Below are 69,964 nucleotides of genomic sequence, written 5' to 3'. Positions count from 1 at the left end.
TCTTTATACTGGATCCTCTGCGACTTGCCATTAAAGTGTTATTTCCATTGCTGTAATTCCTGTAGTTTGTTGATGGCCTTTTTTCAATAATGTTTCAGTTGATGGAGAGTGAATACAGTGGTCTGTGAGAGAGGAAATAAAAATGGAACAGATACTCATTCAAGGTTATATGTACTGCTCAATACGTGTTCTCTTTCTCTCCTTCACCCTCTATAGCTTTTCCTATTTCTCTCCTTCCCCCCCTTCTCTCTCCCCTTCCCTTTCTCTCTCTCCCAGGTGAGAACAGGTGTGGTTCATGTTCCTGCTCTCTGTCCGTCTACTCGACCTCTCCGTCAGCATACCGCCTGCCCTGTGGTCACTTCCTGTGCCGCCCCTGCCTACACAGGAAGTCCCGCCCACTTGTCACCACAGCAATGCCCAATCACATCCTGTGTCCCACCTGCAATATCCCTGCCTCTTCCAGTAACATCACACGTGTGCATCACTGAATGAAAAAATTTGTGGTATTAGCCACTGAACAACCCTACTCACTGAAAACATGTGTGTTGTTAACCACCACCGGACTCCCACTCACTGTACACGCCTGTGCTCTTCACTGCAAATGTGAGGGGTGGACATTGGAGGAAACAGATTACAATGGGACTCTTTATTATCCCTTGGGCCTTGATAAACAAATACACCTGTCTTGTGCTGCCCCTCTACCCCACTCCCCAACAGAAGTCATTAAAACGTTTACAGACTAAACTTCTTAAATTTATGTTTTAGTTTGGTTTATTAATTGTGGTGATGTTGGTCGTACTTGCACTCAAGTATCATAACTTAAGGAGAGTGTGTCTCTGTTTCTGCTTTATCTAACTTGTCTTGCCAAACAAGGCAATATTGTAGCACCACAGCCTTTTGTCAGCTGCCGTTGTATAGATTGATCAGAGAGGAATAGAAAAGTGTGTTCAGTCACAGAAAGGTTGGGGGAGATGGAGAATGAGAGAGAACAGAGTGGTCCAAGGTTGCTGTATCTGAGTGGCCAGTACAGAAAAACCTCTTTGCTGATCCCACCCCCCCCTGTTTTCAAGATTCAAAATATATTTTGCCACAATTAGTCTCAAACATAAAGACAAAAATGTTAATTGACAGGGACTTCGTACATAGGTCATTTAAAGCAACTTCATAGGTGAATAGATTTATCTATACTATTATCCCTCTCATTCTCTTCTCTTCGGCCTTTTCACATTTGGGCAAAAGTCCGTCCTCTCTCCTCCGTGACCCGGAAACTGAAAAGTGGTCGAGGATAGTGTCAATATGATTGTAGGTGAACGCAAGAGTGTCTTCCCCCCCCCTCGATAGCCACCTTTCATCGAGGACAGTCGTGTATCCTACCCGAGTCCTTCGTAGAAGAGTTTTGAAGTTGAGGAAAAGGCCCTTGCCTTCTCTATTCCTCTCATCCGTCTCATTATGAGGACCCTTGAGTTGTTTGCTGAAGGCTAAAGCACCTCAAATCTCTAGGCAATCGATGAAGAGTGAGAGGTAGAGAAAGTGACAGTGAACAGAGTGCTCCCAAGGCTGACGTGTCATTGTGAGTGAACAAAGCAAAACCATGTGCTGAACTGACCACTGGAGGCCTGTACTAGATCAACATCCCTCTGCTCCCTCTCCTCCTTTCTACCATCTCAACTGACAGAAGGAGGCCAGTACAACATGGAACTCGTCTACACCTGTTTATTCAATCCAATTCAGTTGTGTACTTTATTTATTTTACAAGGGCCAATTGTGTTATACAAATCTGGGAAGAAAGCTCTGGGCATTTTGTGATCCTGAGGCGAAAGAAACGCACACCCATTTAGGCGAGGTACTGGCAAGCAGAGTAGAACACTTAAAAAAATAAAGGAGAACCGCACACTCTTGGAGCTCAGATGCAAAAATATTTATGTCCAACATTTCAAAAGACAAGCTGTCTTCATCAGGGTATAATGACACACTATTGAGATGACTCATTTATATAGTGTCAAAAGAGACAGGATAGCGTACGATCATAGATACAATTTGGCTACATAAGCCTACAAACATTTACAATTGCAAAATCACAATAATCACAAGTCTGGCTTCAGATCGAAGTTTATGTTGAGACCATTTTGTGATCCCCACACCGCAATCCTTACAAAGTATAGGAGTTAGGAAGTTGAGGTTGCAAGGGCAACGTAAAGCTGGACAAGTGTCTTGTCCCTGGTTCTCTGTAATGAGTGACTTGGCAGACAGCAATGTTGGTGTTATTTCTCTCTCTCTCACTGACACTCATTTTGGGGTTATTTATATGGGTAGAATTGGATATATATATATATTAAACATGCTCTCACATGTAAACCTTCTTTTGAACCACCTCAACCACATACAAGTATAGCAGAATGAGGTACTGTACTTATAATGTATAGACCTGTTTTTACAAAGGTATCTTGAAATGATTTTCTACTTATCAGAGGACCAGCCTCAACTCCCTATCACTCTCAGGAAGATAACAAGAACACAGTTACCCTCCTACTAAGCATATTTTGTCCTTTTGTATTTCTGAACAATCTGCCTGCTTAATTTCATTTGCTATTTACAAGTTAATCAGCAACATAATGACAGTTTATAAGAAGAACACAAACCTAAGCATGCATCAAGACACTCATCTAGAATACAATAATTAATCTGGTCATTTAAATGTCAGCTTGAGATGCAAATCTATATTGGCAGACATGTTTTGCTTATTTAGTCATCAATAAATAGAAACACATCTCGAAGGGAAACATATTTGTCACATTGTCCATGGAACACCTTCGCTGTGATATCATGTTTAAGTCTGTTTTACCTCTTGGACTTTTCTTTCCACATCATGTAAAGTAGTGTATTAAGGAACACTTTAGAAATATGCCATATAAATACCTAAACAATGATTATGCAATTATATTTTGTTCAAAAAAACATACCCCCACTGGGCACAGACGTTAATTCAACGTCTATTCCACATTGCTTCAAATGACGAGGAAACGACGTTGATTCAACCAGTGTATGACCAGTGGGTTGCTTTCATGCCACCTTGCTAGCTGCCACGTACAGGTACTAGTATGAAACTAGCTGTCACTAGTTACCACAGCCACAACGTTATAAACCTGCCTATTTCTACAATAGATTTTCTTAAAATGTGATTTTAAACCTAAACTTCACCACACTGCTGACCTTATGCCTAACCTTAAATTAAGACCAAAAAGCGCAGGAGAGGAAGAAGCGAAGCGAGAGGTTGTACATAGGCCAAAATCTGTCCGCAAAATAAACTCACAAAGTGAGGAGGTTTTGTATGGAGGTCAATGAGAGTGTCGAATTTGGTCAACGAAACATATACTTACTAATTTGCAATGTGGGGGTTATTTCGTAACGGTTAGGGTGTTACGAATGCACTGATAAAACAGGACGCACGTGGAATTTCGGCAACCTTAAAAATAAAAATTATATCGGAGGTGTGCCTGTTGTCATAGAGCTAGATAGAGGACTCATCTGGGATATAATCCACTTTAGCATGGACATTGCCATTGAGGGATTGCACCATTTTAAAGTTGTCAACTGTGCGGGAATGAAGAAGAAAATGGACTACTTTCAAATGGAGATCAATGGCGCTGCCAATGCTGTTACAGACACTATAACGGCACAGATACAAAGATATTTCTATCACCCGTTGTTCACACACGTATCTGCCCTCTCATTTGATAGAACAGCCTTTCTTAAAGTATGGGTCGACGTGTTAGAGTAAATGTATAATTATTTAATGAATTACTTGAATATTTTTTGACCAAGAACAACAGCGCTCTGTTCAGTGCGCCCTCTGCTTAGCGGTGTCAGTTTGGCAGCTGCGCGAGTGGGAGGGAGATACCCGTGTACTTCGCGGTTTACCAGATATTTTTTCTGCAGTTTCCTTGAAGATCACTCGGCGACCCAGCCAATGACTTGTCATTCCCACTCGCCGCTGCCTAAAATTTGACTGGGCTCAATCGCCATGAAACGCAAATACAGCGATGAGTTTCTCTCTGTTCGTTTCATACGAAATTTGAGAAGTAACAAGGAGCGCCCACGGTGTGTTTTGTGTTGGGAAGTGCTTAGTATGAAGGGTGAAGGGTGGGGAGGGCCAGAGGGGTGTGTGTGTGCGTGTGCGTGGAGAGAGTGCTGCGGCAGAGGCAGCTGTGTCAAGGAGTAGTTGCAGCACATCATGACAACGTTTTACCATTTGTAGCTAGGCTATTTAGATTTGTTTTTATGGAGACACACTTTTTCCGTATAACATTAACGCGCTAGAACCGATAACCGCGACAAATCATTGGAAAATGACTTTTGGCGCACAAGAGCTCTTTAGATAAATTCGCTCTGAAATAACATGTTGGCCTTTTTCAGGGGCTATAATATAGGCTACCTGCATCTAGCTCAGCAAACCATGACAAAGTTGAATGACAAAGTTGAATTACAATTTTAAACCCAGATGTTAGTCAGTATGCCTAGCCAATGCCTATTGATATAAGTAAATCTCGCAAATAGGCCATTAATAACGGTTTGTTGTCTTAACATCTGGCACAATTGCCAGAAAAGCTGGGTCCCAGGAAAACACAGAATTTCTCATTTGGGTCACAGGTTGAAAAAGTTTAAGAACCCCTGGGCTAGAACGGTCCCACCAGATCTCGCCTAGTCCCGCTTGCCTTCCATTTGTGAGGACATGTATTTCCATTGTTTAACCTTGTTCACATTGCAGGCCTTAATGCTCAAATCAGTTTTGTTTTTCTAATCTGTTTTGGAATACTGACTGTCCAAACAGAAAGTTACAAATGACTGTTCAGACAGCCGTCATTTGCTGACATGGCTACGCTAATTGTCATTGTAACGATGGGTGTGTGCGCAGTAGTTTACGCTGACTGGTCGGTGCTCGTGCTTCCTACTCAGAAGTTATGTAGCAAGCTAAGGTGACAATGCCTGCCATAGACTTTTCCCAGTTGCTTTGCATGTTCAAAATCATAGTGTAAGAACACAAGTGGCCTCACGAGTGGCACAGCGGTCTAAAGCAGTGCTTGAGGCGTCACTACAGACCCATGTTCGAGCCCAGGCTGTGTCACAGCCAGCCGTGACCGGGAGACCCATGAGGCGGCGCACAATTGGCCCAGCATCGTCTGAGTTAGAGGAGGGTTTGGGTTTTGGAATTCCTTGTCCTATAACGCTCTAGTGACTCCATGCGGCGCCTGCAACTGACTCTGGTCGCCAGCTGGACGGTGTTTCCTCCGACACATTGGTGCAGCTGGCTTCCGGGTTAGCGAGCAGTGTGTCAAGAAGCGGTGCGACTTGGCAGGGTCGTGATTCGGAGGACGTATGGCTCTCCAACTTCACCTCTCCTGAGTCCGTAGGGGAGTTGCAGCAATGGCAGAAGACCAATTGATGAGAAAAAGGGGTACAAAAAAGAAACAAGTATACACTTTTAAAGCCTCAGGCAGGATAAGATGATCCAACTTTCAAAATAAGTCATTTTTGGTGAGCCACAGCAGACTACTAGCTTCTTAGGTAGCTGTTTACTTTCCTAGCACATCCACTCATTTTCTCCTAAACAATTAACAAGCTAGTTAGCTACCACATGTTCTTGTCAAACTGTATGCCAAATAAATGCCAAATAACATTCTAAAAGCCACTTGAGGGCAATTTTTAAAAAATCAGATTTGACCATCCAGGAATCAGATTTGTATCTGACTTCAAACAACCTACAAAGGTGGTTTGAAATGTGGCTTGAAATATCTGATTGCATGTGCTTTTAAGCTCTTCCGACTGAAGGAAGAAGAACAGATTTGAATTGGATATGCCATAAAATAGGATTTGAGTCACTTCAAACTGCCAATGTGAACATGGCTTTACTCAAGTTGAAGGCCGCCCAGGGTACTGCAGGCTGCCATTGGCAACTAAATTAGGGCTATCCTTATCAATTCTTCTGTGTGCGATTGTAAAATAATCGGTTCAATAACATACACAATCCACATGCTATGGAAGGAACCTACCATCGTCCCCATTCCCAAAAAGTCTCCCCCGACTGAGTTCAACTATTACCGACTTGTTCCTCTCACATCACTGATCATGAAATGCTTGGAAATACTGGTTCTTAACATTCTACTGTTCACTCCTCCCTTGATCCCTACCAGTTTGTTTACAAACCTCAGGTGAGCGCATCAGTAGTGACTGTACTGCAGCTCACCTCCAGGAAACGGCGCAGTCGGACCACTTGATCCGGCTGATCCCTCACAACACACAACTTAAAAGTCAAATAATGGAATTAAGGAATATATAAGTATTAGGATGAGCAATGTCAGAGTGGCATCACTGCACGTTTCGGGAGGAGTTTCAGTTTCATGGTATCACCATAGTGAAAAATTCCATTGTAATTTCTCAGATTTATGCCTTTTGTCTGTTTCATATTTGTTTTATCAATTCATGTGTGAGCTGTGCCAAGAGTTTCCTCTTGAAGGACAATACATGTGATTCTGATTCTCCATCTGGTGTATTAGAAGCAATTATTGGTACCATGGTTGTCTTCCAATTTTTTTTTTTATTTACACTCAGATTGACCCCGAAGATTAAAATGTTATATGCACTATAGTGGGGGATCCTGTTTTCTGCTAATAATGCCTGCCCAGCCTTTTTATACATGACCCTAAGCATAATGGGATGTTAATTGCTTAATTAACTCAGGAACCACACCTGTGTGGAAGCACCTTCTTTCAATATAGACAACTTTATCCCTCATTTTCTCAAGTGTTTCCATTCATCTGGCAGTTACTTGTACATAAATAATTCATAAAAATTCAACCAAATTAGTGTACATGCAGTTTTGAATACAGACTAGATGTTTTCTTCTGCCAGGTTCAAAGTTCTCTTTTGTTGCTCAGATAATTTTGAATTTTGGATGCAGAGACAGACACTGTGTGACGTCTCTTTCTCCTCCCTCTCCCTTTCCCTCTCATTCCCTTGTTCTCTCTTTCTATTAACTTCAACCCTCTCCAAGCTCTGTGGTGTCCTGAAAACAAGTGACCACCTCCATCCCTCTATTCGTAGGGTCATACAGTCAAGGCCATTACGTGCCAGTTGTATAGACTACCTTGGCCAGGCAGTGCCTATACATCCCACCCCTGCACTGAGTGTTCTGTTATCTAGCTATCAGAACAGGTTATCTTTGGCTCTGTCCAGAAACATTGAAACAACCTCTAGCCCCTAACCCCCAGGCCCTTGTGCATGGCTCTGACTTATGCCGATCTAAAAGGATTGGATAGGTACAGTGTTTCCCATAGGATATTCTTCAGCATCAGTGGCATAGGTAGCAGGGAATTTTGGGGGTTAATCACTGTGAGAAGGTCACTTGTGGTGGGACATTCTACACCAAAATGCATGAAAATGTTTTCTTCCTTTGAAACTCATCTGAATATCGAGGACAATTTAAATGTATCTATTGATCTCAATGACATCACCAGAGAATTCTATGTTAACCCCAAACATGATTTAGCTAGTGTAACTTTACTGTATCTTTGCAAACAATTATTACAGCAATGTGGAGCTACAGGTGGCCTATAGGCTACATGAAGTTCCAGGGATACGTGTTGTTTCCAAACAGGGCACTTTCTGTCTGCCTAACATTATTGAACAAATAGTTTATTTCTGTTTCATACAAAGGGTGGATCTAATCCTGAGTGGTATTTACCTTTCTCCTTCCTTCTAAATGTGGGCAACCTACAACTCTCAAAGAACATGCAACAGCACCATCCAAAACAGAAAAGGAATAGGAAAAACTCTCAATTGAAAGGACATCATGGTGGCATTGGTTATGCCACACGGGAAGGACAAATAGTCTAACTGAATTGAGAAGCAAAATAGAATATGGCATGGCTTAGGCTAATGGGAATTGTTCATTTGCAGGGTACTAGGGGGTAACTAGCCCCCCCCTATGATCGATGTCTAATTGCTAACACAAAACAGCAACCCTTGGGGGAAAAAATGGTATGTGGATGAAGGTCATGCTTAGGCAAATTAACAATAAAGAGAAATAAATGCCTACAGTTTACACTTTTTTAAAGGTATTTCATGAAATGTTGTTTTTAGAAAAGGGGTGTTTTTTTAAAGTACCGGGGGTACCTTAGCCAGTACCGGGTTGCCAGTAACCCCTGTAGAAGATAATGGCATAGGGTTTCACAGAAGTGTGTTAAAATCCATTTAATGTGTGGGGTTTAAATTCTTAATATGCAATACTTAAAAGCTAAGTCTAGTTGTCTAATTTGAATTCTTTTTTATAAAAATATGGGGGGGAAATGGTGTTGCACATGTCCCCATTAATATCCGCAGTATAAGGAGATTTTATGTAAAGATCCTCTTTTTAACTCACCTGCACATTCATTTGATTTGTTCTTTCTCCTTTGTTCCTTTTCCATACAGTCCATTATGTACAATTGCACTAAATATTAGTTGAATAATGCAAGATTTTAAATCCCAGCAGTCTTTAAAATGACATTCAGGAGCGAAAGGTTTTCAATAGTTTTAAATTCATGTAAAAAAAGGTTCATTGGAATATTGGAATGTAATATACAGTTCCTTCGGAACGTTTTCAGACCCCTTGACTTTTATGTCACAGCCTTATTCTAAAAATTATTAAATAGTTTTTTTCCCCTAATCAATCTGCACACAATATCCCATTATGACAAAACAAAACAAGATTTTTTAAAACATTTTTGCTTATTTATTCAAAAAAATGTAATATGAAATATCATAATTGACATAAGTATTCACACCCTTTACTCAGTACATTGTTGAAGCACCTTTGGAAGAGATTACAGTTATGATGCTGCAAGCTTGGGACACCTACAATTGAAGTCGGAAGTTTACATACACCTTAGCCAAATACATTTCAACTCAGTTTTTCACAATTCCTGACATTTAATCCTAGAAAAAGGACTTGTTTTAGGTCAGTTAGGATCACCACTTTATTTTAAGAATGTGAAATGTCATAATAATGGTAGAGAAAATTATTTATTTCAGCTTTTATTTCTTTCATCACATTCCCAGTGTGTCAGAAGTTTGCATACACTCAATTAGTATTTGGTAGCATTGCCTTTAAATTGTTTAAAAGGTCAAACGTTTCGGGTAGCCATCCACAAGCTTCCCACAATAGGTTGGGTGAGTTTTGGCCCATTCCTCCTGACAGAGCTGGTGTAACTGAATCAGGTTTATAGACCTCCTTGCTCGCACACGCTTTTTCAGTTCTGTTGTGGCCACTCCAATACCTTGACTCTGTTGTCCTTAAGCCATTTTGCCATAACTTTGGAAGTATGCTTGGGGTCATTGTGCATTTGGAAGACCCATTTGCAACCAAGCTTTAAATTCCTGACAGATGTGTTGAGATGTTGCTTCAATATATCCACATAATTCTCCTCCCTCATGATGGCATCTATTTTGTGAAGTGCACCAGTCCCTCCTGCGTCAAAGCACCCCCACAACATGATGCTGCCACCCCCATGCTTCACGGTTGGGATGGTGTTCGTCAGCTTGCAAGCCTCCCCCTTTTTCCTCCAACGATGGTCATTATGGCCAAACAGTTCTATTTTTGTTTCATCAGACCAGAGGACATTTATCCAGAAAGTACGATATTTGTCCCCATGTGCAGTTGCAAACCGTAGACTGGCTTTTCTATGGCGGTTTTAGAGCAGTGGCTTCTTCCTTGCTGAGCAGCCTTACAGGTTATGTCGATATAGGACTTGTTTTACTGTGTATAAAGATATTTTTGTACTGGTTTCCTCCAGCATCTTCACAAGGTCCTTTGCTGTTGTTCTGGGATTGATTTGCACTTTTCACACCAAAGTACGTTCCATTCTAGGAGACAGAACTCGTCTCCTTCCTGAGCGGTATGACGGATGCGTGGTCTCATGGTGTTTATACTTGCATACTATTGTTTGTACAGATGAACGTTGTACCTTCAGGCATTTGGAAATTGCTCCCAAGGTTGAACCAGACTTGTGGGGGTCTACAATTGGTTTCTGAGGTCTGATTTCTTTTGATTTTCCCGTGATGTTAAGCAAAGCGGCACTGAGTTTGAAGTTAGGCCTTGAAATACATCCACAGGTACAGCTCCAATTTACTCAAATTATGTCAGTTAGCCTATCAGAAACTTCTAAAGCCATGACATATTTTTCTGGAATTTTCCAAGGTGTTTAAAGGCACAGTCAACTTAGTGTATGTAAACTTCTGACCCCCTGGAATTGAGATAAAGTGAAATAATCTGTCTGTAAACAATTGTTGGAAAAATGACTTGTGTCATGCACAAGGTAGATGTCCTAACCGAAATGCCAAAACTATAGTTTGTTAACAAGAAATTTGTGGAGTGGTTGAAAAATGAGTTTTAATGACTCCAACATAAGTGTATGTAAAGTCCGACATCAACTGTATATTTGGGGAGTTTTTCCCATTCTTCTATACAGATCCTCTCAAGCTCTGTCAAATTGGATGGGGAGCGTTGCTGCACATCTATTTTCAGGACTCTCCAGAGATGTTATATCGGGTTCAAGACCGAGCTCTGGCTGGCTGGGCCACTCTGGCTGGGCCGTTCATCTTTCCCTCAAGTAAAATTGGAGCACAACACATGAGCCTGCTCACTTCACTTCACTGCTCAAACCTTATCCTGTCCCCACCTGTGACTGAAAACAGGAGGGGCTCTCACTGAAAACCTGCCCAGGGACTTCAGTTGAAAATTAGCCGACTGGCTAAAACCGGTACTGTTACTGAAACGTTAATGAATAAAAATAAACAAGAAACTCAAAAACGTAGGTAGCTATCTAGCTATATGACATAAAAAGCTATGTAAAATAGTTGAAAGGCTATAAAGTAGCATTTAGTGTAAAACTGTCAGTCATTAGTGGAAACATTTACAACTGCAATTAAGTTACTTTATATTTTTTTTAATGTATTTTACCTCAGACGATCTGGTAGTAATATTGCTAGCTAGCACTCCTAGCAGCTTATGCCAACTAGCTAGCTGGCTAGCATTTACTGCTAGTGAAGTTGCTAGCTAGAAAGTTTACAAACAAATTATCTAAATTTTCCTCTCTAAACAAGTGGATTATTATGTTAAGGCTTTCCTACTTGTATATTTACAAATATAGATCTAACTTCATTGGAATATAACTACAACTTTTTCAAATTAGATTTTTTTTAATTAACTTACCATTTTGTTGAAATATCTCCAAAAGTTGTGATGACACATAGGACATTTTTTTGTTGAGCAAGAGCAGTGGCAGCCAGGGAAAATGTTGGGGAAATAATTTGGTGACATCTTGTGGTCTTAATGTGAATTACAGGGGGGTGGCAGTTACCCCTGGGGGCTAGTTACCCCCGAGTACCCTAACTCCATCACTAAAGGCAAATGTATGAAAAAACTCTGACGTCAAACAACTTTGAATGACAAACCCATCCCATATAAGTAACGGATAGCATCGAATATCTGTCAGTCATCCGTGAAGCAGCAAGAGGAATATAGGTGCGCTTTTTCTGCACAATTGCAATGCCACATTCCACGCTTCTACTGTGCGTCATCGGACTCCTAGCGTTCTCCTCTGCGTGCTACATCCAGAACTGTCCCAGAGGCGGGAAGCGCGCGTTACAGGACACCGGCATCAGACAGGTAGGCCTACGTTACAGACTGTTCTATTTTCCGAGTCCTCTTTTTTATTCTATATAGGCTACACTATGCTTTTTGCGCTGTTTTTTCCCCCCAGAGTAGGGGAACGCACCACACAACTTCATTACAATCCATAGGCCTAAAGGTTTGGATAATGACCATTTGAAAATGACCGGGTGCAGTAATTTATTTCACCTAATGCATTTTACAGTTATGTTTTTTCTAATGGTCATACTGTTATGTTGACAACTCATCAATATAGAGCCTATTTTTTAATACAATTCGGTGTTTACACGGGCATAATAAATGCAGAATGGAATTTAGATTGAACCTACATAATTGTAGGCTATTCTTTTTTCTTCTTCTTGGAGTTCATCTGTGCTTCCAGTGCTCCTGAAAACACACATAGGCTTACAACAATGAAAACATTTAAAACATTTTTTATGGATAATTGTATTTCCAATACCAACTATTATCAATAATTGAATCATAAACAAATGACACATTGAGGTTCCACTAGCATAAAAACAATAGGAAGCCAGCTAACTGGTCTCTCCCCCTGAAGTGCATGACATGTGGACCAGGGGACCAGGGCCACTGCTTTGGCCCCAGTATCTGCTGTGGGGAGGGGCTGGGCTGCTGGTTGGGCTCCCCAGAGACAGCCCGCTGCTTTGAGGAGAATTACCTGCCCACCCCATGCCAGACAGGAGGGAGACCTTGTGGATCTGATGCAGGACGCTGCGCTGCACCAGGAGTTTGCTGTGACTCAGGTACAGTAGGTGTCATTGTTAATTTCTGTCTATTGTGTTTCGTCTGTGTGTGTGGTTGTGCGCTTACCTGTCTGTCTGTCTGTCTGTCTGTCTGTCTGTCTGTCTGTCTGTCTGTCTGTCTGTCTGTCTGTCTGTCTGTCTGTCTGTCTGTCTGTCTGTCTGTCTGTCTGTCTGTCTGTCTGTCTGTCTGTCTGTCTGTCTGTCTGTCTGTCTGTCTGTCTGTCTGTCTGTCTGTCTGTCTGTCTGTCTGTCTGTCTGTCTGTCTGTCTGTCTGTCTGTCTGTCTGTCTGTCTGTCTGTCTGTCTGTCTGTCTGTCTGTCTGTCTGTCTGTCTGTCTGTCTGTCTGTCTGTCTGTCTGTCTGTCTGTCTGTCTGTCTGTCTGTCTGTCTGTCTGTCTGTCTGTCTGTCTGTCTGTCTGTCTGTCTGTCTGTCTGTCTGTCTGTCTGTCTGTCTGTCTGTCTATACCGGTGTATACTTGCACAATAAATGCTATGTTTATTCGCTTTCTGACTTTCATCATTGTATGTATGTCGACAGAGAGTTGTGTTCTAGATCCAGACTGTTTGTCGGAGAGTCGGTACCACTCTCCTGCGGATCACAGCGCTGGCGCCACAAGTGACTCACCGGGGGAACTGCTGCTGCGCCTGCTACACTTTGCCACCAGGGGGCAAAGTGAATACAAACAGTAACAATCTCACTCCAGAGATTCGCTTACATGTTGGCTAATTCCAAATCAACCCTTACTAGCCTTTGACACTTCTCATAGATCGGAAAAGATTGAAATTAATTACTTTATTTTTTCAGAAGGAACTTCAAGTAATTGGATAGGTTTTAGCAATATGGTAATTGTTCCACCTTGCCTAGTGATGGCGATTTCGCCATATTGTTGACCACTACTATCAAAACCTTTTACACCTATACAGTACCTAGGCTAGGGGCCAGCGGGCGATTTGGAATCAGGCAAAATGGTTAAACTGACAGAAATAACAGGATAAAATGGATACAAGTTATAAACTGTCAACAAGAGTGTTTTTTTCCACCTAAGAATGTATATGCACATACATACATTACATATATAAGTTTTATGTTCAACAAGACATTGTTTTTCCTAATGCCTCAATATAAATAGGTCATGTATACACCACAGAAATACAGACATTTAAATATGTAGGAAATAAATAGTTTTCTTGCAGTGTTGTAGAATGATCAGATTAATGTTCAACAATCATTGTTGTTAGTATGTGAAGTGCTTGCAGATCACTACATTAATGCAGTGCATTACAGATATTACTATTAATTATGAATCACAATTTACTGAGAATCACTGCTGTTGTATAATTGAATTAAAGATATCAAGAAATCACTACCAACCAAACTTGTCGGTTGTCTTTTGTACCCAGTTCCAAGCCAGGTTTTGTACTTCTAAAGAGTAATTATACCGGTCTCATAGCTTTGATTTACTGAAAGAAACGGATGTGTCTTGACTGGTTCTACAGTGTGTGTGTGTGTGTGTGTGTGTGTGTGTGTGTGTGTGTGTGTGTGTGTGTGTGTGTGTGTGTGTGTGTGTGTGTGTGTGTGTGTGTGTGTGTGTGTGTGTGTGTGTGTGTGTGTGTGTGTGTGTGTGTGTGTGTGTGTGTGTGTGTGTGTGTGTGTGTGTAAGTTTTCTAGGATGGTATGTGCAGCCAATACCTGGATAATTAATTATAAAGGGTCTGAGGAGGTTTGAGAAGACACCTATGTGTCACGAACCGGCTCGTAGCCCGTAACAAAGAGGGAGACAATGCAGAGATAACGGAATAACAAAAAGATGTTTATTAAATAAAGTAAACTATATACAATTAACAATGATGCGTGTGTAGGCAGTAATCAGTAGTGTAAGTGAGTGGTTGCGTGCAAAGGTAGTGATAATGTGGGGTGTTGAGCGGTGCCAAAATAAACAAGCCACAAAATGCCACAACCAAAAATACAATGTGTCTGCATGGAGAGAGTCTCTCTAATGAATGGGGGAAAGGTGTATTTATCCCTGGGACACACCCGAGCCCAGGTGTGTTCCATTTCACTGACTACCCATCTTATTAAGGAAAACAATAGCAAAGAGAAAGAATTCGGCAGACAGAGTGGGAGGGTCGTCACATATGTGGTTTTGCAATAAGGCAATTGCAAATTGCCTGGTGGTGAGAGAGAGGGGGGTGGAACATATGCAAGTCATTAGCAGTTTACTACTGTCAAACCAGTGTTGAGATGATGAAGCAGGTCTGTCACAGTGCTAAACAAACACTCTTCATCTACGTTTTGATAGCTCTGCTCTTACTGAGCATGTTTTCCTGGACAAACCAATCAACTACTTACTCACCATACAATTCCCCAGTGGGAATTCTACCATGTGAAGCCTGTTGACAACACAGCTCAACCTTAAATTGCATTATTTGCGCTATATTGACAGTATAGCCCCCTTTATTTACTGTGTTGGTTTGGTATGCACTGCCCTCACTTTTACCCTGGCTTTAACCCGGCTGCTCCACCTAGATCTCTGTTTTTGGTTTGCCACCTATATTCTATTATCAATTCTACCCGATGGCTCTCACAAAGCATTGTGAGGTTGTTGTAGTCTTTCATTAAGTTAAATGTAGTAGTAATCGAACCTGTTAAAACCTGCCAGACCAATACCAGCAACCCACAGCGATAGGAGGGGGGAGGAATTCGGTATAAATTCTGATGAGTTTCACTTGCTCTCTCACTCCCGCCGTCACCATGGATCTTAGAGTGATGGTGATGCTGCTCTTTCTGTGTGCTCTGGCCATCACAACCGCTGAAGGTAAGGAAGACACTGTAATACAGGTCTATTCAACTATATTCTTAGGGGGGGCAGATGTACAAAAGGTCAATTGCAGAGGGGCCTGACATTTTCCTATGTGCAATTATTCTCTGGAAGAACTGTATAAGAAAGCAACGCAACCACCAATAAAGTACTTTTCTTCAAATTAAATGTTGCTGAAACGAATTAGGAAACAAGTGGAGGGCACAGAACCAACGAGGTGCAACTAAATCATTTGATCATCATTAAAAAGGAAATGGTGCAAAGCTTGCTCACCATTATTTTGTTCAATAGCTTATCAAAAGTAATGAGGTAATTTTAAAATAATCTGAAAACTAAGAATCGCAATAAATAACACATCAGGTAATGCCAAATTCCAGTCTGAAGGAAGTACAGTATGCTTTGAATGAATTTCCCTCAGTCATTAGATTCATTTTTTGTCACACTCCCTTCTAGCAGAGTCCTTGTGAGTATCAGAGATGGAAAAAGAAGGCACGTAGGTATTCCTTAGAGTCGTAGCTTTCAGGAATGCGGTATTCATCTTTTGTATCTTAAACCATACAAATTCTCTGGCCAAATTCATATGCAGAATCTTTTATTAATGTATAGAATTGATCAAAGGGACCAGTATAAATTAATACATTTTCAGGATATGGCCCCCTGCCACTGGAATTTCTATCATCAGAACATTTTGCAGTAGTTCTTGCTAGAAAAACAAATATTGTTATTTGACAAATCAGAACAGCAGTGGTCTAGTAACCAATGACTTTTACCTATTGGTCGGTCATCAAACCATCACTCCTTTGCATAGGACTCAATAAGTAGCTAGCTGCCTTGCATGTTCATTTTTTGGGGCTGTGTGACAGTAGACACAAGAGCTCAGTGGAAATGTTAGTATTCATGCTGAAGCTTGTGGTGTGTGTGTGTGTGTGTGTGTGTGTGTGTGTGTGTGTGTGTGTGTGTGTGTGTGTGTGTGTGTGTGTGTGTGTGTGTGTGTGTGTGTGTGTGTGTGTGTGTGTGTGTGTGTGTGTGTGTGTGTGTGTGTGTGTGTGTGTGTGTGTGTGTGTGTGTGTGTGTGTGTGTGTGTGTGTGTGTGTGTGCGTGTGTGTGTGTGCACATGCGATTAAGAGAAAGAGAAAGAAAGAATGAGAGAGAGATTGGCAGTTACTATCATATGGCAGTTATGTTGCCTGAATGGTATTGCCAAAAATTGTTTATTTGGTGGCACAGGCAGGATTATCATTTGTGGGTTTTATCTGTTGTGACTCGCTTACTTTCAGTTGATACTCATCAACCACTAGGTTGTCATTCTACTGTCATTCCATAGTCACAATTTAAAACAACACAGGTCACTTGAGTTTAAGGAGAATTTACTAGTCTGTGATTCTTGGAGCAACCTAAACTACTACTTCAGCTACCTCTCCAACTCCTTGTTCTTTGAAAAAACACTCTACTACCTGTACTACTACAACTATTACTACTATTATTATTACTACTGCTAATATTATTTTATTACCATGCCTACTGAAGCCACTACTACAGATGTATGATCTTGATTTGAGCCAGTTTGCTACAGCAGGGAAATAATCCTGCAGCAACAGGTAATGTTAATTATTATGTGGATTATACAGTAATTAATGGATATTTTTTGTAGGGGTTGATACATTACTACAATTACTAACTATTGAAGCCTTTTTAAACCTTGAATATACTACAGGTTTGCATTTCATGCTGTTCGGGAAAATTCTTAACAACAAAATTGTGATCAAATTAAGATCCTACATCTGTACACCACGACAAGTTCCACTAGAGCTGCTGCAATTACCACTACCATCACTTAGGCCACAATTACTGCAACTCTTACAACTGATGGTAAACATTGCAGGGGGCATTCCTAAATGCTGTGTGACGACATCTATGGACATTCCCACCAATGTGCTGAGGAAGGTGGAGAGAGCAGAGATGCAGAGAAACAATGGTGCCTGTGAGATCAACGCACTCGTGTGAGTTCATCGCAATACCGACTAGAGTAGACTAATTGTAGTATCCCACTTACACATTTACTATCATTGAAAACTGTCATGACATACTAGAGTTAGTATTCCACTGTCTGATACAAATTATGTTAAAGTTCAGAACAGTCAAAATTATGTTTTTCATGAAATTGGATGATATTCGAAGGTATGATGATCAAAGTATGAAAAATGACTGTCACTTCTACATTGATAACCTTTTATGATAAAGTTACTGGTCCCCTCCCCCATGTCAAACACTTAGCTTCATCATTAAAGGGACAAGGTGACATCACCTTAATTCTCATTTTAATACACCAATGGCAACATGATATTCTCGTATCTCTTACCGCCTTGTTTCCCCTTTCATCTGTGTCTGGCGTTAGCTAGCTTCTGGCTAGCTAGGTCTTCAGCCAGCATGGAACAAAAAGGGGGGGGGTTGTTCAAAACATACGCATTTGTCAAGTCAATTCACCTGTCAGTGCTGCTGTGAATCGCATCACAAATGACATGCCAAAAAGGAGATGTATGACATTGTTTGACATTGTTTGCATCTTTTGATGCAATTTCAATGTTATTTGAGTTGCTTTGTGTATCAACAAATTAGCTGGGGATCATTTTACTGCAACACTACTCACTGCATCCAAGTTACTTGGCATAGGCGTTTCAAAGAGCTGTCAGTAAAGGCGAGCTCATGAATATAAGCTCCCTGCTCACTCAGCCTGTCTTTTCATACTTTCCTGGTAGTTATGAAAGAAAATGAAAGAAAATGTATTTTTCAGAATGACAGTTCAGGACCTTTGAAGACCCTCTATGTCAGATGGTGACCTGAGACAATGACTGTCTTTCCTCCTCCATTCCCATAGGCTGCACGTGAAAGGGAAGAAGTTCTGTGCCCACCCGAAGGTAAAGAGAAAGCTGAAGAGGATGCAGAGAAAAAAGGACGGAAAACAGAAAAGGAATTAGTGCTCTGTGAAGTGAGGGAACTTGTTCATGTGCGGCTAATCCCCTTGTGGACAGACTACATAAACATAACTGTCACCTGACAAAATGATGCAACATTTTACTTCTAGGTTAACTGAGATTAATGTGCAGCAGCTTGACTTTTCTTTCATGTCTTTTTAGACATTTTCCTTGGTTATCATTATGTGTTTTGGAGGAGTTTTGTAAAAGCATTACTATGTGTGTGAGGCAGAAACCTGTGGTGTGTGTAATAAAAATCGAATACATGTCGACATGTAATCCACCAACTAATCTATAGCATTCGCAAAACTGTTTTCTACTTATTCCTTGTATAAATAATCAAGAGCTGTGATATCTGAAATAAAATCTATACTTATCCCAAAACATTCTTGTGTTGTTGATTTTTGTATAAACTGCAATTATATTCCTTTGTAGAAAAGCCACATGACTTTCACATGTGATCTAGTGTTTTACATAACATGTGACAACATGTAAATGCAACATTTGACACCATGAAACTACACATGTGAAAACATTTGGGATGCAACATTTAAACGTGATACCAGGAAACTACACGTGACAACATTTGAACGGTTTTTTACATGTGAAAGTGAAAATTCGATTTCCACGTGAAAGACTACGATTTTCACGTGCAAATGTTTTATACGTGCAAATCTGATTTTCACATCTGAGAGATAGTTTTCAGAGAAAATGTTCATATGTGAAAATGCTAATTTGATTTCACATGCAAGTTCACAAGTGAAAGTTGAAAACATGTTATTCTCCTTACATGTGAAAAAGTGCACATTCATTACCTATAATACATCTCTGCACTTAGCAAAATAGTGCCATAAATTTGAGGGGTTCTGTATAGTTGTCTAATGTTGGTGGAGCATATTGTTCTGTTTTAATGCTATTCCTGAATCACTATGATAAATATAATAGTTTTTCTTGAGTGTGTTCTACAAAGCTGAGATTTACTTTGAAGGTCAAAGTGTAGGAATACAGATGAAGTCAGTGATTGATGCAGACATGGTGGCATAGCAGGAATATTGGAATTCTGTGAACCAGGAGGGTGTGAGTTCAAACCCCAGGTGATAACACCTTGAATGATAATTTATGTATAAACATTCAAATATGTAACTTGAAAACACTGTGTTTTTTTTGTTATGTTCCGGAGACATCCTAACGACTCATTTTTGTTTGCAGGGCATCATGTGAAAATGTTAATCCACATGTGCAAGGTTATCTGAAATATCATCACATTTAAAGTGTTCCAAAACCACATGGTTTCACATGATTTCACATGTGAAATGTTGCGTGATCACGTGAAAATCCACATGTGAAACTTTATGTGAAATATCGTCACATATAAAGTGTTCCAAAAACACATTTTCACATGATTTCACATCAGAAATTTCACATCTGAAATAAAATTGTACATGGGCAAAACCTGTGATTTGTCACTTGTGAAATCATGCAGTCTTTCCGTAAGGGTTGCGTTGCGATCAGTCAGTCACGCTCATTCTGAAGAGGTGTGCAGGCTTTTTGTTATGCAGGTGAATGAGGACCCAAAAGCGACTTGGCGAAAACAGAGTCTTTATTCCAGTAAAGGAAAATAGGCAATACTCCTAGACAAATCGGAGCAGAAAACAAAACATAAAAAACTAATTCCACTCGTAGTGACGAGGACAGACTGGAGACTCGACCATAAACTGTAGGTTGCCTCGGGAAGGCACCGACAGTAGCAGACTCAGACACCTGCTCACACGCAGCATCTGAGGGAAACAAGACACAGCACGGCGAACAATATACAAGGATCCGACAGGACAGAAACGGAAAACAAGGGAAGAAATAGGGACTCTAATCAGGGGAAAATGATAGGGAACAGGTGTGGAAAGATTAGATGATTGATTAGGGGAATAGGAACAGCTGGGAGCAGGAACGGAACGATAGAGAGAAGAGAGAGAGGGAGGGAGAGAGAAAAAAGGGAACAACCTAAAAAGACCAGCAGGGGGAAAACGAACAGAAGGGAAAGCATAAAGACAAGACAATATAAGACAAAACATGACAGTACCCCCCACTCACCGAGCGCCTCCTGGCGCTCTCGAGGAGGAACACTGGCGGCAACGGAGGAAATCATAGATCACAAACGGTCCAGCACGTCCCGAGAAAGAACCCAACTCCTCTCCTCAGGACCGTAACGAAAAACGATAAAAAGGGAAACTAGGGTACTACTCTAAAAAAAAATGAGACACGGGTAGAGAACTGAAAGCTTTAGAGCAAACAGGACCAAACAGGCCAGGAGAGTAACAACTAGGGACAGACTGAGACACAGCAAGGGCAGGAACAAGAACAGGAGAGATGCGATGGCAGGGAACAGACTGAGACCCAGCAAGACCAGGAGCAGAAGCAGAAAAAAAATTACCAGACTTATTCTGCGCGCAGTCCGAACACGCAGCCACGAAACGGCGCGTGTCACGCTCCTGAGTAGGCCACCAAAACCGCTGGCGAATAGAAGCAAGCGTACCCCGAACGCCGGGATGACCAGCTAACTTGGCAGAGTGAGCCCACTGAAGAACAGCCAGACGAGTAGAAACAGGAACGAAAAGAAGGTTACTAGGACAAGCGCGCGGCGACGCAGTGTACGTGAGTGCTTGCTTAACCTGTCTCTCAATTCCCCAGACAGTCAACCCGACAACACGCCCAACAGGAAGGATCCCCTCGGGATCGGTAGAAGCCACAGAAGAACTAAAGAGACGGGATAAAGCATGAGGCTTGGTGTTCTTAGTACCCGGGCAATAAGAAATAACGAACTCGAAACGAGCGAAAAACAACGCCCAACGAGCATGACGCGCATTCAGTCGTTTGGCAGTACGGATGTACTCAAGGTTCTTTTGGTCAGTCCAAACGACAAAAGGAACGGTCGCCCCCTCCAACCACTGTCGCCATTTGCCTAGGGCTAAACGGATGGCGAGCAGTTCGCGGTTAGCCACATCATAGTTACGTTCCGACGGTGACAGGCGATGAGAAAAATACGCACAAGGGTGGACCCCATCGTCAGTATCGGAGCGCTGGGACAGAATGGCTCCCACGCCCAGCCCCGACGCGTCAACCTCAACAATAAACTGTTTAGTGACGTCAGGTGCAACAAGGATAGGAGCGGATGCAAAACGCTTCTTGAGGAGATCAGAACAACAATCATACGACCGGTGAGGAGGAAGGGAGTTGGCTCTGGACCGACTGAAGACCGAGCGCAGATCATGATATTCCTCCGGCACTCCTGTCAAATCACCAGGCTCCTCCTGAGAAGAGGGGACAGAACAAACAGGAAGAATAGCAGACATTAAACACTTCACATGACAAGAAACATTCCAGGAAAGGATAGAATTACTAGACCAATCAAAAGAAGGATTATGACACACTAGCCAGGGATGACCCAAAACAACAGGTGTAAAAGGTGAACAAAAAATCAAAAAAGAAATAGTCTCACTATGGTTACCAGATACAGTGAGGGTTAAAGGTAGGGTTTCACATAATATACTGGGGAGAGGACTACCATCCAAGGCGAACATGACCGTGGGCTCCCCTAACTGTCTGAGAGGAATGTCATGTTCCCGAGCCCAGGCTTCGTCCATAAAACAGCCCTCCGCCCCAGAGTCTATTAATGCACTGCAGGAAGCTGCCGATCCGGTCCAGCGTAGATGGACCGGTAAGGTAGTACAGGTACTTGACGGAGAGGACCGTCTAGTAGCGCTTATCAGTCGCCCTCCGCTTACTGATGAGCTCTGGCCTTTAACTGGACATGAAATGACAAAATGACCAGCGGAACCGCAATAGAGACAGAGGCGGTTGGTGATTCTCCGTTCCCTCTCCTTAGTCGAAATGCGAATACCCCCCCAGCTGCATGGGCTCAACACCAGAGTCAGTAGGGAAAGATGGTAGTGTCGGAGAGAGGGGGAGACACAGTTAACGCGAGCTCTCTTCTATGAGCTCGTGACGAAGATCTACCCGTCGTTCAATGCGAATAGCGAGTTCAATCAAAGAATCCACGCTGGATGGAACCTCCCGAGAGAGAATCTCATCCTTAACCTTAGCGTGGAGTCCCTCCAGAAAACGAGCGAGCAACGCCTGCTCGTTCCAGTTACTGGAGGCAGCAAGAGTGCGAAACTCTATAGAGTAATCCGTTATGGATCGATTACCTTGACATAGGGAAGACAGGGACCAGGAAGCCTCTTTCCCAAAAACTGAATGATCAAAAACCCTTATCATCTCCTCTTTAAAGTTCAGATAATCGTTAGTGCACTCAGCGCTTGCCTCCCAGATAGCTGTGCCCCACTGCCGAGCCCGACCAGTAAGGAGTGATATGACGTAGGCAATCCGAGCTCTCTCTCTTGAGTATGTGTTGGGTTGGAGAGAGAACACTATATCACACTGGGTGAGAAAGGAGCGGCACTCAGTGGGCTGCCCAGAATAACATGGTGGGTTATTAACCCTAGGTTCCGGAGGCTCGGAAGACCCGGAAGTAGCTGGTGGCACGAGACAAAGACTCTGATACTGTCCTGAGAGGTCGGAGACCTGAGCGGCCAGGGTCTCAACGGCATGCCGAGCAGCAGACAATTCCTGCTCGTGTCTGCCGAGCATCGCTCCCTGGAACTCGAGAGTAGAGTAGAGAGAATCCATAGTCGCTGGGTCCATTCTTGGTCGGATCCTTCTGTTATGCAGGTGAATGAGGACCCAAAAGCGACTTGGCGAAAACAGAGTCTTTATTCCAGTAAAGGAAAATAGGCAATACTCCTAGACAAATCGGAGCAGAAAACAAAACATAAAAAACTAATTCCACTCGTAGTGACGAGGACAGACTGGAGACTCGACCATAAACTGTAGGTTGCCTCGGGAAGGCACCGACCGTAGCAGACTCAGACACCTGCTCACACGCAGCATCTGAGGGAAACAAGACACAGCACGGCGAACAATATACAAGGATCCGACAGGACAGAAACGGAAAACAAGGGAAGAAATAGGGACTCTAATCAGGGGAAAATGATAGGGAACAGGTGTGGAAAGATTAGATGATTGATTAGGGGAATAGGAACAGCTGGGAGCAGGAACGGAACGATAGAGAGAAGAGAGAGAGGGAGGGAGAGAGAAAAAAGGGAACAACCTAAAAAGACCAGCAGGGGGAAAACGAACAGAAGGGAAAGCATAAAGACAAGACAATATAAGACAAAACATGACACTTTTGCTATAGCCCTGCTCTAACCCACCTGATTCAGCTAATTTAGGTTTTTGATCATTTGTTGAGTAGCTGATGTGTTAGTGCTGGGCTGAGACAACCCAACAATCTCTCTCTCCAGGACCTGGGTTGGTGACCACTGCCTTACAACCTAGCAACAGCACTGGAGGGCAGGTAGTTTGCACCGGGGGCAAACTACCTGGCCTCCAGGACACCTACACCACCCAATGTTACAGGAAGGCCATAAAGATCATCAAGGACATCAACCACCCGAGCCACTGCCTGTTCACCCCGCTATCATCCAGAAGGCGAGGTCAGTACAGGTGCATCAAAGCTGGGACCGAGAGACTGAAAAACAGCTTCTATCTCAAGGCCATCAGACTGTTAAACAGCCACCACTAACATTGAGTGGCTGCTGCCAACACACTGTCATTGACACTGACCCAACTCCAGCCACTTTAATAATGGGAATTGATGGGAAATGATGTAAATATATCACTAGCCACTTTAAACAATGCTACCTTATATAATGTTACTTACCCTACATTATTCATCTCATATGCATACGTATATACTGTACTTTATATCATCGACTACATCCTTATGTAATACATGTATCACTAGCCACTTTAACTATGCCACTTTGTTTACTTTGTCTACATACTCATCTCATATGTATATACTGTACTCAATACCAATCTACTGTATGCTGCCCTGTACCATCACTCATTCATATATCCTTATGTGCATATTCTTTATCCCCTTACACTGTGTATAAGACAGTAGTTTTGGAATTGTTAGTTAGATTACTTGTTGGTTATCACTGCATTGTCGGAACTAGAAGCACAAGCATTTCGTTACACTCGCATTAACATCTGCTAACCATGTGTATGTGACAAATAACATTTGATTTGATTTGATTTGACCACACACAATCCTTCTGCTAACACACCAGCTCTGGTGTACAACAGAGGCATGTACAGACACCAGTAGAGCTATATATACAGAGAAAACATCAATGACCACACATATGAATAAACGCAACTGACGTGTGTATCTGGAGCACTCAGAGGAGTGACATTTGGTTGTGGTGTGTTTCTGTGGGTCACTATGACCTGTGAAAATGCTGAGGTGGTCCAGGAAGAAGGTGACCTTCATAGCAAAGCCTGCTGCTTGTGAGTAAAATGACGTCCCGTACTTAACAGAACTCATTCGCAACTTTGCCAAAGCACATAGATTTATTGCTATGGGTGGAGGAGAAAGACCGGATAAACGAGATAAGTAACCTCTGCTTCAGAGGGATTACTCTACACATGTGAAGGACGAGAACACAGGTCTACTAAATAGGAATATACTTTACCTCCAGGACCAAAAATGACCAAATTTAGCAGTGTATGAGCAACAAATGCCTCCTCTCCTTCATCTGCAATGATCAGCAAAACATGTGCAAGCAATACGGTAGATGGATACCCAGATGTCCATGTCTTTCACATCAATCTAGACAGAGAGGAGAGGAAGTCACTATTTAGACCCACCTTGGTATTCCATTCTCCCTTCCAGGGATAGAGATGTGGAGGCTGTGCTTAATTAAGTCTGTGAGGCTGGAGAAGCAGGAAGTAGAGAGAAAGGGAGGAGAAACCACGGCTGGCTCTAGCCTTTTGGAGGCCCTAAGAGAATGGGTCGGGTGGCGAATGTCCTGCAATTCTACACATTTTGCCATGACTTATGCCATATTAATGATATCTCAGTGAGCGTGACGAGCAAAATCAATGCGGGTCCCCCTGGCTGATGCACATCCACATTTCAAACTTACACCTTACGTATTCTACTATTCTAACTCTTAGCCTGGGACCAGACCAGACCAGATATCTGATCTCAGGCTACAAAAAGAGAGGTGCAAAGTTACAGGCTGCAAGTGTAGCAATATAAAACAAAATGACACAATGGCGCCCCCTAAAGGAATTAACAACCACTTGCCTTCCTTTTGAAGATGAATAATGACAGTAAGAATTGTACAGCTGGAATAGGTCATAAATCGTGAACTACTGTGTCATGGTGCAATAAAATAATCATAGCAAGACAGTATCCAAATAATCCCCTTTCCCTTTCCCTTGATTTATTATATTTACATCAACCCTTATCTGTGTGACTGTGTGTGTGTTATGCTTAGTCGTACTTCAGGCAGTCATTGAAATTCCATGTAATTTTACTCACAAGAGTCTATATTATAGGGTAAACAAAATACCATTTTGACAATCCATGAAAATGAATTGTGAATAATCAAGCAGCAGGGCGGCAGGGTAGCCTATTCGTTAGAGCGTTGGACTAGTAATCGAAAGGTTGCAAGTTCGAGTCCCCGAGCTAACAAGGTACAAATCTGTCGTTCTGCCCCTGAACAGGCAGTTAACCCACTGTTCCTAGGCCGTCATTGAAATCAAGAATTTGTTCTTAACTGACTTGCCCAGTAAAATAAAATAAATAAATGATTCAGCAAAACGGCATAACGTCTATATTTGGCACTATACGGATATCTCCTTCCTTCCATGCAAAAAAAAGGAAAAGTAAAGATATTGTTTATAATCTTCCAGAATTATGTAATTCCCTTCGCAAATTTCAGCCTGTTTGAACGGTCCCGGCCCACTCTAATTAACGTCCTCCCCTTTTACCAAATGATCGCGACAAAGCCTAAGTGAAAGCAACCGAGATCATTATATATTTTTTTGCGACAACAACTATTCTTGAACTAATGTCTGCCATGTCTACCTCAGCTAATTGTCCAGAACCCGAACATTCCGGACTGTTAAAGTTTTCATCTGCTGCGTTCTACGCTGTCAGTTCTTTTTTGATCATTGTTGTGAACAAAACGATTCTCACAAACTACAGGTAAGGTCGTTTCGTCACTGCAATGATTGTGTACAGAGAGAGGTTCAACAAATAACATGCTAAATTAACATGAGAATTTGAGGCTCAAACAGGCAGCCAGTTATCATGGGTTACATTCTGTATTGTATTGTTTATAGGCGACATCTTGACATCTTGATTATCCAATAACATGACTTTCCTTGCTTTTAGATTTCCCTCCTACATGTTTCTAGGAATTGGCCAGGTAGGCTATACTGTATCTCAATTCAGGATTCTTGAGGTAGAAGTTGCACCACAGAGATGTAGGATCAGGTTACCTTCCCGTATCATAACCAAAATCAAACTGTTGATGAAATAAGAACTGACAGTAGCGTAACATCAACTACATCATTGAGTGTGGAATTGCCATCTATTCATAAACATTGATCCCCCTTCTTTTATTTTTGTATTTTTGTATTTTTATTTTTACAGATGACTACTACAATCCTCATTCTCTATTTTGCTAAAATGAACCAAACAGTTCACTTCCAAGACTTTGACAGAAGTGTTCTCGTCAAAGTAAGTGCTTTCCCTTTATTTTCATCTTCTGTCTGTCACAGATGCATACAACAAAAGGTGTACCACAATGAGCCACAAAATGAGCCAATGTTTAAAAAAACCCATCATTTTGCCATTTGTCAATATAATAATCTTGATTTAATTCATTTAATACATTCTGGACTTACAGATCTTCCCCCTACCTTTGCTGTATGTTGGAAACCACATAACAGGACTGGCTAGTACAAAGAAGTTAAGGTACAATGTAGTCTAAATGCATGAGTGAAACTTAATGCATTAGTTTCAGATATCATCTCAATTACAGTCTGTACAATGTGAACAACACTCCCTACCCATAGGGACTAAGGCCTGGGTGCCAAGCACTTTGTGACAAATGCATTTATAAAAAAGCAGGTCAAATATGAATGATTGATTGATTGATCCATTGATCCTTTTACAGCTTACCCATGTTCACGGTATTAAGGAAGTTCACCATATTGATGACAATGATCATGGAAGCAAGGCTATTGAGGTTTGTGGCCATTTTTCCACATGTCTACTGCACTGTAATAACTGCACATATTTTACAGTTCGGCCTTAAAGTATTAACAGTTTCATTTACATTTCCTCTCCAGAAAAACATTCCCTAATCGTCTTATCTACAGTGTTCTGGCCATAGTTTTTGGAGCTTTGGTGGCTGCCAGGTAGGTCCAATAGATCGCCAACCCTGATATGCTACTAATACACTTTCACACGGTTAACGTGTTCCTGTCCGGTGAGCTACCCTCCTTCAGATATTACCTCTGAAAACATCTATAGTACTTCAAAGGAATCACTGATTATCTTCATTACCACTATGAATCAAATGCACCACTTATTTTCTCCAATAGCTCTGACTTGGCCTTTGATGCAGAGGGCTACACGTTCATTCTGCTTAATGATGTCTTCACTGCTGCCAGTGGTGTGTACACCAAGAAGAAGCTGGGAACTGAGGTGGGACACATTGTAGCCACACTATATGTCCTCCACCTGTTTTCCCTATTAACATGTAGACCAGGGCAATTAAGAAGGGATAAAGAATTGATTTAAGCACGTAAACATACCTCTTTTAAAACATGTTTTAACCCTGTCGTCAAATAAAACAATTCCCAAAATGGGTTTGGGTACTGTGACAATACCAAGCACCTGGACTACATTCTCCTTACAGGTAGATACTTCCCGTTTTCAGATGAAGAGATTCTTAAACAGGCACAGGAGAATACATACATATTTCTACGGCAGGTTGAATGAATCTAGTCCTTAGCTTTGCAACAATCGATACATTTACATCCTGCATGTTTACATTCCAGCCGTGGGCCGCGAGGAAAGGTGAAGTGAGGTGTTGCTGAATGACTCACCTAAACGTGGCCAGGCTACGTTGATTCATTTGTTTGGATGCCCACCCTTAAAGTCAACACTGCAAAATGCGTAACCCGCCTCCACGGTGGATCCCTGGATCGTTAAGCTCCAGCGACACTATCCTCTTATGGCTGAACATTTGAGGAGTTGAATAGCGAAGTGTTTTGTGTAATTCGGATTCACGTGAAATAAAGTTTTCTATTTCTTTAAAGGGTCTTGGAAAATATGGGATCTTATTTTACAATGCATTCATCATCGTCATCCCAACTCTTCTGGCAAGTGCATTTACTGGGGATTTACACAAGGTAAATGGATTTCTTGTTTTCTCAGGATAAGCATCGCTTTTAGCCACAGATCTAGGATCAGTTCATTCCTGTCTGTCTGTCTGACCCGCTGTCTGTGTGTTTGTTTTCCGTTGACAGGCCATCACATATGAATACTGGTTGAATGCCCCCTTTGTTTCCTGCTTCCTTATTTCCTGCCTCATGGGGTAAGTCAGTGTACAAATGACTCAAAACGAAACTGGCAGTGTATCCCTATTTATATGGCTGTTAAAGGGGGATTATTCAACTTCTGTAATTTGATATGTTGTGGTTCAACATTGTAAGAGCAAGATGTGTCTCAAGGAAGTGTAGTCTCCATGAGGATATCCTTCCTCAACAACTGGAGGTGGAGCAGAACACTGAGACACGTCCCACTTTAGCCATGATGTTGTCCCATTGGGCTCAATCGTTGCCAACACAACCTCCCCTAACAAATCTTAGAACATATTAAAAAAGTAATACAAAAGGCCCCTACTACCATTCATTGTAGAGCAATATTTCAGAAACATATTAGAAGGGCAAGTAGCAGCCAAAATAGAGGTGTCTCAGTTACATAAAAGGTTTCAAATGACCACTTCTGAACACACGTGGGATGTTAAAGGAAAATGTGAACTAAAAAATGAATGTGGTGGTGGAAGATGAATCATGGGAGAGAATTTGTGAAAGTAGAGTCACAAATGCAATAGTAGCCCAGCGTGGAGGGATTTTGACTGGTAAGTGAAGATGAGATACTTTAAAACACCTTTGTTGACATCGAACATTTGATCAAAAAGCTTCGGCACGATGTTGGAGTCGCTGTGTGTAAAAATATGAGACCACACATCTTCTGGTACTGTCCAAAGTTACAAGGGTTCTGGAAGAGCATTAAAAACAATAAGTGATGACACTCCTAGACATTGAGTTGCCACTGGAACCAACGTTCATTTTATTAGGGGTATAGTACCTTGTAACCTGGAAGAAACAACTGTACATATTAAGGGCACTGTTAGTGATTGCACAGAAAATGATTATGTTCAATTGGCTTAAATCACAGCCGCCAACTGCAAGTCAATGGGAAAAAAAGGACAATTATGGAAAATATGACAGCCAGGTTACAACTAAAGATGGATACTTTTCTGTCGAAATGGACTCTCAACAGATTGTACCTTGCCCAATAACTGTATAGACAAAAAGGGGGACATGTGTTTGTAGAATAATTCCCTTCATTTAATGACACTGAAATAAACTCCTGTAATTATTAGCATTAGTACTTATTTTGGTCCTTTTACGGATGTAAAAAAAATATATAATTTTTTAGAATTTCTTTTCTTCTTTATTTTGTTTATTTGTATGTCTCTTTCCTTTTTCTTCTAAAACGTATGATCGTTCACATGGTGTTCTATAATGTATATTTGAACTTGAAAAATCAATCTATGTAAAAAAAAAAGGGGGGGTCTTATTAATAATAAATAATAATCATACAAATCATATGAAATGTAAGTATACCATGATAAAAATGTTGCGCCTCTGTTTAAGGTTTGTGCTGATGTATTCCATAGTGCTGTGTAGCCACTACAACTCTGCACTGACCACCACGGTGGTGGGAGCAATTAAGGTAAGAAGAACACATGTGGACCAGTAACATGTGGGTCAATATGTTTGTTCCTAACTTTTCGGGGCTGTGTTGACACAGCTGGGTCAGGTCCAGTGACCAGAAAATGGGGGGGGGGGGGTGTTTTTAAATGCACAATCCTCTTCTGATCATGTCCTTCTCACAAAGTCCACATATCCATGAATATCATGCCCAGGAAACTAGTGTATCAAGATCAATTGTTTTCCGCAGAACGTTGCTGTGGCCTACATCGGCATGTTTTTAGGTGGAGACTACCTGTTTTCATGGACCAACTTCCTGGGGTTAAATATTTGGTAAGAGCGGATGAGTTTCCAAGCCGTGACACATTAGCTCAAGAACACTGTTGCTATGCCATTCTGTTTAAGTTATTGCCAATGTCCAACTCTATAGTTCTCTCTTCTCGTCAGTATATCAGGGGGACTTGTGTATTCCTACCTGACGTTCCACAGCAGCAGCAAACCATCCCAAAGCGATGAAAGCGGAATACAGGGAAACCAGGACCAGCTGATCATTCCCTTGATGGAAGATTCCATAGACAGACTCCCTGTGAAATAAGTGAATAAACCTGTGATGAACCAGGTGAGACATGATGCCGTAGTCTTTTTCTGTACTGTAAGCAGTAAACACTGCCTTTGGTATCGGCTCCATAGTGGAGCAAAAGTTATAACATTTTGTAGACTTAAATGATCATTATGTTAAATTATAATCATATTTTGACCAATGTTCATTATTTTGTGTTGCAAGTTGAAACTTGCAATTCAATTGTCTTGTCAAGGGTTTAGCTATACTATAGGTGTTATTACACACGTAAATAGCAATACTATATGTATTATTACACATGTAAATAGCAATACTATATGTATTATTACACATGTAAATAGCAATACTATATGTATTATTGCACATGCAAATAGCAATACTATATGTATTATTACACATGCAAATAGCAATACTATATGTATTATTACACATGCAAATAGCAATACTATATGTATTATTACACATGCAAATAAACAATGCTATATGTATTATTGCACATGCATATAGCAATACTATATGTATTATTACACATGTAAATAGCAATACTATATGTATTATTACACATATAAATAACAATACTATATGTATTATTACACATGTAAATAGCAATAGTAGTTACTAACCACCTCTTGAAACCAATGTGTGTGACTGAAAGACATACTGTAGTGTAGTGTATAGAGCTGTATGTTCAATGAGAACTAAACTACAGTTTAGTGATGCAGCTCTTAACAATCAATGAACCTAACAATAAACGTGAAGAAATGAAACTAGCTCCTAGACCATGATCAATGATGGTGTTTATTGAAGACCAACTAGTACCAACAGTGGACTGCCTATAAAGAGAATCTCGTCTTTAAACACCAACAATGTCATCTCCACAGAGCAAGTCAGAACATTTCCTATCAAGGCCTAAAACACACCAATTCTGACTATGGTCTGTTTAACACGGTGGGAGAGAAAGTGAATTTCACAATCATCTACACATGAACTTCAAGCTCTTGTACTACAGATTGTGTGCAGTCATTTTTCTCCTTCTCTTTTTCTAACAAACAAGTTAGGGAATATATTAACTGACGAAACATTTTGAAACCAAATAATAAACAATGAGTTAGAAAAACAAGATATATATATACATTATACTTGGGTATAATAATACATAATTTGGTGCTTTGACTATCAAATAATAACTGTTGTCCAGCTTAGCCTGTACTCCATCAAAAGATGTATAGGACACGTTATCACACTGGACAGTGTGGTCCATTCAACGTCTATTTTTTTTTTTTACCATGTCATTGGTTAAAAGTTGGATGAAAAAAATACAAACCAAAATTCCTTAATGTTGATGACTTCTTGTAAATCCAAACAGTTTTCCAAATTGATTTAACGTCATAACATTGCATTTTTTATTTATTTTTTTAAATGCTGTGGAAACAACATTGATTCAACCAGTTTGTGTCCCAGTGGGATACAACATATTGAATCACATATGGCCAATAAAGGATCTGGGTATTGCGAGAAGCACAAACCTAATCAAACAACCAAAACATATATTTAAAAACAATTGACCGTTGATCATAAAACCTTTACACAATGTTAAAAGATGTAGTGTTGCTAACAAATAATAAAATGCCAACGCCAAGCAATCATTACATCCTCTAGACATTTCTCTAGACCGGTCTGATAAGTGGAAACATTACATTGAAAACTTAATCCAAAAAGGCAAAACTTAATAGCAGATAGATACTAGTTCTGCTGCAAAGGGGTGTGACATTCTAATTGCTATTACTTGACATGGATATACTAAATGACCGAGGAGGGACATGATCAATACTGCTCAGTGGAACTATTCAGTATGTCCGTACTCGGAGAAAGCTTGTGATAGCAAATCGTTGTCGTCAATAAGGTCAAATAAACATGATGAAATAAATACCTATGGAAGCGTTGATTGCAAAGAAGGCTTGTACGTACACCACCAATGAACGCTACCACGTCAGCATCTCCAATCAGCTAGCATCTTTTAATATAAAAGATGGCAGCACTCCTGACTTTACATATCCTGGCTCTGCATGTCTTCCTCTTCCTTCTGTCCGGCGATGTGATTTGGTTAGAGCAGGGACGGTCAACGCCTGCACAGCCTTAGCTCTAACACACCCGGGTGGACTGATTGTGGTCTAAACTGCCACGATAAGATGACCATTTGGATCAGGTTTGTTAAGAGCTGAGATGGAGCTAAATCTGCTCACTCTGCGGCTCTCCAGGACCCGAGTTGTCCCTCCCCTGGGTTAGAGCTACAGGTCTGGGTGGGATTCGTTTGACAGGTGAAGGTGTCAGAGCTTGGGATTCTTGTGAAAGCTTGTGCCTAGCTACTACTCTAGAGTGGACTTGCAATGACCACCTCTTCTAACAGTGGGTTGCATCCTAAGAGTCTCTACAGTGACTTTCTCCCCTCATCTACTCTCCTTCATCTGCACTGATCTGAAAGAACTAGACAAGTAGAAGCAAAATCCCATGATAGGCTTCCACAGCATTTCTTTTTCACCTACTGTATCCTGTCACAGTCCAGATCAGAGTATTTAGATACACCTAAGTCATCCTACGTCTGAACGCACCCTGTACCACTCCTTCCATCTGAGCTAAATCCACATATACATCCATTATATGAATAGACACACAATCACAAGCACACAATATGCTTCACACAATCACAAGCACACAATATGCTTCACACAATCACAAGCACACAATATGCTTAAGTTCCGAAGTAAAAGACAGCAAATAACTCGTTACCACCAAAGTGCAAACAAAACAAAAAAAAACATTCAAAGTTCCTCTCTCCTCCTTTCTTTAGAAAGCAGAGGAGAGTAAAACATTCATCAAATAATGACATCTACAATCATAGCAGCCCAATAAGGTAATATTGGAAGCTGGATAAGGTGCTTTAAGCTTGTACCTGCCCCACACTGCAGGTGGAGGAGTTCCCTCCACATACTAATCTAAGGTCAGCTTAGCCCCCCCAACCCCCATTAATGGTTAAGTATTTGGGGAGGGTAAGCTTATCCTAGATGTTTTTCCCTACAGGCAAACTTCTATCCCAAGCATACTGCGTAGGGAGGCAGAAGGGGATTGACTGGAAAAGGTTTCAGGACTGGGATGTGGGCGGGGATTTAGGCAGACAGGTTATTAGCCAGCTCAATGAGCGCCAGGGCACCATGAAGACGCTCCCGTTGCTCTTGGAGACGCCGTCTGGCAGCCCCACCCCCGTTGCCCTTCTCTTCCTCCATTGGACCCTCCTCTTCTTCCTCGTCTGATTGGAGAAACTCCCGGGGGTCCTGCTGCTCCTGGTCCTCCACCCCACCCTTTCCCTGGATTTTCCCTTTGGTGGGCACAGGGGCACGCTGCTCACGGGTCTGCCAGTACCTGCCACAACACAGAGACAAGGGGGGATATGGTGAGTATTGGGGTGTGCAGAATAGGGTGAGTTTTCACTATATGTCTGATCTGCCTTTCATCCCTACAGAGCCACCCACTTTGCCAGCCACTCTGCCACAGCCTTATTGTCCACAGACTGGGCCTTGCCTGGTCCCTCTTTGGGGTCCTCTCTCTTCAATCGGGCATACGGGTGCTTTGGGCAGTGCCGGTTAGCGTGGGTAAAGCGACTGCCACAGGCTGCGGAGATAACAGTAACATCCGAGTTAGTGTCAATGCTTTTCCATTTGGTAGATTCTCCATCCCATCTATATGAAAGGTCTCAAGGTACCACCTATGTGAAGGGACAAAAGTGACGATCTAGTTGTGTGCTCACCTTTCTCAGAGCAGACAAAGGGCTTCTCTCCAGTGTGCAGGCGCTGGTGGGTCTTTAGCTGGCCACTCTGGACAAAAGCCTTGCCACAGTCAGGGTAGTCACACGGGTATGGCCTCTCCCCTGAGAGACACCACAGACGGGGAGTTGAACTAAAACCACATGCTATTTGTCACATGCTTCGTAAACAACAGGTGTAGACTAACAGTGAAATGCTTACTTATGGGCCCTTCCCTACAATGCAGAGAGAAACGTTTAGAAATCATAGAAAAATATTAACACAAAGAATAAACACAATGAGTAACTTGGCTATAAACACGAGGTTCCAGTACATAGTCGATGTGCAGGGTCAATGCAAGAGAGTCCGGGTAGCTATTTGGTTAACTATTTAACTAACTATTTAGCAGTCTTATGGCTTGGGGATAGAAGCTGTTCAGGGTCCTGTTTGTTCCAGACTTGGTGCATCTGTACCGCTTGCCGGGTGGTAGCCAAAGGAACAGTCGATGACTTGGGTGGCTGGAGTCTTGGTGTTGCCCCAAATGCAGGTTGCAACACAGGGAACAGCATAGTGTCCTGGTAGGCTGGGTGTCCGTGTGTCAGGGCCATCTGTGCTCTGCTCTCACCTGTGTGTGTTCTCTTATGGGCCTGTAGGGACTTCTCTCTGGGGAACACACGATTGCAGATGTTGCAGCGGATGCGACTGGAGGAGCTCTCCCCCTCGTTGATCAACTCACGGACAGTGTCAGCACGCGGGCGGCCACGCCGAATACCGTCCTGGAAACAAAGTTAACTACAGTTTAAATGAACAAATGCATCTTTCTTTACTTTCTGAATAGTTCATGTTGGCTTACAACATCATACTTTCAGTTTGGAATGCAGCATTATTCCAGTAACAATGTTTGTTTTACTAAAACAGTAACTAGTTGTTATGCCGTCTTATACCGATGCTTTATGAACAGCCTCATTCAAAGCAAAAGTTCCCTCAATGTCTAATTCCAACTTTAAATCATTGCTGCCACACATTATATAAATCAACTTGATGATCATTGTCAAATAGGGATATTTGTTTGTCTGGTACAAATGAATGGTGCCAGGGCCACAAGCAGTTAAACATTGTAGCAAGGTGCATGTATTCATTCATTCCATGCACATCCGGTAACTTTTTTTTTTTTTGCCGCGCGAGGTGACATCACGTGTGACAGATGTTACTGTAGGAAGTGACTGGGTTTTAAAATTCATCATGTCACACCGTGAGCGCGGGCGTTTTTTTAAAACACACTTTTCCTAGTTGCCGTTTCATTTAAAAAAAACGACAATTATGTAGATTACATTTCTCTTTTTGCGTCATTAAAGTTCATTTGTATCTGGCCTTTCCGATGAATGTAACATGATCATCTATATTGTCAAGTTGAAACAATGTAACCAATCATTCATTGCAAAAAGATTAACTACGACAAACAACTGAAAGCTACATGCAAATGCTCATGCATTTATCACGGTGTACTAACAGACAAACAATTAATGCAACGTCTAAGTAGGCTATATGTATAGGCTACTTTCTAGTCAGTAAAACTATCCTAGCCTACTAGATATGATTTCAACTTCAACACGACGTTATTAGGGTAAACAACATGAACAACAACCTCCAACTTATCCTACCTTAAACTGGTCAGAGGAGGCAGCCAGGTCAGCCTCGCTGGCGGTGTTGGTCCCGGTAGGTGAGGCAGCCCCGTTCACCGAGCCAGGGCTCAGACTCACATTATGGGCGTTCTCCCCCCACCCCCACGGGCACCCCATGAAGTCGCTGAATCCAGGGCTGGTCGGCATCAGGGACCCGCTCTTCCTGCGCTTGATCGGGGTGGTCTTGATCACAGACACTAGGACCCTCTTTGGGGAGTCGCTGCAAAAAATGACTTGAGGGTGCTTGTTCTCGGCCATCGCTGAGATGAAGACCGATTTGTTCAAAACTGATAACATCTCAAATTGTATCACAATGGTGTTCAGGAATCACGTTGTCATCCAAAGATAGGCTAAACGCGTTTTTATCAAGTAGCTTAACGTTAGCAAAATAGCCTTCTAACAGAAGTTGGGTTAGGTAGGCAGCTATACGACTGAAAGTGTCCCACCAAATTCAGCTACTCAATCAGGAGTGAAAATATTCTTCATTTCCAGCGATGTAGAAAACCGCGCCACAATTCCTTATTAAAATTTTCACAAATATTCATGAATTTAGATAAATAGAAAGTCCGATGTTCACAAGGTCAATGTGGATACAGCTCCTACTTCTGGAAGTCTTTCCCGCGTTGCAAATCGCGCCTGGGCGGTTCATTTGACAAATCAGTTGAAGGTAAATTAAATCCTCCTACCACATGTATGGGAAATAACCTATTACAAGGGTCAAAGCATGAGGTAAATCCGAACGAGAGCAACACAGTAACCAATGGTCATCATCAGAACTTTCAAAGTAAGCTCATTGGTTGCTACTTTTTATCCAATGAATGTTTGAACCGTTCTAGAGCGCGCCTTTACAGATTGACAGCAGATTGAACCAATGTGCATAACGCATAAAACCGCTCCAGACACTGAGATCCTTAAACCAATAGCAATGAAGGGCGGTTAATTTTTACAGTGGACTGGGATTGGACCGCTTCGGATCAGAAGCCTCTCCCACGCATAAAGTAGCCTATGTTTATATTATTACATTTTTGGAACGATTTAAAGGGAACGGGTGAGTCAAAGGCGCCAAAGTTACGTAGGTAGACATAATCAAGCCACCAGAGAGGAAATGAAACTGAAAAAAGGTTGCAGTCAGTCATTTAACCTATGCCTAGTAGAATACACTATACACTAGTAGTCCTACACTATACAATTATTACTATATTATTACATGAGGACTATTAAATTAAATGAACCTGTTGTTTATCAGAGGACTGTTTGTCCAATGTAAGACTGGCATTGTAACGTTTTTAAAACGATAATGAAAACAGATTCATTGCTTTACTCTGTGCATATGCACATGGCTCTTATGGGATATGTGCAGACATGTAGGCCTACATGTGTAAAGGAAATAAAGTTCAACAGACAGTGTGTGTTGCCTCCTTTTCTCCTTCTGGTTGGTGTGCCTCCTCACATCGGATCCCATGCATAATATGTTTTTTTTTGTGATGAAATATGAGCAAAATGTAAGCATAAATTGTGAACATAGGTTGTATGGCAAATATTTTAATAGAAACTCTTTCTGAAACAGGTGAGATTGTGTCAGGGCTTTCTAAACAGGTGAGATTGTGTCAGGGCTTTCTAAACAGGTGAGATTGTGTCAGGGCTTTCTAAACAGGTGAGATTGTGTCAGGGCTTTCTAAACAGGTGAGATTGTGTCTGGGCTCTTCACTCGCCTGGTGGGAGCCTCCCTCACCACGTGGTCACATTTATTTAGTGGCACCCCCTTGACAGCTGAGAGAAAAAGGTACGTTTTAAAGTACACTGCTCAAAAAAATAAAGGGAACACTAAAATAACACATCCTAGATCTGAATGAATGAAATATTCTCATTAAATACTTTTTTCTTTACATTCTTTGAATGTGCTGACAACAAAATTACAAAAATTATCAATGGAAATCAAATGTATCAACCCATGGAGGTCTGGATTTGCACTCAAAATTAAAGTGGAAAACCACACTGCAGGCTGATCCAACTTTGATGTAATGTCCTTAAAACAAGTCAAAATGAGGCTCAGTAGTGTGTGTGGCCTCCACGTGCCTGTATGACCTCCCTACAACGCCTGGGCATGCTCCTGATGAGGTGGTGGATGGTCTCCTGAGGGATCTCCTCCCAGACCTGGACTAAAGCATCCACCAACTCCTGGACAGTCTGTGGTGCAACGTGGCGTTGGTGGATGGAGCGAGACACGATGTCCCAGATGTGCTCAATTGGATTCAGGTCTCGGGAACGGGCAGGCCAGTCCATAGCATCAATGCCTTCCTCTTGCAGGAACTGCAGAACCACTCATTTATTGGGGGTGTCTTGCTAATTGTGTGGCCTCCATATAGCCTATGTAGGCTAGGCTAAGCATTGGCGATTGATGATTTAGCCTGGTTACTGTCTCCTCTGTAGTGATGGACATGACTCCTGATGCAGTTGGAATCCCACCTGAGGTGGAGTCACCACACACCATAAACACACACATTTGTTTCACTATCCTTGTGGGTACCATAACATTTAATCCCAATCAAAATCCTATTTTCCCTTAACCTAATCTTAACCCCAAACCCTAAAACTAAATTTAACCCTTACTCCTAACCCTACATCTAACTCCTAAACTTAATTGTAAGCCCTAAACCTAACCCATAGGCCTTAAATATACTTTTTCCTTGTGGGGACCGGTAAAATGTCTCCACTTTTCCAAAATGTCCTTGTTTTTCCATCCTTGTGAGGGCTTTTGGTCCCCACAGGGATAGCAAAACCAAAACACACACACACATTATGTTCTTGTATCCTTATTGGTGACCTACAATTAATTTATATTTAAAATCCTATTTTCCCTAACCCTTAAACTTACCATAACCCGTAACCCTTTATCCTAATTCTAAACATAATGGTAACACTAACCCTAAACCTAACCCCTAAGCTTAAAATAGTCTTTGAAATGTCCCCATGAGGGAGAGTTTTCCTTGTTTGACTATCCTTGTGGGGACAATTGGGGATTTAGGTCCCGACGAGGATAGGATAACCAACACACACACGATAGATGGGGGGAACCAGTGAATACAACAAATGCACTCAACAATTTCTGGGGGTAATAACATTGATTGATACTGGGAAGATGCATAGTGCAACAGGTATATAGTTATATTTTTAGTACTGGTAATGTGTGTATTACACATCCCTCCCATTCATCACAGACCATCAGAGACAGAGGGAGAAGTGTCTCTGGACGAGTGGAAGGCCCTGCAGAAGCTGAGTCGCCCCAAGGGGGAGTTTAACCTCCGTAAACTGGACAGCACGGTGCCCTCCAAGGCATAAAGTCCAAACACATTGAGGTGAGTGATTCAGATTAGTGCTGCAGAGATTGACCCTTGCCAGGACCATAAATGGATAAACAATTAGGCATTTATTTGTGTTTAAGTTTGATGTGCTTCTATTGTTGCTCATATTTGGCATTTTTTTCCACTAGAACACAAAGGCAGAGTCTGTTGAGGAAGAGGACAGCCACTTCTCCAGTCTGTGCAAGTCTGCCAGTGATATCACTTCCTGTCTGGAGTTCAACTTTGGCAGCCTGCAGCACCCCAGTCGAAGGGACGACGACTAGTCACCGTGAGAGCAGAGAAGACTCAGAGGGTAGGTATCCTATCCTTTAGAAAATATGCTGGAAACCAACAATATATGGGCAGAGGCTTTTTATATTAGTTTTATACAGAGCAGAGCAGATCTATTAAGTGAACACCAAAGGTAAGGGTTTTTGAAAATGTCTTGGTAAAAAACAGACAAAATTATTTTTAGACAACCATAACACATTTTGTGGGGACCATTTTGTGAGGTGAAGAAACTTCTTTCTAGGAGCATGAAAAGTACTGTACATGTATTATAATCCTATCCCCTAACACCACTCATGTTCATATGTCCTGTTGTGCTTCTCTCCAGGCTTATGTCCTAGCCCCAAACCCAGATCACCCTGAGGACTTCCCTGCTTTAGCTGTGGGGAGATAATTTTTTTATTACCAAGACTACCAAGGTATTCCTTTTGTTTGCATTTGGCTCCTGGTGAAATGGGTTGCACTTACATTTAAAAATATATATATTCTAACACATTTGGGTGTTATTTCTCCTCCTGCCTTATGTTCCTATGGAAGCACTGAAGGCAATGTTCAATAAGTCCTGTGACAATAGATGTACTGTTGCAGATGGCTTGTCTTGTCTTTGTTCTTCTGAAGGACACAACAGACCAACACTAACACAGGCCTTGCACAGTGGATGCACATCCTCAGAATATTGGCAGTAATGTTCTGATTCAACATGTTAAATCGCCACCGTTCGATGACACCCTGCAGGTGATCTACTGCACACCACTGATGTTGGTCTCTTGTCCTTCACACACTTAGTCTAACCAGTTAGTTAGCGGTTTTCTACATTATATGTCCCCCAGTGGTGAGTTCGAAGATACACAGCTGCAGACTGAACATTCAGATAATTCACCACAGCACACACTATGAACATGAATAATTGACTATCCTGTGGTCATCAATCACCATCAAGCTACTGTTCTCAGTGGCCCTAATGTAGCACAAAGTATACAAGATTAAAAGTATAAAGCTTGAAAATGGTGAATAGTGAATGGTGCTTGCGAGGGGTGTCCATAAACTGAAAATTCATTTGGCTGCTGTGGTAGCACATGAGCAGGATGTCACTAAAAATGATCAAAGACAATGGTCAGTACAATTGGTGGCATTTAATTTTATAAATCTGGTATACTCCATGTGCTCCGAGCAGATATATAATGCACGATAATTATGAATGAGATGAGGCCCCTTTAGGACCATTTTGTATGTAAGACTGATTACAATTGATAGCATGGTTGATCATAACAAGTACAAAAATATTTACAAAGTACAAATACATTTTTCAGTATATCAAAATGTTGACTTATTTACAGTTTAAGTACAGCAGCTCAACAAAAAAAGACAACCGACTGGAAGCTTCACTGGAGAATGAAAGAAAGCTGGAGCATATTAAGGGTGCTATTCAGTCTGCGTCGCTGAAGCGCTAGAAATGTAAAGATCATTTCTGATTGAACGGACATATGCAGAGTTTACCGTGAATGCAGTGTTTGCTAACGCGGGAACATTGCCATTCAATTTCAATCAATCGGGAACGTTGAACTTCCCGCGCTACGGATTGAATGGAGCCAAGTGAAATACAACAAGCGAAATGAGGATTTACAACTCTGGACAAACCATTCATTATTTTTTTTAAAGAGGGTGGCATTGTATTACTTCGGTGCATTACATTTCTGTCTATAACATTCTGAAAGATGCTCCCCAAAGAGATTACCCCCTAGAGTAGACATGGTGCATGTTCAAGAGGGCCGACATGAGCTTTTCACAAATGATTTCATCTACAAAACACCTCAACTTCCAAACAGCTGGACATGACCTGATCTAGATCATACAACAGGTTAAGAAAAGTGGACGGTGCCTACCTCTCGAGGACCTTCACCAAAAAGCAGATTGACAGTCTGATGGTTCAGGATCAGCCTGGATTGCTATGGCAACCTTCTACTAGTATGTAAACAAGCAGGCAACAAATGTGTGAAATGGAACTCTATTCCCATTACTTATGGCCAGGACTAATGTATAGAGAACAGGGTTTCATTTTAAGATGCACACAACCTTTTTTACATTTTCTTCCACGATAAACAGTGAAATATACAATAAAATAAGTGCCTTTTGATAAAAAGAATTGGCAAATTAATTCCAAACCAACCAAACATGGTTTACATCTTAATCATATCTGATAACTCGTTCTTCCCATTCACAATCAGATGCATCATTTCCTCATCGAACATCATCCCTTTATCAAAAATCGACTGGACTGGTTCAAGATAAAAATATTCATTAAGAAATGAAAACAAAATCTAAATTTTTAGGAGCTGTAGGGTAGACTTCTACAGGAGTCCACTCTTAGAATTCCGGGACCCCAGGCTCAGCGCAGTAGAGGAGCTCTAGCTTTTGGTATGGAGTGACTGAAGGGACAAAAAGCACACAATTACACCCAGGCAGAGAGAAATGGGACATTCAGATAATACACCGCAACAATACTACAATGTCTTCTATTCATTAAAGACCCTAAAGAGGGGTTACAAAAACACAATATGCAAGACTTTACTATGCATGCAGTCGGTCTATTCTAATCTTATAAAGGACTTAGAGATGTGGGCAATTAAGAGTGCAGGTTGTCTGGAGACACACAACAGCATAGCAGAGCAATGAGCCATACAAAAGGGATAGAAAAGGGAAACGGATACCATAGTCTCGTTAAGCGCATTGATTGTAAAGAGCATCGAGTTCTCCGTCTTCTGGACACAGTGCGTCTGTTAGGAGTGAAAATGAAAAAGTAAAAACGGGTGAAAGGTAAATGAAAGGGTTATATGATTGATTCCCCAATGACTTCTCAGCAGAATCACCAACAGCCGACAAAAGGTTGTCGGGGTCTGAAAGCAAGGAGACACAGTGTGAGCAGTAAAAGCCCAGAGAAACGATAGCCAGTCATACTCCTGAATCATCCATTCCAGCAGGACGTGCAAAAATCCATAGGGAGTGTAAAGAGCTGGAGAGACTGTTCAAGTGTTTGAGCCGGAGTGTCGGAAGCCTAGAGTACAAACAGATATAGAAGGCGTTTGCTCATATGAAATGTAAAGTTAAGCAGACCCTTGGTGTGTGGGGGACCCGCAGAGTAGGAGAGAGTGAGGTTGAGCCCAGAGAAAGGGTTGAGGAGGGGCTTGCCTTCCGAGGGGCCTGCAGCATGTTTAGGTTGGGCAGGTTGACCGTGTCTCTACGGCAACAACTGGGCTCACGCACACTGGCTCTCTGTCACTGGTCACTACATGCATGCTGTCTAGAGACCTGGCTAGTCTGGAGTGGCACAGGGAGCTGGCAGAGGAGGGAAGGGGTTCATCGAGTCATCATAAACCATGTATGGCAAAGGCTCATTCTGTCCAGTTTACTTCACAGAAGTAACTATTTTCTGTATGACTGAGTATATATAACCTTCAAACATTTGACAGAATATTCAGCTAACAAATATGAGAAAGAGAGCAAACTAGATCAGCATTACCTCTGACAAATCCTAACTTGAGTTACCCACACCGTATACAGACTTTCACATTAATATTGCACTGCTGTCGATGAAAGTACTAGTTGGAATTCAATAGCACGGCTTATTGGAGACATTGACACTAACCTGCCCCCCACACTATTGGCAGGCAGTGAGGTTCTGGTTCTCTTCCTTTTCTCGGAGGCATCAGGGAGATGGGAGGGGTTCACCACAGCTTTACAGGTCTGCCCACTGGACTGAAGGAGAATCCTGGAGCAGAGTGAGATCACATACTTAGAGAACGGACAGACTGGTAGGATTGTCAAGCGCCTGCCGGCCGGGAGTATTTAGCCTCTCTGAACAGAGTGCCGTAATTTGTAAACCGATGCTACACGCAGAAACGGGCGAACATGACGGCCTTCAGTTGCCAACGGCGGGGGGTCCCTTTAACACACCACGCCGACAGCAAGTGAACAAGCAGCCGGACAATCGGTCTAGTTGAGTTCTCAATCAGGAAGCGTTTAAGTACCTTAAAGACTGCGATGACCTGCTGTGGATGTTTTTTTCTTCTTGTCTGTAAACACACAAACACACACCATATTTCAACATCAACAGCAAGGGAGGGAGAAAGACAGACAGGAGGAGATTGAGACCACACAGCTTGGAGATGCAGAGACAGAGAGAGAGAGAGAGAGAGAGAGAGAGAGAGAGAGAGAGAGAGAGAGAGAGAGCAAACAGGCAGCAGCCGCAGAATAATCCAGAACATTCTAAGATGTTGAGCATTACATTTTCTCCTGGCTCAGAGTTTGATGCAAAGTTGAATGTGAGGCAAAAGAAGCACTTTGTTGGTTATTCAGGTGCTGGAGGCTTGCCAGAGGTCAAATATAAGCTGGTTGTAGCACTTAAATTAGGAATTGGATCAATATTGTTGGGGTGGGAGTGATTTGCATTGGCTTTGCTGATATGCAGCTACTGGTAAAATTATTCCAAAACAGAGATTCAAGGAATGAAATATATAAGCAGGACGTGGTTATTACTGGCAGTGCTTGAAGTTAAAAAGCAAAAAAAGGCATTTCCAAAACTCTCCAAGACTGACAAAGGCTAAGTAACACGTCACAGAAACGTGATCCCTACTCTCCTCATTTGCAAAATAAAAATTCAGTTGCAACCAGTTTGTGACAAAACCTGTGCCAGAACTCTGAAGGATATTTAGAAGTGTAAAGAAAGGTGAGGATGGTGGACAGGAGGGGGGACCCCGGCACATAAACTCTTGAGGGGGTTATTAAGATGAGGGGGCACACTTACAGCATTCTCAGTTAGACTCCGGAAGGGGGAAGAGTTTTGGGGGACGGGCGGACAGGAGAGCTCAGTGAAATCCTAACCCGTCTATACAGAAATGCAGGATGGAAGAAGGGAAGCCATACACAATCCACCACAGGGCAAGGCTACACAGGGACGAGAGCAGCATGGCTACCAACCATCTAAAAGGAGGAGGGGGAAAACATCCAAACAGAACAGAAACAAAAACATGACAGAAAGAAGCATAGACAGAGAGACATCCAGAGGAGAGAATCTCACTCGTTCTTTTTTCCATTGGAACTGGGTCAGGCTTACCCAACAGCAACGCCCCGTCCTGAGTCCTACTGTACATATCCACTAGCCTGAGCGCCAGACCCTTTCCACTTCAGCCAACTGGTTGTGATCTTGCTTGACAAGGCAGCAAAGTGACATTATTAAATGCTGAAACAGTTAGGCACTCAGGCTACAAAATAAAATAAAAAGTAAAGTATTTTCACCATAGCAGAAAAGGTACCTGCTAAGTTCACCAATTCAAGTCTCACCACCTCCACAAGTTCTTGCATTGATTTTACACAACTTGTTTTCCACAGCATGCTAAAACGGTTTCCCCAAATGGTGGTCTAGTGGCACATTTCAGAGTCTACCACCTCCGGTGTTTACGCAGTTATAGCCCTAAGTATGGTTCAACATTGAGAATCAGTAAGGAAACACCAAAGCTTGCTTCCAGTTTACTCTAAAAGACGGACTTCAATGGAGAAGGCAATCAAGGACACGGTGCAAGAACAAAGGCACCTCCCTAGGCCTGGACAACAGAAGAAAAGCTTCACACAACGTGTGTTTGACTGTGTAAATACATCACATAAAAATAACTGGGCTTATACACCTCTTAGTCCAGAAGCCCAAATGTCGTCTCGAGGAGTGTTCTCACAGCGAACACCAAGTGCATTTGACAGTCATGTGCAGGATACACTCTGGAATCTAGAACATAAACTGTGCCCGTGAAAGATACTGGCGGAAAGAAACGGAGACTTTCATGAAAATAATTAGTAATATCATTCTCAAGACATGAATACAATACGCTGATGAAAGTGGCCTATGGTGATTGGACCCTTACTACGACAAGAGTCAATGAGGGATTCTTGCAAGACAAATGTTGGTTTGGTTCAGTAGAGAAGAGGATTTTTAGGCAGGAAGAAGCAAGGCTCGGACAGTGGGAAGGCACTGACCCAGTTACTAACACAATGGAAAAAGAACAGCCAATTACATTCAACCTGGCCCAACACTTATAACATATTAGGTACAATACAGAGGCCATGCATGTTCAAAAGGTTAAATCATGCTTTTTTGTGTGTCATGCATAGGAGGTAAAAATAGATCACACGTGCCCACAGTCAATGTTGCATTATCCATTTAAAGTCCCTTTCACAGAGAAAAACTAAATGGTAGCTAGACTATGCTGGAGTTAAATAATAGTAGGGCAAGGTTTGGGGTTCCATGAATGGCCAATCTCAGAGCATATCACTGTATCCGTGACGATGGAGAAACCACATTCTGTTGAGCAGCTGTCTCAATCAATAGTATGAGTAGACCTCGGAATCCCTGTCTCCTGGAGATTCCCAGTTCTCACCCTTGCTAGCCTGTGCATATCAAAGCAGCACGTGCCCGAGCAGGTGACCAAAATCATTCATCACATTATCCACCCACAGGACACCATATCGTACCGCAGTCACCCAAAAGCCATACATCCATTGGCATGGCGACCATTTATACAGGAAGAAGAAGCTAGTCAGACAAGAAGTGACATGCACTTACCTGCATGATACAAAACCTCACTTCCTCTCTCAGTTTTTCTCTCAGTTTTTTTCCCCCCTCTCTGTCTTGCTCTCTCTGCTACATTTTGAAAGGCAGACAATCCAGACAGCATTCTGGCCACACGGTGCCTAAGAGGCTCCAGCAGTATACTACCGCCTGCCTGCCACGGGATAACAAAACCCACAGCCGTAGGTGTTCACAGAGGTCGACAAACTGTCCTCCATGTGGGCACCAACATTTTCCACAACATTCGAATTTGGATTCTCAGTGGAACATGACGCCCATTAAAATAGTAAATCTGGCGCTCATTTAAATAGTGCCATGTGCCCAGCCCATATGGGCTTGTAAGACACTACTTTCAGTCATTCTACATAGCTACTTTCTCATCATCAACAATAGTCAATCAGTGTTAGAATCATGAGTTGCAGCTATTATATGGTTTTGAGGCAGACAATGAAAAATAAACCATGATGACTACAAGACCAAATGCATGGCACCAACAGAACAACAAGTGGACTGTTATATCAACCCAAAACCTGTATTACAACCCATAGTACAGTAATGTAATGGTAATGGGCCAACTATCATTCGGCTAAAATCAAATCCTTGCCACCCAAGAATGAATGGAGGTGCATGAAATGACATCAAAAAAGGAAACTACAATACCAAATAATCTCAAGTTAGAATCCTAATGAAACCTCAACTTTCTCTGAACATCAATACAATGAATGACTTGGATAACATGACTACAAAGCCTGTTCCTACCCCCCTCCCCTAATTACAATTCTATGAACTTTAAGGACAAAATAAACCCATTTAATCAATTCAATAATTCAACCAAATGCAGGGAATTTGGGGTTCACTTATTTCAGTATCCCGAAACAAGTCAGTGTGATGCATGATGGGAGTTGAAGGTAGATGGGATACTTACGATAGGGAGCCTGTGGATGCTCTGGCCTGTCTCTTGCTTTTCAGGGCTCGCAGTTTATCACCCTGCGTGATGCCATTCATCTCCTCATCGTCATTATACTGAGGGAGATGTAAGAAAACGAGGTACACAGACAGAGGAATCCATTAACTCACTGTTCTCTCCCGCCTTTCTTGACATTAAGGTTTACATTTACATTTAAGTCATTTAGCAGACGCTCTTATCCAGAGCGACTTATTCAATTTCTTGACATCAAAGTAACCAGACAGGATTTCCAAAACTCTTACCAGTTCCGCCTCTTCTTTCTTGGACATCTTGTTCTTGTTGCTGCCATTGATGGTGATGTCATCAACCCCCGACAGGATCCTGGTGACAGCCAGCTTGCCGTTTTCCTGCTCGTTCATTTTCTCCCGGAACACGTCGCCCTCTGACCACAGACTGCTCTGCTTACTGCAGCACAACGGGAAAACAGCATTCAAGTTGCACAACCCCCTACAAAACATCTTTGATACTGATTCAACAATTGATACTCAACTCAATCCAAGATGTCCCAGAACTGAAACACTTGAGTTGAATTGGGTGCCTTAGTGCTGGGTTGGAGCTTGTCTGCCTGTGGCTCTCCAGGACTACAGCTGGTGACCACTGATCTATACAGCAAAAAACCTTCACAACAATGGATTGAATCTAGAGAAAACCAGACACATACTCTTCCACAAAGTTTTGTTGTGGTCCGATGACTGATCCGGGGCGGCAGATCCGCATCCAGGCGATGGCCTCAGCCGCAGTCAGGCGGTAGTGCTTCATCATGTAGCAGCCTATCAGGGTGCCTGTTCGACCCAGACCAGCTGAAAAACATTAGGATCCGTGGGATATGTAGTGTTTGATCAGAGTGACGCTGCCAATCTTTCCCATTCATTAGGACTGGAGCGTGAATGTAATGAAGTAAATGTACCTTTGCAGTGAACAGCAATAGCTCCGTCTGCGTTCTCACAGATGTTGAGGAACATCCTGACGATGGAGTCGTTTGGCGTGCTCCCGTCCACGAAGAAGAGGTCGTGGTGCTCGAAGCCCATGTCGGTGAAACGCTTGGCGTCATACATCTTCTTGTTGAGACGGACGATGGTTGTGATATTGTGTTTCCTGAAGTAAGGAAAGTAGGCCTCGGGGGCATGAAGAGGGTAACCTGGAGAGAACAAAATGTTTTTGTAGAAATTGTTTTACTTCTGCACACCTGGAGTCACATATATTTGTACACGGCATGTAGGGGGGAAGTGTACGCCTGTAAAATGATCATTCATTTTTATAAAGTTCTGTGACTGAAATGTTTCATGTTTTCGATGTCCACTTTGCAAGTATAGGCTACACAGTGTAAGGGAGTTAATTTGCCAGTCATTCTTAGAGGGGAAAAGATCAATGTGGCAGCGTGTTCCACATTGGTATTAAAACATAAAAAATGCAAACATGTCCTTACAGCTCAGATTGAAGAAAGCTAATCTGGAGGGTTTCAACCTACCGTTCTCCATTTTGCTTTTTGGATGAGGACCGCTGAACGCTAGGAATTTTCCAGGAACTATCCAGTTGAAATCTCCATTTTCTGCTCTCTGCAACAAAGAGACACAGACAGACAATTACGAATCCTTTGTGTTTACCCAAGTTGCATTCTGAAGTACGATAGCGATAAACTTACCTCGTAATGTTCGTATTCCTCCACATCAAACTGGGAGAAATCAAGCCAGCCAAATTGCAGAGCCTGGAGATACATTTTATGGGAGTACATTTCATTTGGAGCATGGAACACTATGCAAAATGTGTTACATTTCATAAAATGTGCAGCTGCAAATGAACTTGTTAGACTAACATCGGACTGACTGAAGCGTTGTACCTTGTATATGGCGCACAGGCAGTCTAGAATGTTCAGATTGTACATGCAGGTTCCAAAAGAGGCATCTCTGTTCAAAACAGACAAAACAATTACATTTAGAAACAATTCAAATCCATCTGCATAAAGCATTCATACCACATTTATAAGGACCAAATAAATACAGGGTCATAAAAGCTTAACAGTGCAACGTTGATCAATTGCGATTGGCACTACTTTCTTATGTGTGCTCTTGAGGAGTTTCTCTCTCTAGAAGTTCTGTGTTTGTATATGTATGCATGTATTTGTGTGTTTGTTTACCTGAAGGGTAAGTAGGTAGAGTTCCTGGACACCAGTAGACTGTAGGCTTCCTCTGGCGTCTTCTGAAGATGCATCACCTTCAAACAAACATAGGCCAGCATTACGGAGGACCGACTAACAGAGAACAGCAGCAACATTATAATGAAGATTCACAAGCACTTTTATTACCCGTTAACACACAATCAATCACTGGTTCAGTGCTATCAATCAGTATGACGTCTCTGCTGAGTGAGAAATACTTACTGCATATGAACCAATGAGATAAGCAGCGTTGGCTTGTTTCTTTTGATCTCCACAGGTGTAGAAGACTATCTTCTTCTTTGCTAGTGTGCATGACTGCTCCAGACGACAACAAAATAACAATTAGCCAATTACATGTAAGTAATTTTGCAGACACGCTGATCTAGAGTGATTTACAGTTGCAATATGTAACTTTTTGGGTGACCCGACCAAATTCACATAGAAATGTGTGTTATAGATCTGTTATTCTCAATGAAAACAAGTCTACGAAGCGGTAGATCTGTATGTGCGCTATTTTATGTTCCGTTCTTACGTTTCTTTTTTGCATCTTTTACTTTCAGTTATGTACACCAGCTTCAAACAGCTGGAAGTATAATATTTTCCCGCTCTGAACAATATATTTCACAGCAGTTTAGACTGTACAATGATTCTCTATACTATACTTGCTTGTTTTGTCACAAACTGAAATGAGGCAACCTATTAGAATTTTAGTGACCAGGAAATGGCAGAGTGATTTCTGCATAGTGCATCTAAGTGCCTTGCTCAAGGGCACAGAGATTTTTCACCTATTCAGCTCGGGGATTTGAACCAGCAACCTTTTGGTTACTGGCCCAACGCTTTTAACTACTAGGCTACCTGACGCTCATACTGCACATCACTACACAAAACAATCCTGATCCCTGACTACGACAGTTGACAACATACAGAACAGTAATAAATCTAAAAGTTTTTCTTTTGTCACAACTTTTCCATATGAGATTGTCTTACACCAATAGGCCTAGGCCTGCTATAAGCCAGACTGTCATTAAGTTGTCCAGGACTGGATTAGGAGATCTCTGAACTCAATGCTCTTAGTCTCTTTAGACATCCCGAGTTTCCTCCCAAAAGGTTATAATATTCCGGTTTAACAATAGAACTTCAGTTTGGCATAAAGGAACTGCGTCACGACCTTTTTCGCTTGAATAAAATACTAAATAGTAGCTAGCAAGACGGAGATCACAGAGGTTATTTTTTAATGAGTGCATTTCGCAAGTGGCTAGTTTGAATCAACTACCTTCACTAAATCCACTGCAAAAGGTTTTGCCTGCAAACTTTGGTTTTGAATCCCGACATTCTGGCATGTCTGCCTCGAGATTTGTTGGGAGAGTTGTCTGTCTGAAGAGGACCCACCCCAATTTTCACCCCCCCCCCTCTACAAATCATGAGTTCTAAAACCCTGCCAACATTCTCTTCAATAATCTACAAACATTACCCATTTCTGACTAGTGTGACATAACTTCTGTTTGGTTAGGCTGAGAGAACAGTTGACTATCAATTGACTAAGTCCTCTGTCAGTGCGTGTGTGTGTGTGTATGTGTAAGGTTACAGAGTTCCTTTACCTTGAGCTTTTTAGTGAGCTTGCAACAGAAGCGATAAAACATGGCCAGGTTGAGCGGGCCAAAGTCTGCATAGAAGCTGGAGAAGAGAGAACAAGGCACAGGCAGGTTTGACTGTTAAAGCGAAGTTTCTTTAGACTGTTCAGAACATTACAGGTCAATCAATAAATCAGCTCTCCTAAACAGGCCTATGCCTCTGATGAAGACCTAATGGGTGGAGACATATGTTACACTGTGTGTGAACTATCCTCTTTGCTGATGAACATTCATACTTGGACATCCACATCTGCTATTCATTAATGTTCAACACTTACAGTGCATTCAGAAAGTATTCAGACGCCTTGAATTTTTCCGCATTTTGTTACGTTACAACCTTATTCTAAAATGTATAAAATATTTTTTTGTCCCTCAATCTCCACACAATACCCCATAATGACAAAGTGAACAGGTTTAGAAGTTTTTGCACATTTATTACAAATAAAAAACATAAATACCTTATTTACATAAGTATTCAGACCTTTTGCTAAGGGACTCAAAATTGAGCTCAGGTGCATCCTGTTTCCATTGATCATCCTTGAGATGTTTCTACAACTTCATTTGAGTTCACCTGTGGTAAATTCAATTGATTGGACATGATTTGGAAGGGCACTGTCATGAAGTTGGCCTGTTGGTCAGGTTTATAACCCCCATAAACACCCACCCCCCTTTCCTCTCTCTCTCTACTCTACAGAGTTACTCTTGGAAAGAAAGCCCTTTGTTAACATAGAGAGTCTGAAAACATCAAAAGGGTGGGGACCAGAACCATATTTCGGTAATCCAACCAGTTCAAAATATGTATTGGTACTTAAAGAATATGATATCAGATCAGTTGTCATCTGAGACATTATTACTGATGATAGGATGACATAAACTGTATCTTGGAAAGTCTACACATTCAAGTTATCAGATTCACATGGAAAGTTTAAATATGAAAAGATTATATGAATATGTGAAAAGATTAAATGTAATTTTAGTTTCTAAATGAGATAATTGGTTTTCATAAGTGAACTAGGCTCAACTCAGTGGCCCTGCCCACGTAACAGACATTGTGTCACGCCTTGGTCTTAGTATTTTGTGTTTTCTTTAATTATTTGTTCAGGCCAGGGTGTGACATGGGTTTATTGTGTTGTCGTATTGTTTTTTTTTTGTAGGCATTGGGATTGTGGCTGATTAGGGGTGTGTCTAGTATAGGCTTGGCTGCCTGAGGCGGTTCTCAATCAGAGTCAGGTGATTCTCGTTGTCTCTGATTGGGAACCGTATTTAGGTAGCCTGGGTTTCACTGTGTATTTCGTGGGTGATTGTTCCTGTCTCCGTGTTAGTGTTCACCAGACAACCTATACAGCCTTTCACGTTCCGTTCGTTGTTTTGTATATTTATAAGTTATTTCATGTATCGCTATTCTACATTAAAGAACATGAGTAACCACCACGCTGTATTTTGGTCCGACTCTCCTTCAACAGATGAACGCCGTTACAGAATCACCCACCACACCCGGACCGAGCGGCGTGTTAACAAGCAGGAGCCGCAGGAGAAGCAACAGCGGCAGCAGGAGCAAAGATTTAGGGACTACACTACTTGGGAGGAAATAGACAGGTGGGCGGTCGACCCAGAGAGTGTGCCGGAGCCCGCCTGGGATTCACTGGAGCAGTGCGAGGAGGGGTATAGGAGAATGGAGTTGGAGAGACAATCACGATGGCGCAGAAGAAAGCCTGTGAGTCAGCCCCAAAAATGTATTGGGGGAGGGGGGCTCAGGGAGAGAGTGGCAGAGTCAGGAGATAGACCTGAGCCAACTCTCCTTGTAAATCGTGAGGAGCCAAGGAGGAGACCAGAACCAGAGCCGGTGTTAGAGGTGAGCGAAGCAGAGACTGTGAAGGAGTTAATGGGGAAAGTGGAGGAGAGAGTAATGAGGGAGTTGCTAGCTTAGTGCTTTAGGTACAAGATTCGTCCGACGGAGTGTGTCGGGGATTTGACGGCACCTGGGTCAGCGCTCCATACTCGTCCTGAGGTGCGTGTTAGTCGGCTGGTGAAAATTGTGCCAGCCTCACACACTAGGCCTCCTGTGTACCTACCTAGCCTTGCACGTCCTGTTCCAGCCCTGCTCTCAGGCTCTCCAGTACACCTTCACGGTCCAGTCCATCCTGTGCCACCTTCACACACCAGTCCTCCGGTGGCAGCTCCCCGCACCAGGCTTCCTGTGCGTGTCCTCGATCCAGTACCACCAGTTCCAGCACCACGCCTTCAGTGCGCCTCGCCTGTTCAGCACAGCCAGAGCATTCCTTCCCTCTAGCGCTGTCGGAGCCTCCCGCCTGTTCAGCGCAGCCAGAGGCTTTCTCCTCTCCTGCGCTGCCAGAGCCTCCCGCCTGTTCAGCGCAGCCAGAGCCTTCCTCCTCTACAGCGCTGCTGGAGTCTCCCACCTGTTTAGCGCAGCCAGAGCCTTTCTCTTCTACTGCGCTGCCGGATCCTCCTGCCTGTTCATCGCAGCCATGTTGCATGGAGCAGCCAGAGCTGCCAGTCTGCATAGAGCAGCCAGAGCTGTCAGTCTGCACAGAGCTGCCAGTCTGCATGGAGCAGCCAGAGCTGCCAGTCTGCATGGAGCAGCCAGAGCTGTCAGTCTGCATGGAGCAGCCTGAGCTGTCAATCTGCATGGAGCAGCCAGAGCTGTCAATCTGCATGGAGCAGCCAGAGCTGCCAGTCTGCATGGAGCAGCCAGAGCTGTCAGTCGGCATGGAGCAGCCAGAGCAGCTAGATCCGCAGTCAGCCATGATCTTCCAGATCTGCCAGTCAACCAGATTCTTCCAGATCTGCCAGTCAACCAGAATCTTCCAGATCCGCCAGCCAGCCAGGATCTACCGGAGCCTACTATCTGCCTGAGCTTCATCTCAGTACTGGGCTTCCTCTCAGTACTGGGCTTCCCCTCAGTCCCGGGCTGCCCCTCAGTCCCGGGCTGCCCCTCAGTCCCGGGCTGCCCCTCAGTCCCGGGCTGCCCCTCAGTCCAGTGGGGTTCTGGGTGAGGACTATTAGGCCATGGTCGGCGGCGAGGGTGGATTATCCCAGGACGCAAGGGGGAGGAACTATGACATTAATGGAGTGGGGTCCACGTCCCGAGCCGCCACCATGGACAGACGCCCACCCGAACCCTCCCTATGGTTTTGAGGTGCGTCTGGGAGTCCGCACCTTGGGGGGGGGTTCTGTCACGCCTTGGTCTTAGTATTTTGTGTTTTCTTTAATTATTTGTTCAGGCCAGGCTGTGACATGGGTTTATTGTGTTGTCGTATTGTTTTTTTTTTGTTGTAGGCATTGGGATTGTGGCTGATTAGGGGTGTGTCTAGCATAGGCTTGGCTGCCTGAGGCGGTTCTCAATCAGTCAGGTGATTCTCGTTGTCTCTGATTGGGAACCATATTTAGGTAGCCTGGGTTTCACTGTGTATTTCGTGGGTGATTGTTCCTGTCTCCGTGTTAGTGTTCACCAGACAGGCTGTATAGGTTTTCACGTTCCGTTTGTTGTTTTGTATATTTCTAAGTTATTTCATGTATCGCTATTCTACATTAAAGAACATGAGTAACCACCAGGCTGCATTTTGGTCCGACTCTCCTTCAACAGACGAACGCCGTTACACATTGGTTGTAAACTATGAAACACGCCCTTCTCTCCACTACTATATAAGCCCTTTACGAAAATGTAACATTTGTGTTCCCGAGGACGACGGTCCATACGTTAAAAGGGCTAATATCAAACTACAGAACTAAGCCAACTTCAGAGGAAGCTTAAAGTATGGCAACTTGGTATGAACTTTGAACTCTTATTCACTAAAGAAGTGATACCTCCTAGCAGTTGAGTGAGCATCAGCAGCTGTAAACGTGGGCTAGGAAGAGACGGACAAAGTATCTCTTCTACCAAACACAAGACGTTACTACAACGCATCTATTCTACCATACATTCTTCAGAGGACAGGAAGATCTCTGTTGAGCAACACTGCCTTCCATCTACGACCAACCTATTGAAGCACAGCTCAGAGTAAATATTCCTTGCATTTTCCTTTTCCAAATGGGCTGTTATTTAGAATGCATAAGATTCTGTATTACCGATAGCATAGCTTTACAAGGTCCGATCAGAGACCAAATTCCTTTGTTCCTCAGTCTTCCCGCACTTTCATTCAAAACCCAACACCTTTCTTTGTGTAACCAGCATATATGTTCTGTCCGCTAGGGATGTTTTCTTTTATAACATAATTAGTAATCAATGTATGACCCATCCTGTGTATGTGTAATTGTTTAGGTATTTAGTGAATTAATAATTAAACCAAATTTTCTATTGCTGATTCAACTTGTTAGCCAGGGTTCATGAATAATAAATAAGGTGAAGATTAAGAATGGACCGCTATTCATGTAAAAGATTACCAGGTCTTTAAGAGTTTATTCAGCAAGATAACAGCTCTATAAACATTATTTTGTGATGCCCAGACTTTCTAGTTAATCACATTTACATGATTAGTTCAATCAGGTAATATTAATTACAGAGAAATTATTTTACAGAATAACATGTCGTATCACTTAATCCGGCATAGCAAAGACACGACAGCCCACACCTATCTATTGTGGCGTACAGCAGGTCAGCCACCAGGGGGAGACGCGTCGAGGCCTGGTGACAGACAGAACACACATCACGAGGCGATGGCTCCATCTGCTGTACGTACCAGGTCTCGATGGGCTCTCCGGCCAGGACTAATTGGGGCTGATTGAGGATTGGTGAGTAATCAAGGGCTGATTGCTCACCAGCCGTACAAGTCCCATAAAGCTGCAAGAAGGGACACACACAGAGGAGAGACTGGGGGAGGAAAGGACTCCCGTATAGTTGGGGACGGTCACAGGAGGGAGTTCAGCTTTTGATCTCCACAGGTGACAGCAAGACGGTATCCCAGAGAGGGTCTCTTGGGAAGACCTACTCTTTTGGACTATTATTTCAATAAACACCTTTGGAAACTGAGCTAATCATACTCTGTCCGTGTCTGATCTGTCTAAACGTTTTGACCCAACCCGCTGGTCTGCCACACTATATAAGGTCCCACTGTTCACAAGTGCATGTCAGAGCAAAAACCAAGCCATGAGACTAAAGCTCCGAGACAGGATTGTGTCGAGGCACAGATTTGGGGATGGGTACCAAAACAATTCTGCAGCATTAAAAGGTCCCCAATAACATATTGGCCTCCATCATTCTTAAATTGAAGAAGATGCAGGGTGTGCAAAGCTGTCATCAAGGCAAAGGGTGGCTACTTTGAAGAATCTCAAATGTATTTTGATTTAACACTTTTTTGGTTACTACATGATTCCATATGTGTTATTTCATAGTTTTGATGTTTTCACTATTCTACAATTTAGAGAAAAAAAGTTTAAAAAATACCCTTGAATGAGTAGGTGTGTCCAAACTTGACTGGTACTGTATATCAGATAGCACATGATGCAAAACAGCTCCAGGCATTCTATGCTTTTCTTAACTCCTGTTCTGATCATTTGAGATTTACTATGCAATCTGATACACGTCAAATCAGTTTTATTGATCTTCTGTGAAGATAATGTTCTATACACTGATCTTTACAGGAAACCTACTGATCGTAACAGTTTGTTGAGAGCTGATAATTGTCACCCACTTCCCTTGAAAAATAGTTTGCCCTACAGCCAATTCGTCGAATCAAAAGAATTTGCAAAAAACAATCAGATTTCGACAGAAATATGGCTGAGACGCAAAGAAAGTTGAAGGAGAGGGGCTACAAAAATGATCAGATTAATATTCAAAACAAAATGAGACATTACCTTTTTCAAGGTCAGTCTCGCAAAAAGACGCATTCTTGAGTTCTAACTACCCGCTATTCAAAGTGTTCTGAACAAATTAAGGGAATCGTTCACAAACATTGGCACGTTCTAAAATCCGATGATAGTCTCGGTAATGTGTTTTCGGACCTTCCCTTGGTCGTATTCTCGCGGGGCAGAAATCTCAGAGACCAATTGGTACACTCTGATTTACCACCCCAAGATATTCCTGAACAACGTCTATTTGCACCCCTACTGGATAGAAATGACAAGTGTAATGGCTGTGCTCAATGCAATGGCACTTATTACATTTACATTTAAGTCATTTAGCAGACGCTCTTATCCAGAGCGACTTACACTTCAACTGTATGTACAATAAGCCCACTCTCTGTCTCTCCCACTCTGTCTTTCCAGCTCTTTATCTGTCCTCAACCCTTTCCATTGTCTACCAAGCCGTCATATCGGCTTAGTCCACTAGGGACTTTTTATTGCATTGTGTAGTAATCAAAGTGTAAGTTATCCTGTTTGTGTGAATGTAATTATGTGTGATTATTTAGTTAGTAAATAAATAATTAAGCCAATTTGTATAATCGCTGATTCATCATTTATGCTAGGGTTCGTGCAGATATCCAAAAGTTTTGCGACATTCAGAGTGAGACTGAATGTAAATAAGAATTAATGAATTGACTGATGTAAGAGATCTCTATATCTTTAAGAGTTAATTTGGAAAACGGTAACTTGTTAAATATTTTTTTTTCCATGGTGCATCAGATTACTACTTCATTAATTGTTATATTCACTTTAATAATGTTTACATTCTGCTTTACTCATCTCATGTATATAGTGTTTCCTATTCTACTGTATTTTTATCAATGCCACTCCGACATTGCTTGTCCTAATATTTATATTTCTTCCATTGTATTGTTGTGAATTGTTTGATATTACCGCACTGTTGGAGCTAGGAACACAAGCATTTCGCTACACCTGGAATAACATGTGCTAAATATGTGTATGTGACCAATAAAATGTGATTTGCTTTTGTGCTGTGTTTGACTATTTATTAAGGCCACTTGGCACTTATAAGGCTACTGATGTTTTCATAATTTGAAAACATGTCTTGACTGTGTATCTTGGTGGTTGGGGTATTTTTTTATTTTGTCGTTCTAAAAATAAGCTGTTACTGTGTTCCAAAACACAAGCTTTCTGTTTCATAGTTATAACAGTGGCACGCCATGAATAAAATTGATTGAACATTTGAATTTGTTTTTTTCGCTTTTACATGTAGCTTACAATATAATTAATTAAAAATGCTATTCTGTTATTGAAAATACAATTCTGTTTCCAAAGGCCTTCATAAACACAACCAAATTATTTTTGCGATAGCATACATGAAATCAGAATGACTGCTCATTAATTTTAAGGGGGGTCCCTCAAGTCCCAGCGGTTCTAGTGTTAGGTAAAGTTTCTGAATTGTCAACTGAATGTAACGGCATCATATGGTCCCTGGCTAAACCCCCAGTCCTCTGTCCTATTACTGTTCTTCCCTCTTCCTCTCCAGCCAGCGCCAAGGCGGTGGTGGAAGAGTCCAGCAAGCTGGTGGAGTGGGTCGGCAACACCCGTAGCCTGCTCAAGAAGATCCTCTCGGAGGGCATGGACAACTGCCTGACCAATCTGGACAACGACCCTCAGGGCTACCTCTTCCAGCCCCTCACCCTGCTGGAGGCCGTGCTGCAGGAGTGCCACAACACCTTTACCTCCTGCTTCCACTCCTTCTACCCCAAGCCCGCTCTGCAGTGGGCCTGCCTCTGCGACTTGCTCAACTGCCTCGACCAGGTTGGTCAAAGAGAGAGGGAGCATTGTTGACCAAAATTGTGGGTTCAACATTAGGGTTGTTTGTTCAGTTCCCACACAGACTGCATAGACTTACAGATGTGGTCAAATATATATAAATGTAGATCCTTCAAACACCCACAAACAGGGAAATCGATCACAATCAAAAGGTGTTATTACATGCTCCACTAAGGCAGGTATTTATCTTATAACTTGTCCTTGTGGTAAAAAAATATGTGGGTAAAACAAAGCGCAAATTAAAAGTATGTATCTCAGAGCATCGTAGCACCATTAGGTGCAAAAACTTGACTTGCCCAGTTGCAGCCCACTTTTTGAAGGCAGGCCACTCGATTTCGTCTCTGCGTTATATTGGCATCGAACATGTCACCCTCCCTAGGAGAGGGGGTGACCTTGATAATTTATTGTTAAAACGAGAGGCTGTCTGGATCTTTAACTTAAAGACCCTTACTCCCTTCGGTCTCAAAGTAGACTTTGATCTGAAGCCATTCTTGTGATTATTGTGACTTTGCCAGTGTAATTGTTTGTAAGCCTGTGTAGTCTAAAATGAATCTATGATCGTATGCTATCCATTTGTTGTTTGTATGCTGTTCTTTGTATGCCATTTTAATATTTGAGAATTAACCAAAGATATTAGGCCACTCTTGGCCATGATTACAGACACTATATAAACGAGTCATCCCGCAGTGTTTGTGATTATACCCTGATGAAGACAGTTTGGCTGTCGAAACATTGGTAATTACATTTTTGCATCTGAGCTCTTAGAGTGTGCGGCTCTCTTAAGTTTTCTGCTCCACTAGCCAGCACCTCGCCTAAATAGATGTGCGTTTCTTTTTCTTCTATACATACACTGTATGTAAACATGTATTTTCTCAAATGTAAAAGTATATCATATACGCTCGCAGACACACCTCCACAATAAACATATCCTCAGCTCCTCTCAAGACACACAGTTTTTTTTTATAACAATATGAATACTGCTCATATTAAAGAGCAAGTGGTAAGGCTTCATATTACATATTTTTGATTGTAGCACCTACAAATGAAACATTATGGAGTCATACACAGGAGGCCTGGGTAAGGCCAAAAATACCAACATTTATTTATAATTTCTCAATTATGCTTTTACATACAAATGTTAAATATATGTTAAGCTGCAAAGTCAAAATTGTCTATATTGTAAAAATGTATGAAACCACAAATATGCTTTTTGGTCTTAATTTAAGATTAGGCTTAGCAGTGTGGTTAAGATTTAAACGCTGATTTCATGACTTTGTGGCCGTGGCAGCTATAGTGACTTGGCAGGGCTCCAATTCATGAGTCATCTCAAATCCAACCAGGGCTGGGTTTCCCAGGGGTATGTATAATCATTACTCCAAACAGTTGCAAAATGTTCAGTTCTGCAACCAAAACGATTGTTTCTATTAGCCAGATTTGGGTAGGTCCGGCCTGTTTACCGAACCTTTCCAATAGAAATGCTAGTTTCTGTGGCAAAACAAAACGTTTGGCAAATGTTTGGAGAAATGACTACACACTTGGTTTCATGAGGAATCACTCATATGACCTATGAATGTCCTGTAATACAAAAGCACTTACTTTTCATATGACAGCTCATCATCTATGCAGAAGCAATGTCTGTCAGCTGTGCTTTTTATCTTCTGCTGCAGTACTGCGAAATACAGTTGATCTGAAAAGTAGAAGGGGGTTTTAAAAGCTTTTTTGGCACACAGTCGTGGTCTTGGGGAGGGGGCGTTCAGTGATCTAGAGAACTATTTTGCATTATATTCTGTTTGAGTTTCATCATGGATTTGATTTGATTATGGACAGTCAAACAAACATGCAAAGAACCGTTAGCTACAAATTAATGCTTGTTAATTGTGCCGCACTCTGCGGGCAAAACAAATGGCACATGCCAGTTTGAATTTGAATTTCCTTTCCCCCGGAAATGTTTCGACCGACGGATATCAATAGTGCAACAGTTTACAGTAGATAAGGTATGGTTTGCTTTCAGAACAGCACTTACCTTTAATGATTTCAATACTTTTCGTGACATTGTCCTCGGTCATTCTGATAGCGACTTTAGCCAACAATTAGTTACAAGTCAAGTTGAATTAGTTGCAAGTCAGTGTTTTCACTGCGGTCTTACTATAAACGCGCCTAAATAATAACGAAAACGTCTGACATACAGTCCAGCACAATGGCCTACACACTCATTAAAGAAAATATTTTTTCTTTATCCCATGAAACTAAAACGCCACACAGAAGCGAACAGCAAAATATGGTATTTTCTACCACTCAAATACTAAAAGAAAGTGCAGCAAATATATTTCTAAAGTAGCATAATGAGTCGCTGGGCAAGGTCTATAAATGTGTCTGTCTCCGTTGAAAAAAATATGACAAATTAAGCCTCAACTTGCTTAGTGACGAAAAATAACAGGCCGCATAGACAGGCTACGTACTCTGCTCAAAAATAGTTTTGAAATAAAATCATAAGCACCACCCACTGCAACAATGTAATGCTCTCGCGCAACGTTATTGGTTCAAAGAAACGGTGAACGCTACACTGTTGCAGGGTTGGCATGCCAATCATTCTACTTCAATGAACGAAGGACTGGGAGGATTCGATTATGTTGAACCACGGGGCACCCTACCACGGCCCGTGACGTAAACGGCAAATGCACTGAGGCAGGAGCGCCCTTCTCAAATCGAACAGTAATCTGAGCCACTCGTTCATGTTGTTAACAATGCAACATGATGAACCGTCCAGAAACATACATCCCGTTTCCATCAAATAGCTCATATCTTTGAATTGTCGAACTAGAACTAATGCAGATAATACGTTTTTATCAAAAACAATCACGTTTGCATGTGAAAACACAGAATCCTACTCATTACTTATCGTGCTTAATAACGTCCCCTTTGTTTTGAGCTGACTTCGCCGTGGACTTTGAACGGGGCACCTGGCGTACGCCCGGGTGGTTGCCCCGTTCCAAAACGAATGCAATCAACTTTCACCCTGTTAAAAACATGCGTATCGGGTGCCCGGGCTATAGTAATCGAATCCCCTCATTTTAAAAATGATCCCTGGGAAGACATTCGAGATTCTAATTGGAACGATGCCCAAGCCGTTGCTAGGAGAATAGATTCGCACGGCCAATAGAAATGCATCTTCTACTTTGACGGAACACTTCCATTGTAGTCCTCAAGTGAGGGATAGTTGGAAAAACCGGTAAGGTTTGAATTGATTACAAACATTTTCTTACCAAGTTATTACAAAACGACAATGTTTGGTTGGTTATACACGGCTGTAGGCTAGCCTATCATGCAGGCCTAATATGCATTATGATGTAACCCGACAAATAGCCTACCGTACACCCATTGTTTGTGTGCAAAAAGCTCGCCCATTCTCATTGAAAAATAACAAGTGAGACCATTTCCTTTAGTGTGATTTGGCTTATAAAAACAGCCACATGATCAGCCTTTTGAATCAGGCAAAATGCATGTATTGTAGTCTATCCTCTTTTTGGAGGTAAACAGGAATTCTTCATTCTGTGATGCACATGGTCTGTGGCGCAGCAGTCTAAGAAACTGCATCTCCGTGCTAAAGGTGTCACTACAGACAACCTGGTTCGAATCCAGGCAGTATCACAACCGGTCGTGATTGTCCCATAGGGCGGCGCACAATTGGCCCAGCGTCCTCCGGGTTTGGCCGTCATTGTAAATAAGACTCTGTTCTTAACTGACGTTCCTAATAGTATGAACATGCATAAATTGAGGTAGCTGACATGCAATCAAAAAGCTGACAACACATAATATGTAGCACAGTCAATACTATAGCTTATGATTAGGAACCGATGGTGTCGCCATTTTAGATAAAAAGCTGCAGGGAAATCAATGGTAGGTCTAATAGTCAGCAACATCATACAATCTGCATTCAGACACTGCAAGGCCAGCGTAGCCTACGGTCTATGTTCCAAATTCGCTCAATGTAATCTACGAAGGGTTCATCCGCAATTTCTTACCTGATACACTAATGTGAATATCTGACTTTAGCTCCGCCTCCTCTCTCTGGGCTGCACGGCGCTTTTTCATCGACTCAGGTCGCCTTTTTTCGCTTTTGCGCTTCATTCTTGTTTTTATGCATGCACTGCGAGCATCTCCAAATGGCACAGTGAGATATGTCTGCCCTGCGGTTGTTTTAGTTTTCGGTGCTTTATAATGTCGATCCTTGCTTTCCAGCTAGGGTGTCATCCGAAGCGCAGTTGTTCGCTCTTGCTCAGTTTTTCCTTTGGTGACGTCTGTGAGCAGGGCAAGTTTTTGAATCCCTTTCTGTGACGTAAGACGTTGCCTGCCCCTCAGTAGTTACTGCTATTATTATTATGCTGCTTTTCGACTGTTTATTGAATTTATTTCACCTTTATTTAACCAGGTAGGCTAGTTGAGAACAAGTTCTCATTTACAACTGCGACCTGGCCAAGATAATGCAAAGCAGTGCGACAAACAACAACACAGTTACACATGGAATAAACTAAACATAGTTAATAACACAATATAAAAAAAAGTATATATACAGTGTGTGCAGATGAGGTAAGATAAGGGAGGTAAGGCAATAAAGAGGCCATAGTGGCGAAATAAATACAATTTAGCAATTAAACACTGGAGTGATAGATGTGCAGAAGATGAATGTGCAAGTAGAGATACTGGGGTGCAAAGGAGAAAAACATGTATAACAGTATGGGGATGAGGTAGTTGGATGGGCTATGTACAGGTGCAGTGATCTGTGAGCTGCTCTGACAGCTGGTGCTTAAAGTTAGTGAGGGAGATATGAGTCTCCAGCTTCAGTGATTTTTGCAATTCATTCCAATCATTGGCAGCAGAGAACTGGAAGGAAAGGCGACCAAATGAGGAATTGGCTATGGGGGTGACCAGTGAAATATACCTGCTGGAGCACGTGCTATGATTGGGTGCTGCTATGGTGACCAGTGAGCTGAAATTCTTTTATTTTTTATTTTTTATTTCACCTTTATTTAACCAGGTAAGCTAGTTGAGAACAAGTTCTCATTTGCAACTGCGACCTGGCCAAGATAAAGCATAGCAGTGTGAACATACAACACAGAGTTACACATGGAGTAAACAATTAACAAGTCAATAACACAGTAGAAAAAAGGGGAGTCTATATACAATGTGTGCAAAAGGCATGAGGAGGTAGGCGAATAATTACAATTTTGCAGATTAACACTGGAGTGATAAATGATCAGATGGTCATGTACAGGTAGAGATATTGGTGTGCAAAAGAACAGAAAATTAAATAAATAAAAATAGTATGGGGATGAGGTAGGTGAAAATGGATGGGCTATTTACCAATAGACTATGTACAGCTGCAGCGATTGGTTAGCTGCTCAGATAGCTGATGTTTGAAGTTGGTGAGGGAGATAAAAGTCTCCAACTTCAGCGATTTTTGCAATTCGTTCCAGTCACAGGCAGCAGAGTACTGGAACGAAAGGCGGCCAAATGAGGTGTTGGCTTTAGGGATGATCAGTGAGATACACCTGCTGGAGCGTGTGCTACGGATGGGTGTTGCCATCGTGACCAGTGAACTGAGATAAGGCGGAGCTTTTACCTAGCATTGTCATGTTTTGTCTTATATTATCTTGTCATTTTGCTTTTCCTTCTGTTCGTTTTCCCCCTGCTGGTCTTTTTAGGTTCGTTCCCCTTTTTCTCTCTCCCTTCCTCTCTCTCTTCTCTCTATCGTTCCGTTCCTGCTCCCAGCTGTTCCTATTCCCCTAATCAATCATTTGGTCTTCCCACACCTGTTCCCTATCTTTTCCCCTGATTAGAGTCCCTATTTCTCCCCTTGTTTTCCGTTTCTGTCCTGTCGGATCCTTGTCTATTGTTCACCGTGCTGTGTCTTTGTATCGCCCTGTCGTGTCGTGTTTCCCTCAGATGCTGCGTGGTGAGCAGGTGTCTGAGTCTGCTACGGTCAAGTGCCTTCCCGAGGCAACCTGCAGTTTATTATCGAGTCTCCAGTCAGTTCTCGTGATTACGAGTGAAATTGTTTTTATGCTTTATTTACCACTCCGATTTGTCTAGGAGTATTGCTATTTTCTTAAACTGGATTAAAGACTCTGTTTTCGCCAAGTCGCTTTTGGGTCCTCATTCACCTGCATAACAGAAGGATCCGACCAAAGAATGGACCCAGCGACTACAGACGCTCGTAACACTGCCGTCGAGATCCAAGGAGCCATGCTCGGCAGACACGAGCAGGAATTGTCTGCTGCTCGTCATGCCATGGAGAACCTGGCCGCTCAGGTTTCCGACCTCTCTGGACAGTTCCAGAGTCTTCGTCTCGTGCCACCTGTTACTTCCTGGTCTGCCGAGCCTCCGGAACCTAGGGTTAATAACCCACCTTGCTACTCCGGGCAGCCCAAGGAGTGCCGCTCCTTTCTCACCCAGTGTGATATTGTGTTCTCTCTCCAACCCAACACATACTCTAGAGAGAGAGCTCGGGTTGCTTACGTCATTTCACTCCTTACTGGCCGGGCTCGAGAGTGGGGCACAGCTATCTGGGAGGCAAGGGCTGATTGTTCAAACAATTACCAGAACTTTAAAGAGGAGATGATTCGGGTTTTTGACCGTTCAGTTTTTGGTAGGGAGGCTTCTAGGGCCCTGGCTTCCCTATGCCAAGGTGATCGATCCATAACGGATTACTCTATAGAGTTTCGCACTCTTGCTGCCTCTAGTGACTGGAACGAGCCGGCGCTGCTCGCTCGTTTTCTGGAGGGACTCCACGCAGTGGTCAAAGATGAGATTCTCTCCCGGGAGGTTCCTTCCAGTGTGGACTCTTTGATTGCTCTCGCCATCCGCATAGAACGACGGGTAGATCTTCGTCACCAAGCTCGTGGAAGAGAGCTCGCGTCAACGGTGTTTCCCTGCTCCGCATCGCAACCATCTCCCTCCTCTGGCTCAGAGACTGAGCCCATGCAGCTGGGAGGTATTCGCATCTCGACTAAGGAGAGGGAACGGAGGATCACCAACCGCCTGTGCCTCTATTGCGGATTTGATGGACATTTTGTCAATTCATGTCCAGTAAAAGCCAGAGCTCATCAGTAAGCGGAGGGCTACTGGTGAGCGCTACTACTCAGGTCTCTCCATCTAGATCCTGTACTACTATGTCGGTCCATCTACGCTGGACCGGTTCGGGTGCTACATGCAGTGCCTTGATAGACTCTGGGGCTGAGGGTTGTTTCATGGACGAAGCATGGGCTCGGAAACATGACATTCCTTTCAGACAGTTAGACAAGCCTACGCCCATGTTCGCCTTAGATGGTAGTCATCTTCCCAGTATCAGATTTGAGACACTACCTTTAACCCTCACAGTATCTGGTAACCACAGTGAGACTATTTCTTTTTTGATTTTTCGTTCACCTTTTACACCTGTTGTTTTGGGTCATCCCTGGCTAGTATGTCATAATCCTTCTATTAATTGGTCTAGTAATTCTATCCTATCCTGGAACGTTTCTTGTCATGTGAAGTGTTTAATGTCTGCCATCCCTCCCATTTCTTCTGTCCCCACTTCTCAGGAGGAACCTGGCGATTTGACAGGAGTGCCGGAGGAATATCATGATCTGCGCACGGTCTTCAGTCGGTCCCGAGCCAACTCCCTTCCTCCTCACCGGTCGTATGATTGTAGTATTGATCTCCTTCCGGGGACCACTCCTCCTCGGGGTAGACTATACTCTCTGTCGGCTCCCGAACGTAAGGCTCTCGAGGATTATTTGTCTGTGTCTCTTGACGCCGGTACCATAGTGCCTTCTTCCTCTCCGGCCGGGGCGGGGTTTTTTTTTGTTAAGAAGAAGGACGGTACTCTGCGCCCCTGCGTGGATTATCGAGGGCTGAATGACATAACGGTTAAGAATCGTTATCCGCTTCCCCTTATGTCATCAGCCTTCGAGATTCTGCAGGGAGCCAGGTGCTTTACTAAGTTGAACCTTCGTAACGCTTACCATCTCGTGCGCATCAGAGAGGGGGACGAGTGGAAAACGGCGTTTAACACTCCGTTAGGGCATTTTGAGTACCGGGTTCTGCCGTTTGGTCTCGCCAATGCTCCAGCTGTTTTTCAGGCATTAGTTAATGATGTTCTGAGAGACATGCTGAACATCTTTGTTTTTGTCTACCTTGACGATATCCTGATTTTTTCACCGTCACTCGAGATTCATGTTCAGCACGTTCGACGTGTTCTCCAGCGCCTTTTAGAGAATTGTCTCTACGTGAAGGCTGAGAAGTGCTCTTTTCATGTCTCCTCCGTTACTTTTCTCGGTTCCGTTATTTCCGCTGAAGGCATTCAGATGGATTCCGCTAAGGTCCAAGCTGTCAGTGAGTGGCCCGTTCCAAGGTCACGTGTCGAGTTGCAGCGCTTTCTTGGTTTCGCTAATTTTTATCGGCGTTTCATTCGTAATTTCGGTCAAGTTGCTGCCCCTCTCACAGCTCTTACTTCTGTCAAGACGTGTTTTAAGTGGTCCGGTTCCGCCCAGGGAGCTTTTGATCTTCTAAAAGAATGTTTTACGTCCGCTCCTATCCTCGTTACTCCTGACGTCACTAGACAATTCATTGTCGAGGTTGACGCTTCAGAGGTAGGCGTGGGAGCCATTCTATCCCAGCGCTTCCAGTCTGACGATAAGGTTCATCCTTGCGCTTATTTTTCTCATCGCCTGTCGCCATCTGAACGCAACTATGATGTGGGTAACCGCGAACTGCTCGCCATCCGCTTAGCCCTAGGCCAATGGCGACAGTGGTTGGAGGGGGCGACCGTTCCTTTTGTCGTTTGGACAGACCATAAGAACCTTGAGTACATCCGTTCTGCCAAACGACTTAATGCTCGTCAAGCTCGTTGGGCGTTATTTTTCGCTCGTTTCGAGTTTGTGATTTCTTACGTCCGGGTAGCAAGAACACCAAGCCTGATGCCTTATCCCGTCTTTTTAGTTCTTCTGTGGCTTCTACTGATCCCGAGGGGATTCTTCCTTATGGGCGTGTTGTCGGGTTGACAGTCTGGGGAATTGAAAGACAGGTTAAGCAAGCACTCACGCACACTGCGTCGCCGCGCGCTTGTCCTAGTAACCTTCTTTTCGTTCCTGTTTCCACTCGTCTGGCTGTTCTTCAGTGGGCTCACTCTGCCAAGTTAGCTGGTCATCCCGGTGTTCGAGGCACTCTTACTTCTATTCGCCAGCGCTTTTGGTGGCCGACTCAGGAGCGTGACACGCGCCGTTTCGTGGCTGCTTGTTCGGACTGCGCGCAGACTAAGTCAGGTAACTCTCCTCCTGCCGGTCGTCTCAGACCGCTCCCCATTCCTTCTCGACCATGGTCTCACATCGCCCTAGACTTCATTACCGGTCTGCCTTTGTCTGCGGGGAAGACTGTGATTCTTACGGTTGTCGATAGGTTCTCTAAGGCGGCACATTTCATTCCTCTCGCTAAACTTCCTTCCGCTAAGGAGACGGCACAAATCATCATCGAGAATGTGTTCAGAATTCATGGCCTCCCGTTAGACGCCGTTTCAGACAGAGGTCCGCAATTCACGTCACAGTTTTGGAGGGAGTTCTGTCGTTTGATTGGTGCGTCCGTCAGTCTCTCTTCCGGGTTTCATCCCCAGTCTAACGGTCAAGCAGAGAGGGCCAATCAGACGATTGGTCGCATACTACGCAGCCTTTCTTTCAGAAACCCTGCGTCTTGGGCAGAACAGCTCCCCTGGGCAGAATACGCTCACAACTCGCTTCCTTCGTCTGCTACCGGGTTATCTCCGTTTCAGAGTAGTCTGGGTTACCAGCCTCCTCTGTTCTCATCCCAGCTTGCCGAGTCCAGCGTTCCCTCCGCTCAAGCGTTTGTCCAACGTTGTGAGCGCACCTGGAGGAGGGTGAGGTCTGCACTTTGCCGTTACAGGGCACAGACTGTGAGAGCCGCCAATAAACGTAGGATTAAGAGTCCAAGGTATTGTTGCGGCCAGAGAGTGTGGCTTTCCACTCGCAACCTTCCTCTTACGACAGCTTCTCGTAAGTTGACTCCGCGGTTCATTGGTCCGTTCCGTGTCTCCCAGGTCATCAATCCTGTCGCTGTGCGACTGCTTCTTCCGCGACATCTTCGTCGCGTCCATCCTGTCTTCCATGTCTCCTGTGTCAAGCCCTTTCTTCGCACCCCCGTTCGTCTTCCCTCCCCCCCTCCCGTCCTTGTCGACAGCGCACCTATTTACAAGGTACGTAGGATCATGGACATGCGTTCTCGGGGACGGGGTCACCAATACTTAGTGGATTGGGAGGGTTACGGTCCTGAGGAGAGGAGTTGGGTTCCGTCTCGGGACGTGCTGGACCGTTCACTGATTGATGATTTCCTCCGTTGCCGCCAGGATTCCTCCTCGAGTGCGCCAGGAGGCGCTCGGTGAGTGGGGGGGTACTGTCATGTTTTGTCTTATATTATCTTGTCATTTTGCTTTTCCTTCTGTTCGTTTTCCCCCTGCTGGTCTTTTTAGGTTCGTTCCCCTTTTTCTCTCTCCCTTCCTTCTCTCTCTTCTCTCTATCGTTCCGTTCCTGCTCCCAGCTGTTCCTATTCCCCTAATCAATCATTTAGTCTTCCCACACCTGTTCCCTATCTTTTCCCCTGATTAGAGTCCCTATTTCTCCCCTTGTTTTCCGTTTCTGTCCTGTCGGATCCTTGTCTATTGTTCACCGTGCTGTGTCTTTGTATCGCCCTGTCGTGTCGTGTTTCCCTCAGATGCTGCGTGGTGAGCAGGTGTCTGAGTCTGCTACGGTCAAGTGCCTTCCCGAGGCAACCTGCAGTTTATTATCGAGTCTCCAGTCAGTTCTCGTGATTACGAGTGAAATTGTTTTTATGCTTTATTTACCACTCCGATTTGTCTAGGAGTATTGCTATTTTCTTAAACTGGATTAAAGACTCTGTTTTCGCCAAGTCGCTTTTGGGTCCTCATTCACCTGCATAACAGAAGGATCCGACCAAAGAATGGACCCAGCGACTACAGACGCTCGTAACACTGCCGTCGAGATCCAAGGAGCCATGCTCGGCA

The 69,964-nt window shown here is 42.8% G+C and overlaps 6 protein-coding genes across 18 annotated transcripts in view; 4 read left to right on the top strand and 2 right to left on the bottom strand.

Moving 5' to 3' along the window:
* Positions 1–849, top strand: part of LOC124034092 (RING finger protein 37-like) — a 5,479-nt gene extending 4,630 nt beyond the window's left edge. The window contains exon 7 of the mRNA XM_046346830.1: positions 217–849. Coding sequence (XP_046202786.1) covers positions 217–488 — 272 coding nt within the window. The 3' untranslated portion in view covers positions 489–849. The remainder of the gene's footprint in view (positions 1–216) is intronic.
* Positions 850–11,536: 10,687 nt separating this feature from the next.
* On the top strand, positions 11,537–13,838 carry LOC124033226 (arginine vasopressin). The gene is made up of 3 exons (XM_046345196.1): positions 11,537–11,701; positions 12,264–12,468; positions 13,006–13,838. Exons 1-3 carry the CDS (start codon positions 11,582–11,584, stop codon positions 13,155–13,157), a joined length of 477 nt encoding a protein of 158 aa, XP_046201152.1. The 5' UTR covers positions 11,537–11,581; the 3' UTR covers positions 13,158–13,838.
* Positions 13,839–15,130: 1,292 nt separating this feature from the next.
* On the top strand, positions 15,131–18,642 carry ccl27a (chemokine (C-C motif) ligand 27a). The gene is made up of 3 exons (XM_046345194.1): positions 15,131–15,283; positions 17,169–17,286; positions 18,162–18,642. Exons 1-3 carry the CDS (start codon positions 15,184–15,186, stop codon positions 18,259–18,261), a joined length of 318 nt encoding a protein of 105 aa, XP_046201150.1. The 5' UTR covers positions 15,131–15,183; the 3' UTR covers positions 18,262–18,642.
* Positions 18,643–26,127: 7,485 nt separating this feature from the next.
* On the top strand, positions 26,128–37,639 carry LOC124034090 (UDP-N-acetylglucosamine/UDP-glucose/GDP-mannose transporter-like). 2 transcript variants are annotated; one of them, XR_006838518.1, is made up of 14 exons: positions 26,128–26,377; positions 26,567–26,600; positions 26,828–26,914; positions 27,084–27,151; positions 27,354–27,425; positions 27,529–27,597; positions 27,784–27,886; positions 28,504–28,596; positions 28,714–28,781; positions 30,130–30,208; positions 30,437–30,519; positions 30,634–30,805; positions 33,845–34,214; positions 35,217–37,639. XR_006838518.1 is itself a non-coding variant. In XM_046346828.1 (12 exons), the coding sequence occupies exons 1-12, from the start codon at positions 26,241–26,243 to the stop codon at positions 30,779–30,781; spliced, it is 1,041 nt and encodes a 346-aa protein (XP_046202784.1). In that variant the 5' UTR covers positions 26,129–26,240; the 3' UTR covers positions 30,782–31,536. The 2 variants fall into 2 exon arrangements, 1 of the variants encoding a protein (XP_046202784.1); XM_046346828.1 differs by lacking the exons at positions 33,845–34,214; positions 35,217–37,639 and having other exon boundaries at positions 26,129–26,377; positions 30,634–31,536.
* LOC124034091 (zinc finger protein 367-like) lies at positions 31,551–36,964 on the bottom strand. Its single transcript, XM_046346829.1, has 5 exons — positions 36,225–36,964; positions 35,189–35,339; positions 34,569–34,688; positions 34,294–34,432; positions 31,551–34,183 (listed from the first exon to the last, which is right to left on the bottom strand). Exons 1-5 carry the CDS (start codon positions 36,540–36,542, stop codon positions 33,931–33,933), a joined length of 981 nt encoding a protein of 326 aa, XP_046202785.1. The 5' UTR covers positions 36,543–36,964; the 3' UTR covers positions 31,551–33,930.
* A 3,353-nt stretch (positions 37,640–40,992) lies between the features above and the next one.
* On the bottom strand, positions 40,993–63,193 carry LOC124034089 (dual specificity protein phosphatase CDC14A-like). Of its 12 annotated transcripts, none has more exons than XR_006838515.1 (16): positions 62,919–63,193; positions 60,493–60,583; positions 51,208–51,283; positions 49,832–49,924; positions 49,589–49,665; positions 49,292–49,358; positions 49,097–49,159; positions 48,923–49,010; positions 48,362–48,592; positions 48,116–48,254; positions 47,697–47,859; positions 47,413–47,510; positions 43,900–43,944; positions 43,518–43,640; positions 42,583–43,207; positions 40,993–42,300 (listed from the first exon to the last, which is right to left on the bottom strand). XR_006838515.1 is itself a non-coding variant. In XM_046346819.1 (16 exons), the coding sequence occupies exons 1-15, from the start codon at positions 63,022–63,024 to the stop codon at positions 43,084–43,086; spliced, it is 1,584 nt and encodes a 527-aa protein (XP_046202775.1). In that variant the 5' UTR covers positions 63,025–63,193; the 3' UTR covers positions 40,993–42,300; positions 43,061–43,083. The 12 variants fall into 12 exon arrangements, 9 of the variants coding, with proteins under 9 accessions (XP_046202775.1, XP_046202777.1, XP_046202774.1 ...); XR_006838516.1 differs by having other exon boundaries at positions 42,986–43,207; XM_046346819.1 differs by having other exon boundaries at positions 43,061–43,207.
* Between the last annotated feature and the right edge of the window lie 6,771 nt (positions 63,194–69,964).

Source organism: Oncorhynchus gorbuscha, linkage group LG04 (assembly GCF_021184085.1).
Source record: "Oncorhynchus gorbuscha isolate QuinsamMale2020 ecotype Even-year linkage group LG04, OgorEven_v1.0, whole genome shotgun sequence".
In the NCBI taxonomy this organism is placed as follows: Eukaryota; Metazoa; Chordata; class Actinopteri; order Salmoniformes; family Salmonidae; genus Oncorhynchus; species Oncorhynchus gorbuscha.
This window is presented reverse-complemented; position numbering and strand designations above follow the sequence as displayed.

Coding starts and splice junctions, on each gene's coding strand:
- LOC124033226 (XM_046345196.1), top strand. CDS start 11,582: ATGCCACATTCCACGCTTCTACTGTGCGTCATCGGACTCCTAGCGTTC. Junction 11,702..12,263: donor AGGACACCGGCATCAGACAG/GTAGGCCTACGT, acceptor CTCCCCCTGAAG/TGCATGACATGTGGACCAGG. Junction 12,469..13,005: donor AGGAGTTTGCTGTGACTCAG/GTACAGTAGGTG, acceptor GTATGTCGACAG/AGAGTTGTGTTCTAGATCCA.
- ccl27a (XM_046345194.1), top strand. CDS start 15,184: ATGAGTTTCACTTGCTCTCTCACTCCCGCCGTCACCATGGATCTTAGA. Junction 15,284..17,168: donor GGCCATCACAACCGCTGAAG/GTAAGGAAGACA, acceptor TAAACATTGCAG/GGGGCATTCCTAAATGCTGT. Junction 17,287..18,161: donor TGTGAGATCAACGCACTCGT/GTGAGTTCATCG, acceptor CCATTCCCATAG/GCTGCACGTGAAAGGGAAGA.
- LOC124034090 (XM_046346828.1), top strand. CDS start 26,241: ATGTCTGCCATGTCTACCTCAGCTAATTGTCCAGAACCCGAACATTCC. Junction 26,378..26,566: donor ACGATTCTCACAAACTACAG/GTAAGGTCGTTT, acceptor CCTTGCTTTTAG/ATTTCCCTCCTACATGTTTC. Junction 26,915..27,083: donor ACAGAAGTGTTCTCGTCAAA/GTAAGTGCTTTC, acceptor CTGGACTTACAG/ATCTTCCCCCTACCTTTGCT.
- LOC124034091 (XM_046346829.1), bottom strand. CDS start 36,542: ATGTTATCAGTTTTGAACAAATCGGTCTTCATCTCAGCGATGGCCGAG. Junction 35,340..36,224: donor CCTCCTCTGACCAGTTTAAG/GTAGGATAAGTT, acceptor CTTTGTTTCCAG/GACGGTATTCGGCGTGGCCG. Junction 34,184..34,293: donor GTGGCAGAGTGGCTGGCAAA/GTGGGTGGCTCT, acceptor GTGTTGTGGCAG/GTACTGGCAGACCCGTGAGC.
- LOC124034089 (XM_046346818.1), bottom strand. CDS start 63,024: ATGAAGCGCAAAAGCGAAAAAAGGCGACCTGAGTCGATGAAAAAGCGC. Junction 49,160..49,291: donor GCCTGTGCGCCATATACAAG/GTACAACGCTTC, acceptor ATGTATCTCCAG/GCTCTGCAATTTGGCTGGCT. Junction 43,641..43,899: donor AGGTCATCGCAGTCTTTAAG/GTACTTAAACGC, acceptor ACTCTGCTCCAG/GATTCTCCTTCAGTCCAGTG.